We start from the raw sequence: 70,395 nt of genomic DNA, 5'->3' as shown, positions 1-70,395 counted from the left end.
GCCACGTGGTGGTCTTTGGTAGAATACAGGAGGGGGTTTACCATTGCCATCTCCTGCACAGTATGAGATGATGCCTTTCAGTATCTTCCTATATCGCTGCTGCCCGATATAGGTACTGGTGGGGGGGGATTCGAACTGGCAACCTCTGGCTTGCTAATCAAGTCATTTCCTCACTGCATCATTAAGTGGCTTACTCCTAGATAAATAGGCATAGGACTGCAATTGACTGTCACAATGCTTTTATCCTGACATACTATGATTTAGTCTTTGCCATCTTTTCTGTGGCAGCCCTTCAGGTATCCGAAGAGTTCTGTCTTGTTCCCCTTCAGTCTTCTCTTTGCCAGATTACATATATACCCAGTTTCTTCAACCTTACCTCATGGGGTTGCTTTTCCAAATCCCTTGCCCCTCTCTGAATCTGTTCCAGTGTATCTATATACCCTTTTTAGTGCAGTGCCCAGAACTGGACACAGGATGAGGTATGTCTAATTTGGAATAAAGTAGAACTATTACTTCCTGCGATTTGGAAACTATGGTTCTGTTAATGCAGCCTAAAATGTTGATGGTCCAGTTGCATTGCATCACTGTCTTGTGTTCAGCTTGTGATTGGTTAATTACAATCCTGACATCCTTTTCACATGTACGGCCAAGCCATGAATCCCTCAACCTAAATCTGTGCATTTGATTTCCCCCCTTTCCCTCTGAAATGCAGATCTTTGCATTTATTTCTTCTGATCATAATTTTTTAATATATTTATTTATTTATCACATTTCTATACTGCCCGAACTTTCATCTCTGCTAGTTTCAGCCCCATTTTCCATTCTATCAAGGTGAGTGTCATTCATTCTTGGGGCAATGAGCAAGAAGAGATAATTATCAGTTGGCTTGATAAGTCTTGGTGACCAGTCCATCACATCCTGGATCGCACACTAGGAAGACATACTTCACAAGCGAACAAGTCCGGTTGGTACACAACTGCTTGGGTACCTTTCAATTACCAACCATCACCTCCTCTGGCCACTAAGACTTATCAAGCCAACTAATCATTATCTCTTCTTGCTCATTCCCCTAAGAATGAATGGCACTAACCTTGATATAATGGAAAACGAGGCTGAAACTAACAAAATGATACTCAGCAGAAATAAATGCAAAGTTCTACATTTTAGGAGGAAAGGGGGGAAATCAAATTTATAGATTTAGGCTGAGGGATTCATGGCTTGGCAGTACATGTGAAAAGGATGTCAGGATTTATTTTTATTTATGTTTGCATTTATATCCCTCTCTTTCTCCGAGGAGCCCAGAGTGGTGTATATAGTCACGTTTATCCTCACAAAAATCCTGTGAATTAGGTTAGGCTGAGAGAGAAGTGACTGGCCCAGAGTCACCCAGTGAGTGTCATGGCTGAATGGGGACTGGAACCCAGGTCTTCCTGGTCTTAGTCCGGCACTCTAATCACTATACCACAACTGGCATATGTTTTTTCTGTAGATGTGTTTACTTTAAAAGTGAGTCTAGGTACAGGTCTCGCAAATGCAAGGTACAGATGGGAAGTGTTCTACTGTACATATGTGAATAATTGTTTGTGTGTACACTGTACACAGATTGTACATACATTGAACATAATATGTGAATAGGGCTATTGTCACCTAGAATTTGCTGCATATCAAGTCAGTATTAAAGGTGAATCAACAAGTGCTGGCTAAAAATTTTGCTGCCTTACCTACTCTACTTACTCATATCTGAGGTCTTGCCTCTTGTACCAGCCTAAATGGCAATTTCTCATTACATAAAACTGTGGGAAACCGTGGTTTGCTCATACCATAGTTAGGTAACAAGCCTGGGTTTTTCTGGCAGCAAGAAAATTGCTTAATCTTGGTTTTATATAACTTACTGGGGTTTCAACAAGCCATAGTTCCTGTATTCACAGGTAATGGGAAACTGTGGTTTGTTCCAAAGTGAAAGGTCTAAATTTCACCCTCATGCACAAAGGGGGTGTGTGTGGACATACCAAAGCCTTGTGCCTGCTCATTCTATTCCACCATAATTTAGCATGATATTTGAACTGCTAGTCCCTGTCTGTAATAAATGATTCTCTGTTTTCTGCTTGTCCCTCAGCTGGTTCTCACAAGCAAAAAGTGGGCCAGGAAAGCATCTTACCCGGCTTTCAGCACTGGCTCAGAAGCGCCATCCTACCCAGCATTTCTACTCAGCATATTATCAAAAGTGGAGAAAATGCCGTCTAACCCAGCTCCCGCCTCCCGCAAGATTACTTCCCCCTTCTCCTACCTAGGTTTTTGCAGGCACACAGCCCAAAATTGGGAGCACACACAACTCCCAAAGTCAAGTAGCATGCTCCTTCAGCCCACATTTTGCTCGTGAGAACCAGCTGCCTGTCTGGTAAATAAAAGACCATTCAAGATGTAAAACAATTTTTAAATGCATAGAAAAGGTGTTTGTCATACTTTGATGGTTTCCATGATCATCCTTTTTGCTGCTACAACCAGTTCCTCCATACAGTTATCAGCATCAGATTGAATAAGAAGCTTCTGAGCCACCAGCAGGATGTTTTTCCCAGAAATCAGGAGAGATTCAGCTGCTGATACCATTTCCCATTTAAACACCTTGTCGTCAGATGCTTCAGCTATCCTAGAATTAGACAAATGTTGCACCTGGCTCAGATTTGGGTGCTGTCGTGCTGGTAGAATGACTACACCATGCATCCTCTATAATAAAAGCCTTGGGTGTACGCCCGTGTCTCTGCGCCCGTGTCTCCCTCGGCCATTCTGGGCATGCGCAGAGCGCATGCCCAGAACGTCCGAGGGAGATACGGCCGCAGGCACCAGGCGGCCATGTTGGCTCCCGGGCCGGGTGGAGGAGACGTGGGGAACGGGGAGAGCAGATGCGGCAGCGGCGGGACCGGCCCTGCCGCTGAAACGGCCGCAGGCACCAGGAGGAGGAGAAGCGTGGACCGGAGAGGGCAGAGGCGCCAGCGGCGGGACCGGCCCTGCCGCTAAAACGGCCACGGGCACCGGGAAGAGGAGAAGCGTTGACCGGGGAGGGCAGAGGCGCCAGCGGCGGGACCGGCCCTGCTGCTAAAACGGCCATGGGCAATGGGAGGAGGAGAAGCGGGGACTGGAGAAGGCAGAGGCGGCAGCGGCGGGACCGGCCCTGCCGCTAAAACGGCCACGGGCACTGGGAGGAGCAGAAGCGGGGACCGGGGAGGGCAAATGCAGCAGCGGCAGGACCAGCCCTGCCACTGGGAAATACGTGGTGGGCCCGGCCGGGAAGAGAAGGACGCGGTGCGGCCAGAGGAGGCGAAGATATCTGGCCCCCAAGGTCTACTAGCACCCGTTATTTTAACAGGCTTAAAATCACTAGTTCATAATAAAGTGCACTCCCCAAAGTACATTATAATGTTCTCTGCGGCTAAATGGGAAATAACTTAAAACCTGACTATTTGAACAGGTACACTTGTTAGAGAGCCAGGATCAGCTGCATCCCCCCACTGAATAGAAAGCTTTCATGAAAATATGAAAAGGCCTTGAAATGTGTTTCAGTCCCTGAGTCAGTCTCAGTCTTCTCAGTATCTGGACTGGACAAGAAGAGACTATTCTGGTCCACTTAAAAATATAAGAACAGCCCTGCTGGATCAGGCCCAAGGCCCATCTAGTCCAGCATCCTGTTTTGCACAGTGACCCACCAGATGCCGCTGGAAGCTACAGGCAGGAGTTGAGGGCGTGCCCTCTCTCCTGCTGTTACTCCCCTGCAACTGTTACTCAGAGGCGTCCCTCCAACTAGTAGCCCTTGATAGACCTTTCCTCCATGAAGTTATCCAAATCCCTCTTAAAGCCATCTCGGTTATTGGCTGTCACCACATCTTGTGGCAGAGAATTCCACAAGTTGATTATGCGTTGTGTGAAAAAGTACTTCCATTTGTTGATCCTAAATTTCCTGGCAATCAATTTCATAGGATGACCCCTTATTCTAACCCCTGGTTCTAGTGTTATATGAGAGAGAGAGAGAAATATCTCTATGCACTTTCTCCACACCATGCATGATTTTATAGACCTCTATCATGTCTCCCTGCAGTCGTCTTTTTCTAAACTAAAAAGCCTCAGATGTTGTAGTCTTGCCTCATAAGGAAGGTGCTCTAGGACCCTAATCATCTTGGTTACCCTCTTCTGCACCTTTTCCAGTTCAACAATGTCCTTCTTTAGATGTGGTGACCAGATTTATACGCAAGACTCCAGGTGTGGCCACACCATAGTTTTGTATAAGGGCATTATAATATTAGCAGTTTTATTTTCAATCCCATTCTTAATTATCCCTAGCATTGAATTGGCCTTTTTCACAGCTGCCGCCCATTGAGTCAACACTTTCAACGAGCTGTCCACCATGACCCCAAGATCCCTCAGTTAGTCACCGACAGCTCAGATTCCATCAGCGTATATATGAAGTTGGGGCTTTTCGTCCCAATATGCATCACTTTACACTTGCCAACATTGAAGTGCATTTGCCACTTTGTCGCCCACTCCCCCAGTTTGGAGAGATCCTTTTGGAGCTCCTCACAATCCATTTTGGATTTCACTACCCTAAATAGCTTGGTATCATCTGCAAATTTGGCCACCTCACTCCACACCCCAACTTCTAGATCATAATTAGGAGATGAATCTTCTCTAAGCCCCATCTCCTATTGTTGCTCCTCTGCAACTGATATTCAGAGATCTCTTGCCTCTGAGCCTGGGGGTAGCATATAGCCATGAAGTCTAATAACCATAAATTTGTATAAGCTCCTTGTAAATGCATCCAAGCTGGTGACACCACATCCTGTGGCAGAGACTTCCTAGATTAATTTTGTGCTGTGTGAAATAGTATTTCCTTTTGTCAGCCCTAAATTTCCTGGCAATCCGTTTCATAGGGCCCTGGTTCCAGTGTTATGAGATAGGGGTAGTTTTCTCTCTCTATCTGCTCTTCCTACACCATGCATAATGTTATAAATCTCTATCATATCTTCCCTTAGTTGCCGCTTTTCTAAACTAAAAAACCACACATTTTGTAAATTTCCTGCATTAAACCCATCAGTCAAGGAGAGGCTTAATATAGGCCACCTTCAGATGTAACGCGCACCTCTCCCCACACTCTCCCATCCACATTCGGACATACTGGAGAGCAACCTCTCTGCAGCCAGCGAGACTGCAGAGGGGCAGGGGAACTGGCTGTGCAGGCTTCCTTCTTGACAGAAGGGCAGCCCGCACAGCCAATCAAACCGGAGGGAGGAAGGAGCTTCCTCCCTCAACTCTGGTTCTGTAGGGCCAAAACTGTGGTACCTCTGTTCAGATGAAACGCTGGCACTGCAGAACCGGTGTTGAAGACACCCAAATTCCACTCTGAACCAAAGGGTCAGATTGGAGTTCAGGGAGGGAAACTGTGGGTATGGTTTCCCCTTCAACTCTGGTTTACAGAATTTGGACTTACAGGTAAGGAAACTGGAGGTGAAGGGACCTCTGGTTTCCTGTTACGTCTGAACACAGGAACATAGGAAGCTGCCATATAGTGAGTCAGACCCTTGGTATATCTAGCTCAGTATTGTCTTCACAGACTGGCAGGGGCTTCGCCAAGGTTGCAGAGAGGAATCTCTCTCAGCCCTATCTTGGAGATGCTGCCAGGGAGGGAACTTGGAACCTTCTGCTCTTCCTAGAGCGGCTCCATCCCCTGAGGGGAATATCTTACAGTGAATTTGGCCATTGTGTATATGGCTTGGCTCTGTCAGTTCCCTGAAGATGGGACTCTGCTTATCACTACCCCTTGTGGTGAATTGCTGTATGCAGCAGCTTTTGAGTCTCCAGGCCTCATGCTGGCCCTTCCCTGTGAGGCCTGTTATTGGCTTCCCTACAGACAGGAATCATGTAAGAGGCCTCCTATCAGAAGCAAACCTTGCCTCAGTTTCAACATTATCCCCATATTTCAAATATAGAAAAGGGAAAACAGCTTCTGTAGGATCACCTCGTGAACTCATAGCAGTGGCAGGAGTCCAAACCAGATAATTCCTAATTCCCAGCTCAGACTAGATGAGCAGGACAGACATTTGCTTCAGTCATATATAGAGTGGAACAAGGGGTCTGCTCTCTATACAGAAAGGAGCATGTGGGACTAGGAAGCAAAACCCTCCTTCTCTCTCACCTTACCAGGCTGTGGTCTGTAATTTTAAACAGGTTTCTCCCTGCCTGGCTCACTTTAGGTACTGGAGCTAGGCTGGAAAAATAGAATACTTAGAATTTGTATAGCACGTTTTCAGCAAGCAAAGCACTTAACGTGTATCTTGCTTTTATCTGACTATAAGTTCAACCCTATACGATACAGGACAACCCCAGAAGAAAAATAAGGGTCAGCCTCCCTGGGTGGGGTGAGTGAAGAGAGCTTCCTTTATCCGACCTTGGGTCACTGGTGATGGCCTCAGAGTGGCCCAGGCAGGTTACCTCACCTTCCCTAGAAGGCTGTTATCATTCATTCATTCGATTTCTATACTGCCCTTCCAAAAATGGCTCAGGGCAGTTTACACAGAGAAATAATAAATAAAGAAGATGGAACCCTGTCCCCAAAGGGCTCACAATCTAAAAAGAAACATAAGATAGACACCAGTAACAGTCACTGGAGGTACTGTGCTGGGGTGGATAGGGCCAGTTACTCTCCCCCTGCTAAACAAAGAGAATCCCAGGGAAGGCTCCCTGCTCGTCTGCAGGGAGAGTGGGTCAAACCGCATTTTGGCTCTACACATGGATCGTATGTAGAGCATTGGTGAGTTCATGGCAAAGGTGGGATTCAACCAGGAAAGTCCTGATTCATTGTTTAGTCACGTAATCACTACACTATACCAGTGTGCCAAAATAGCCGTTCAGGATTGTTTATTAGGCAACAGAGTACAACAAAGAAAGTCGGGAGAGGGGCCAATTCTATTCTCCTTCTCCATGTGTTCCTCTGTATATAAGGAGTAAACCTATTCCCATTTTATGTGTTAACAGGACAAATACATATTTACTATATACCCAGTTGTCCTGTTCATCTAGTTTTGCCCTTCACCACCACACAACACTAGCTATTATGAGGCTGCGTTTTTTGCATCAAAATTTCACAACAAATTATTTTCAATAAATATTACCTTCTTGCAATACAAGCAAGTTGTTCAATAGTTTTGGCTAATTCTCCTGCAGTCTCCTCTAAACCAGGAAAGGCTTCATGATTCACTTCTCCCCACTTGATCGCTATCATTAAATGGTAAAGTTCAGCAACCATTGGCGAAATAATTCTCTCAGAAGATTTGGTATAAATGATCTCATACAGATAGAAGGGTTCCATTGCTTCTGCTCTGGAAATTGAAAAGACACAATGAACAATTTCCTCAATATAAAAATAGTGACATTAATATTGTTATGAAAGGGCTCACCCCACTACTCCCAGCAGTATGAAATCCCAGTGGTGGACACTTGTAGGGTTTGTTTCCTTGTGATGAGACCATGCTGGAGATTAATGGGCGTTTTGTAACATCTGTTTATTTACAAATATAAAAGCATAGGATATTGGAAGCAAGCAGGATCCTGAAGCAGGAAGCACAACTACTTATCCTGCAACCCCAAAGAAGAACTGTTCTCCATGGATATTCTAGTTTTAGCCCACTCCAACTAAAAAAATACTTCATGTGACTATGACTCTATTGTCATGGACAATGGGCCAGCCTGCCTATCTATCTATCTATCTATCTATCTCCCCACAAGTGAACAGAACTGCTATGGCTATGGATAGAGGCATGAACTTGGAGTGGGGGGTGGGAGAGAACTGTGGAAAATAGATCTGTGAGCCAAGAGAGAGTTGCATGTTTAGAAACATGGCTGTAAATACCTCTGTGACTGCCTAATTGCCTCTGGGCCATCTGACCAGTTTCTCTTCTTTGATATGTTTATTGCTCTTAGATGTGTATGAGAATAGGCTTGCCAAGCTCCAGCCTTTGCCTGGAATTCAAACCTTCCCTTTGTTTTTTTCTTTCCTCGCCTGTTCTGCCTTAATTTTAATTGTAAACCGCCCTGAGCCTTTTTGGAAGGGTGGTATAAAAATCAAATAAAATAAAAAAATTAAAAAAATTGCAAAAAGACCACTCTGAAGGGAGATACCAGGGGCTTTTCTCCCCTCAAGGACAATTTTTACACACTGGTGCTAGCAGAGGGAGACATCTGCAGACTGATAAGACTGTCATACACAGCATATGGAATTTTCAATTAATTATAGCATGTTCAAAGGAGAAAAAGGGGTACAGAAAAGGAGCACTGGAAAAGTAGAGGGACAGAGAGAGGGAGAACCCCTGAACAAAGCGAAAGGAAAGCTGAACCTCATCACCTTGCCAAGCTGTGGGCTTTGGAGAACCCTCACTTTTTGGGGGGGAACTGCATACCCAAAGCACTGACAGCCCAGCAGTTTGCCCCTGATATGATATGCAAAACGGACTCTGTTTTAATCTATCCTCCTCCTCCCCCGCTTCATCATCTCAGATATTTGTTATTTATCACATGCACTGAAAAATTAAAGTCCATTTAAAAATAAATTTCAGGCAGCTAAGATAGGCCCCAAAGCAAGGCGACATACATACAATGCATACAAGGCATGCAATCAGGGGCATAACTATAATTTAGCCATGTCCTTGGGCCCCTGAGGTGGGGAGGGGGCCCTGTTAAGGGGGCCATTTTCAGTTCTTGTCCCAGGGCCCACTCCAACCTTGCTGTCACACCCTCGCTGTCAGAGAGCGAGGAGGAAGGGGAAGCTGACAGCCCTTCAGCCAATGCAGGGGTGCCTGAGGGGCAGAGCCCGGTTGTCAGTTCCCAAGAGACGGCTGAGGCAGGTCCAGCTGATGTTTCAGAGCAGGTACAGCAGTCTGAGGCAGCAGAGACAGTGACAGACGAGCTGTGCAGGCAACCCCCACTGACTCCCCAGCTGGAAACCATCAGGACAAGTAAACACCTCTTGCAGAGGGCTGATAAGCCTTGAATCCCTGACAGCTGAGAGTTATCAGCTTGGACTATAAAGCATGTCTACAGCTTTCAGTTAGCCACTGGAAGACAACGTTTGTCATCCCTCTTGTTGACAGCTTTCAGCCTGAGCCAGAGAGAGAGAGAGAGAGAGAGAGAGAGAGAGAGAGAGAGAGAGAGAGAGAGATTGAGATTTCTGAGCCGTGTTTCGCTTCTGCAACCCAGTTTGTTTTGTGAACTATGTTCCTAGACTTCCCTTCCAGGTGGCCAGATTGCTGACACTTGCTATGCTTCTGATGCAGTCCCAATTCTTAAAAATCTTGTTATCATTGAACAAGAAAAAAGAGACATACAAATACATAAATATTTTACAAAGTAATATATTTAAAAATTATCAGTAATCACATAAATTAATCCAACCACAGAAATCAATGGCTAGATAAAGACTGAAAATCCATTCTTAATCTGGTAGATAAAGGGTGTAATGAGTTCCCTCTTCCTTTATTAACAAGTGGAGCTTGCTCTGTAGGGTCTTCAGAGGCTTCTGGAAGCTTGTAACAGAAACAAGCAAAGGAGGGAGTACCCCAGGTGGTCAGATGCAGGAGGCAGCCTGCAAATATTTCGTTTTATGGGCCTGTCTCTATTTGTTACAGGAACTGTAATCAAGTGGTATCTTCACTACCCTTCAAGCAAGTTGCGTTCACTACATGGTCTTGGACAAATTTGTTGGTACCCTTACAGCTCATTGAAAAATGCCTCCTGAAAAGTGATTAAATGAAAAGCAATTGTCCCATGTATACCTGCATGCCTTTGATAGGTCATTGAATAAAGCAAAGCAAGTGTTAAAAGAGATAAAGTATTGCTTATTCTACAAAGATATTCTAAAGTGGTCTGGACACATTTGTTGGTAACCCTAGAAAAGATCATAAATAATTGGATTAGAGTGATTTTTCAAATTAGCTGTTTTCTTTAATTAGTATCACACATGTCTCCAATCGTGCAATCAGTCATTCAGCCTATTTAAATGGAGAAAAGTAGTCACTCTGCTGTTTGGTATCATCGTGTGTCCCACAATGAACATGGACAAGAGAAAGCAAAGGAGAGAGTTGTCTGAGGAGATCAGAAAGAAAATGATAGACAAGCATGTTAAAGGCATAGGCTGTAAGACCATCTCCAAGCAGTTTGATGTTCCTGTGACAACAGTTGCAAATATTATTAGGACGTTCAAGGTCCATGGGACTATAGCCAATCTCCCTGGATGTGGCCGCAAGAGGAAAATCGACCCCAGAATGGGCAGAAGGATAGTGAGAATGGTAGACAAAAAGCCAAGGACAACTTCCAAAGAGATACAAGCTGAACTCCAAGGTCAAGGTCCATCAGTGTCTGATCTCACCATCCGTCGCTTTTTGAGTGACAGTGGGCTCAATGGAAGAAGACCCAGGAGGACTCCACTGTTGAAAGAAAAACATAAAAAAGCCAGACTGAAATTTGCATAAATGCATATTGACAAGCCACAATGCTTCTGGGAGAATGTCCTTTGGACAGATGAGACAAAACTGGAGCTTTTTGGCAATCACATCAGCTCTATGTCCACAGATGAAAAAATGAAGCTCTCAAAGAAAAGAACACCATACCTACTGTGAAACATGGAGGAGGCTCAGTTATGTTTTGAGGCTGCTTTGCTGCATCTGGCACGGGGTGCCTTGAGTCTGTACAGGGAACAATGAAATCTCAAGACTATCAAAACATTCTGGAGCAAAACATACTGCCCAGTGTGTCAGAAAGCTCTGTCTCAGTCGCAGGTTGTGGATCCTCCGACAGGATAATGACCTAAAACACACAGCTAAAAACACCCAAGAATGGCTGAGGACAAAGCATTGGACTATTCTGAAGTGGCCTTCTATGAGCCCTGATTTGAATCCTATCGAACATCTATGGAAAGAACTGAAACATGCAGTCTGGAGAAGGCACCCTACCAACCTGACACAGCTGGAGCAGTTTGCTCAAGAAGAGTGGGCCAAACTACCTGTTGACAGGTGCAGAAGTCTCATTGAGAGCTACAGGAATCATTTCTTTGCAGTGATTGCCTCTAAAGGTTGTGCAACAAAATATTAAGTTAAGGGTCGCATCATTTTTGTCCATACCATTTTCATTTGTGTTATTATTTGAAATATTCTGTTACATCAAAACTCTAAAGCAAAGTCTGATTTTTGTTAAATGCTGAATAAACAATGATGGGTGCCAATTTTGTCAGTTTCAAGTTATTTCAGAGACAATTGTAGGTTCTTCTTTTTTCGTGGAGGGGTACCAACACATTTGTGTGTGTGTGTGTGTGTGTGTGTGTGTGTGTGTGTGTATGTATTAATGCTATGGGACCTTTTAAACTTAACATAGTTTAGGGCCTCAGTATGTCTGTCATAATCTGGTCCTGTGTGCTCTTGTGCAAGAGTACCTGTGCTTCAGAAGCACAGGAACTAGTGCTGCATATACGTTGATGTTTGAAGCACACAGTGTGTATATATGGGTAAATATTGTCCTGTACATTTATATTAAGAACATAGGCACGTAAGAAAAACCCTGTTGGATCAGGCCAAGGACCCATTTAGTCTAGCATCCTGCTTCACACTATGGCCAACCAGACATATCAGGGAAGCCTGTAAGCAGGGAAAAGACCGTAAACGTCCCCTCCCATTGATGTTCCTTAGTACCTGGTGTTCAGGGGCATGTCCCCTCCTGATCCTGATGGAAATATACAACTATCCAGGCTAGCAGTCATTGATAGCCCTATTCTCCATGGATTTGTCTAATCCCCTTTTAAAACCATCAAGTTTGGTGGCCATCCAGTGGCAGTGCATTCCATAGTTTAACTACACATTGTGTAAATAAATACTTCCTTTTGTCTGTTCTGAATCTCCCAGCATTTAAGTGGATGACATTGTATTTTCAATACTTAATTCCAGTACTGAATAAATAAAATAAATTTCTCCACAAATTTATCTGTTGCTTCATCTTGTTAATTTTTATAACAACTTAATTTAACCATAAATACTATCTTCCATACCTAAGCCAATCTAATCTAGCTGGGGGAACTGATTCCTTCCAGACTTTGGCTATTAAAAACCTAGCTGCAGTCAAAAGCTAGTTAATTAATTCAAGATCATCTTTTTATACTTCCTCCTTAAATTATATCCTGACATTTCTTCTATCACCAATAATATACCTTTCAAAAAATTACTATTAACGGGCATGACCAAAAGATGTGCAATATATCTGCTCTTCAGACAAGCCCAGTTTTCTAAGAATCATTCAGACACACTACTGAATGGGACACGCACACACACATACCTGGGAGAAAATAAGATAGAACTTACTTGCTGCAAAAGGTGCTTCCATTCAGCCCCCAAGGCATACTTTTCATTAATGTAACAGAGAGGGCAGCTTTTTATAAATAATTGATATTGGCTTGTTTACAAGTAATAGGAGCCTTCAGCAGATGTGATGTGTCATGGCAACAGGCAGTCAGCTGTTCAGAGGTCTGAGATGAGTGGCAATGGTACTAGCTAGCAAATGGTACTTGTATTAAGGACTGGAACTGGGAAAATATTCCACACTAGAGGTATAAAAAATATTTTATATATTTAAACTATTTATATCCCGCCCCTCCAGTACACTACTGCTCAGGCAGCTTACAAAGACAGAAAAACCAATACATTATCAAAACAAAAATAAATACATGATAAAATATAAACTAACTTCAAATCTTAGTCAAAACCAAAATGTAAAATTACGAGTTAAAATGTTTAAAGTGGAGCCAGCGTGGTGTAGTGGTTAGAGTGCTGGACTAGGACCGAGGAGACCTGCATTCAAATCCCCATTCAGTCATGATATTGCCGGGTGACTCTGGCCAGTCACTTCTCTCTCAGCCTAACCTACTTCACAGGGTTGTTGTGAGGAGAAACTAAGTATGTAGTACACCGCTCTGAGCTCCTTGGAGGAAGAGCGGGATATAAATGTAATAATAATAATAATAATAATAAATAATAATAAAGTCCAACCTTTCTTACAGTCATTGACCAGAGTACAGGGCAAACTACACATAAGAACAAACAGTAATAATAATAATTTTAAAAAAACAACAGTATACAAAACAGATTGATCAAGGCGAAAATATAACAAGTTAATCAGAACTAAAATCTGAACGGATTTTACAAATAATATAACAGTACCTGGCCACTGTATTGATAAAGTCTTTATCTGCACTAGATAGTAAAAACTTCAAATAAAAATTGTCAGGATGCCCTATAAATTTGGCCAGCAAAGGGGAAATTAGACTGACGAGTGTCCCTATAAAAATCGCAATACAAAATAGAATGCGTGATAGTCTCCACTTGACCTGCATCACAGGGGCATAGATGGGAAGAAAAAGGAATACCTCTAAATCTACCCTCCAGAAAAGCAGAAGGGAGGACATTCAATCTAGTTAATGTCAGGGCGCATCTAAATTTAGAAATTACGAAGGAATACAAATAGCCTGCGGGTTTAGAACTGAGTGGTTGCTCCCCCAAGTAAACATTCTTAGGTAAAGAAGCAACCTCCTCCTGCAGTGGATGATACGTTGCTTTATCTCTCTCCTGGCCCGTTCATAACCCATCTTTAAGATTACTTCAGGTGAAAACCCACAATATGCTAATTTATCAATAATCAAGGTGGTCGACCTGAACTTGAACTGGTCAATCTTTATAAGAGAGACCAAACCCACCTAAGAGAAGACAAATTTTATCCAGAATAAAATGATGACTCTCCAATAACAAGTCTCCATTTTAATCAAATCCACCTCTCTTCTCAACACCACCTGAGGGAACACAGCGACGAACCGCTAGTAAAGCTCTCAGAAATTTAGACTGAAGGGCTTCTAAAGACACAAAATTTCTAACTGGTCGTAGTTGAGCACCATAAAGTAACTGATAATGAACTTTGGTGACAAACAATTTAGTAACGAGGTTAACAGTGGATTGAGCCATCAACAAAGAGGAATTCAAATGAGCCCTACATGAGCCTGAGGAGTGAAAGACCACTCCTAAGTATTTAAAAGAGTTGACTTGGGCTATCCTATGCATGTTCAAAAACCAGGTATACTGCTTGGGACGTTTAGCAAAAATCATAATTTTGGGTTTTTGATAGTTGATCTTGATAGCCTCTTGCGTGCAGAATTTTGATAGAAGACCAAGAGCACGTTTCAGGCCAGTTGGGGGTCTGAGATAAAATTGACATATCATCAGCATATAATAAGACAGGGATATGCTTGTCTGCAATCTTGGTGGGGGTAGGATGTTTCAAATTAACAAGTTCAAAACTCTCTCTCTCTCTATACACACACACACACACACACAGAGCTAAAGTGTTAAATGACTCTAAAAATATGGGTTTTGAGCAGTTTCTTAAATACCCTGAGGGAGGGAGCATTCCAACGTCGAGGCGCCACAACTGAAAAGGCCCTGTCCAGTCCCTGCCCATCAGATCTCTGTTAGTGGCAGGGCCATGAGCAGGGCTTGGGATGGCAAACAGAGGGCCCTGGCAGGTTTTGCATAAAAATAGTTATTTACAGATCTCTCCCCTGCCCCACCCCCAGCATATTCTGGTGTAAAAAGTAGTTTGTTCAGCTACTTTAAGTGGCAGAATTGTTTATGAAAAATTTGGTATCTGTAGGCAATCAGGAAGTGTGACTTTACTTTGCACGAACAAATCCACAAACTCTTCAAAATATATAATGGATGCAATTTGTCTAATTGCGTATATATATATATATATATATATATATATATATATATATATATATCCTTAAAGGTGCCTCTCGCCGCCCCCATCCCCCCATTGCTGCTATCAGGGGTGTAGCTATAATTGAGCGAAAGGGTTCAAAGAACACGGGCCCCCAGCTCCTGAGGGCCCTCCAGCTCCACCCCTCCCTACTTTCTTCATTGTCTCCCTCACTCTGGGGGGCCGCCCGAGAGAGGGATGAACACGGGCCCCCTCTCCCCTAGCTACGCCCCTGGCTGCTGTCATCAGCTGCTCCTGCATGCTGATCCTCCTGAACCTGGTGGTACCTTTCCTCCTTGTTGGTATATATTCCAACTGAGTTTCTATTAGGTTGGTTTTAAATAAGCTCCATGCTTCTGGAGTGATTTGACCCTCCTGACTTTCCCTTTCAGCTTGCTTTTTACCAGTCCACTCATTTTTTAGAAGTTTCCTCTTCTGAAGTCCAATGCATCTGTGTTGGACTTCCTTGACAGTGCTTCGATCAAATATAAGCTGAATTGGATCACATTCTGGTCATTGTTCCCCAATGGTTCTCCAGCTCTGACACCTTGCACCAGGTCCCGGGCACCACTCAGGATTAAGTAAGACGTAAGTTTTGGGCGGTATAAAAATATGTTAAATAATAAATAAATAAATAAATAAGTCCAAGGTTGCCTTCTCTCTGGTTGGTTCCACGAACATCTGTTCTAAGGCACAACTATTTAGCACGTCTAGAAATTTGGCCTCTCTTAATACCCACACATGAATTCTCCCAGTGTATGTGAGAGTAATTGAAGTCACCCATTATTACAGCTTTGTCTCTCTTAGATGCCTCTCTGATTTGCTTCTCCAACTCCAAGTTACTCTCAGCATTTTGATCCAGAGGGCAATAGCACGTCCCTATTAACACATTTCCTTTCAGTCCTCATATTGTCACCCATAATGATTTTATGGAGGACTCCAGTCCTCAAAGGTTTTCTAGCTTGTTGGATTCTATCTCTTCTTTAACATTCCGTGTTACGCCTCCAGCCCCCAGTCCTCACCCACCCTATTCCTTTCTGTAGTGTTTGTATCCAGGAATAACAATATCCACGGAATCTCACGGTTGCACCATGTTTACCTTATGCCCACTATATCTATGTTTTCATTAGCAACCAAGCACTCCAGCTTGTCCATCTTTCTGTTTGCACAAACACACCCACAAACAAACTCTTCAAAATATATAATATATTCCACATTGTGCTGCCTCAACAGCATTACGGGTTTACTATGCATGTAAGATGCAAGCTAGGTTAATTTTGTTAGATTTCCTTTTGGTATATGTAACTCTAGAATAATTTATTTATTTGCTTGTTTGTTTATTAATTATTTTAATTATTTAAAACATTTCTATACCTCCCAAAACTTATGTCTTTAGGTGGTTTACAATTAAAATCATTTAAAACACTAAATCAATTAACAATTAAAATCATTTAACGGCTTGGGCCCGGGATATCTGAGGGACCGCCTGCTCCCAAGGGTTGCTGCATGCTTGACGAAGTCTTCTGAGGGGGCTCTGCTCCGGGTGCCGACAATGAGGGAGGCTCAGTTGTCATGCAAGCGGGACAGGGCCTTCTCTGTTGCTGCCCCCAGACTCTGGAATGTTCTCCCAGTGGCTATTCGTTCCTCGGTCTCCATCACAGCTTTTAGAAAGAGTGTAAAATCTTGGCTTTTTGCCCAGGCTTGTATTTGATTGTCTCTGCTGCTGCTCTTTGTACTCTGTATTGCTCTTATGCTTTTGTTTTAAATTTTTAATCAGATTTGTTTTATATTTTTAGCTTAGTATTTTAATTGTATTTTTTACAATCTTGTTTTTAAATTTTGCTGTAAGCCGCCTTGGGATTGTTTTAATGAAAGGCGGTATATAAATTTAACAATCAATCAATCAATCAATTTAAAAGATTTGAAACATTTAAAACCCAGTATTAAAATTATTTAAAACTATAAATCTAATTAAAAGCCTGGGATGAATAAATGTGTCTTCAGTGCCATTTAAAAAGTTGCCAGAGATGGGAAGGCTCTTATTTCAACAGGGAGCACATTCCAAAGTCCAGGGCTGCAACGGAGAAGGCCTGTTCCCGAGTAGTCGCCAGATGAGTTGGCGGCAGCCGCAGGCAAACCTCCCCAGATGATCTTAGCAGACGGTGGAGCACATGGCAAAGAAGACGTTCTCTTAAATACCCATGGCCTAAGCTGTTTAGGGTTTTATAGGTAATGACCAGCACCTTGTATTTTGCCTGGAAACGTGCAGTGCAATTCCTTCAAGACTGGAGTAATATGGTCTCTCCTAGATGACCCAGAGACCAACCTAGCTGCTGCATTCTGACCCAACTGCAGTTTACGGACAATGTACAAAGGCAGCCCCACATAGAGTGCATTGCAGTAATCCAGCCTAGAGGTTACCAGTCGATATACCACTGTTTTGAGGTCGTTCATCTCAAGAAATGGACGCAGCTAGAGTATCAGCCAAAGCTGATAAAAAGCACCTCTGGCCACCACCTCAACCTGGGACACCAGGGAGAGGTTTGGATCCAGAAGCATCCCCAGACTGCATACCTGTTCCTTCCGGGGGAGCGTGACCCCATCCAGAATCGGCAGATCAAAATCGTTTCCTGAGTTTCGACCCCGCACAATAAGTACCTCCATCTTATCTGGATTCAGCCTCAGTTTGTTATCCCTCACCCAGTCCATCACTGCCTCCAGGCAGGCATTTAGGGAGGTTATGCTTCTCCTGATGATGTTGACATAGAGAAATAGATTTGGGTGTCACCAGCATATTATAGCAATAGCAATAGCACTTACATTTATATACCGCTTTATAGCCGGAGCTCTCTAAGTGGTTTACAATGATTTAGCATATTGCCCCCAACATTCTGGGTACTCATTTTACCGACCTGGGAAGGATGGAAGGCTGAGTCAACCTTGAGCCCCTGGTCAGGATCGAACTTGTAACCTTCTGGTTACAGGGCGGCAGTTTTACCACTGCGCCACCAGGGGCTCTTACATCCTGCACCAAATCTCCTTATTATCTCTCCCAGAGGTTTCATGTAGATGTTAAATAATATCGGAGACAATACGGAGCCCTGAGGGACACCATACAAAAGTTCAAGTTTTGAAGAATGACAGTCTCCAAGGGACACCATCTGGAATCTGCCAGTGAGATAGGAGCGGAACTACTGCAAAGCAGTGCCTCCCACCCCCAATCCCCTCAGACGTTCCGGAAGGATACTATGGTCAATACAGAGTATCGAAAACCACTGAGAGATCCAAAAAGACCAACACAGTCGCATTCCTTCTGTCAATTCCCAATTGGAGTTCTTCCATCAGGCCAACCAAGGCAGTCTCCACCCCATAGCCCGCCTGAAAGCCAGTTTGAAATGCGTCTAGATAATCAGTTTCCTCCAAGAACGCCTGGAGCTAGGAGATTGCTTCCGCTTACCCTGCTTAAAATGGAAGTACAACAAGCCCGTGCCTTGGTGAAACAGAAAATATTAGACACGGAGCTGCAGGAAGATTTATCTAAGTCCCCAGGTTTTTATTGTAATGATACCACAAGGTACCTTGCTGCTCCTTTAATTTACTTGCAACAATTAGACATCCCCAAATATAGGTTGGCTTTCACACAGGCTAGATGTAGATATCTTCCTTCTGCTGTTCTTGAAGGTCACTTCAGTGGGACTCCTTATGCGGAGCGTCTGTGCCCTTGTGGTGATGGGGAAGTTGAATCAATCGAACATGTTCTGCTTCATTGCTCCTTGTATAGGGATTTGCGTCTAGAATTAATATTTCCATTGCTGGCTCGTTCCCCAGGAAATTCACCTAGCCAACAAGTGGCCTTCCTGCTTGAGGATAGTATTCCTGCCATTACTCGGAAAGTGGTGGGCTTCTGTGCAGCAGCTCGAAGATTGTGCCGGCTTCTAATTAATAAATCCAGGGCTGCTCTATAGCTTTTTCGTTATAGTATAGTTGGTGGGTTTTGAGACTGTTGATCTGTTATCTCTTTGTTATATATGTTTTTATTTCAATTGTATATTCACTCTGTCTTATTTATAAATTTTTTGAGTTTTAGTAATTATAGGGCTGAGAGAGCTTCCTGCCTGCAACCTTGGAGAAGCCGCTGCCAGTCTGTGAAGACAGTACTGAGCTAAATAGGCCCAATGGTCTGACTCAGTATATGGCAGCTTCCTATATTCCAATGTATGTTCCAACTCCCTCCTTAGGACTGGGAGGCTTTTGGTGGTTTCAGTAATATACCCTAGGGTATTGTGATATAAGTGGTATTATGTTTTTATTTTAAACTGTGCTATATGTTCTATTCTGTTTCCTTGTTGTGCTGGTCATAGACTGTAATAAACCTTCAAATGAACTAATAAAGCCCACTGAACTTTCTGAGTGTGTTTTCCTCTGTCTCTGTTTACGCGCCCAGATCCTGCATGATCACCATCTCCAAGAACCAATTCAGTTTATGTGTAATGTGGCTTTGCCTCTTCCCCTCTGTGCATATACAGAGTGCAAAACCAGGTGTAGCTCACATAAACAGGAACTCAGCAGCCCCTCCCCCTTATGAGGTACATGGTTGGAAGGTGGCAAAAGCCCTGAAGTTTAATAGTTTTGAGATAAAATGAAGGAGGAGACCACTGTCAGATAGAATCAGCTGCATTATCATTGCTAAGTGGCAGGGGCCACTTAGGGGGATATGTGAGACAGGACAACGTCATTATAATATGCCATTTTATTTATTTATTTATCTATCACATCTATATTCTGCTCTTCCTCCAAGGAGCCCAGAGCAGTGTACATGGTCATGTTTGTCCTCACAACAACCCTGCAAGGTAGGTTAGGCTGAGAGATATGCGACTGGCCCAGAGTCACCCAGTGAGTTTCATGGCTGAAGGGGGATTTGAACTCAGGTCTCCCCAGCCCTAGTCCAACAATCTAACGACAGCACCACACTGGCTCTCATGGCATTGGCAGGTGGGCAGCAGGAGCAGCGGGTGGCGCCGGCGAGGAGAGCAAGGGCATGGGCGGTCCCCATCACCCGCCTGTCTGCCCACTTGCTCTCCCCACGATCTCTGCCAGCTGCCCCTGCCAGCTGCTTCTAGGCAGCTGGCCTGTTGTGGCCCATTGTAATGACATCGCCACATGATGCGGCAACGCCATTACAACACGTTGCAGCAGGCCGGCTGCAGGAGCAGGGAATGGAGGTGGCGAGGAGAGCAAGTGCGCAGCCAGCCAGCCAGGCAACAGGGATGGGGACCGTCCACTCAGTTGCCTGCCTGCTTGCACCAATGATGGGAGGTACACACACGCGCACCCACAGTGGTGAGGGGCGCCGGCATGGGGGGCGTGTGACCCAGGCCGTCTGTGGCTGTCAGTGCCCCTCCCTGCTTGGTGCCCTAGGCGACCGGCCAGTGCACGGACTGGCCCTGCTCACCACCACCGTCGGAGCAGCTCTTTGGGACTGATCGGGCCCGTGCCAGTTTTGCAAGGAGTGCAGGAAGAAGGAAGAAAGCTGCCGCCTTCTCCTCTCATTCCTTATAAATCTTCCAAGAAGCACAGGATGAGGCTGCTGGCAACGCTCCCTCCACTCACACACCCTGCACCACTTTCAAAGTGTGCAAGGGTCAGTTCTGAAAGGGGGATGGCCTAGCCCCCCCTTAGGGTTGTGAGGCAAGGCAGCACAGAACAACAACATCATGCCCTGCTTGTGAGCTCAAGAGGCAATTCTGGCCAGTGACTGACAGGAACATAATTCTGGACTCCAGAGCACTTGGGTCCCCAGATGTTGTTGTATTACGCAACTCCCATCATTTCCAGTCACGATGGCCAAATGTGAAGGGGGATGAATGGAGCTGCAGGCCAACATCTGGAGAGACAAGGTTGTGAAGCCTTACTCTAGACGGGCTTTTACTCAGATGTAGTGAGGGAGACCGTTCTTAAGGGTGCTGCACCACCGAGGGCCCAGCATTGCAGGTTTCTTCATTTTGAAGCCGGGGGGGGGGGGGCAGCGTTCCCTATAACAGCGATTCCCAGATTTTGATGACTGACTGATTGATTGATTGCCATCAAGTTGATGTCAACTCTTAGTGACCACATAGGTAGATTTATTCTCTCCAGGATGATCTATCTTCAACTTGGCCTTTAAGGTCTCTCAGTGGCGCATTCATTGCTGTCGTAATCGAGTCTATCCACTTCTCTTCTTCTCTTTCCTTCAACTTTCCCCAGCATTATGGACTTCTCAAGGGAGCTGGGTCTTCGCATAATGTATCCAAAGTAGGATAGTTTGAGCCTGGTCATTTGTGCCTCAAGTGAAAATTCTGGGTTGATCTGTTCTATGATCCATTTGTTTGTTTTCCTGGCTGTCCATGGTATCCTCAAAAGTCTTCTCCAGCACCAAAGTTCAAAAGCGTTGTTACTTTTTCTATCTTGCTTCTTCAAAGTCCAGCTTTCACAACCATAGAGTATCACGGGAAAAACCATTGTACAAACTATTCTAATCTTTGTAGGTATAGACACTTCATGGCATCTAAATATCCTTTCCAAGGCCTTCATTGCAACCCTACCAAGTGCTAGTCTTGATGACTACAACTCCCATAGTAACAATAAAGATTTGATTTGATTTGATAACTCCCATAATCCCCAGCCAATGCAGCTGGGAATTATGGGAGTTGTAGTCAACAAAATTTGGCAATTTCTTACTGGGAAGGGAACACTACCTGGGGCCCAGTGGTGGCCCCAGTCAACCCTAAGTGTGGCTTCCTAATTGTTTATTAGGCAGGCGTGTGTACGCTTCAGTCAAAGCTGAACACTTTGCACAGTCTCCCCGGCACCATGCGGAGATGATCATTCTCAGCATGCAGTGCTCTGTTTTGCCCAGTGCTGGAGGAGCTCCTTTAAGGAAAAGAGAGCCCTCTTGAGTCCCTGAACCATCCTGGAAGGCATACACACTGCGCTGGAAAGTGTACAGTGCATCCCAGCCTATGGGAAACACCTATGTCAGGCAGCAGTGATATAGGAAGATGCTGAAAGGCATCATCTCATACTGTGTGGGAGATGGCAATGGTAAACCCCTCCTGTATTCTACCAAAGAAAAACCACAAGGCTCTGTGGTAGCCAGGAGTCAACATCCACTGCACTGCACACTTTACCTTTAATCTGAGAAAGCAAAAGTGATGTTTCAGTAACAAATGGAGTTAGCTCATTTCTTTGTTCCTCTGCTTCCTTATCGAAAGAACTTCCCATCTGACAATCTCCAACTTAATGTTTAGCAGGGCATTTGCATCTTTGCACTTTGTACAGTTCATCCCAGCACTGAGAACAGTACAGTACTGTTCAGGGGTCAGCACAGTGGGAAGTGGCTCTCATATTGTTTTGGGGTGTTTTGTTTTGGTTTTTGGTTTGTTTTTTTGCCAAAACGGCCCGGCCTGAAAAATACTGAAGATCACTGCAGCACTGAATCTCCCCTTCTAGGCTGCCGCAAGCATAAATTTTTGGGCTGCTAATAATGCCCCACCCCCTTCTGCTTCTCTTGTTGAATGGCGAGGAGGCGGGACAGCACCAAACAGCTGAGCAAAGCTATTGTTCCCCGACGACGTCCTTAGATGCAAAAAAGAGAGAAAGCGGAGACTTCAAGTTCACCGCGGCAATGCGGGACATCAAACAGTCAAAGGGAGAAAGCCGAGCTCTGAGCCTGCCCTGAACCAAGGGGGCGCCTGCAAGCAGCCCTTGGAGGAGGATAGCGGCGGGGCTGCCAGCGGGGAGGCGCGGCGTTGTTGCGGCCCACTTTTGACGCGGCCCAGAGCGAGCGGCGTCTCGGAGCCCGGCCCCCTTTGATCCGCCTCCTTGTGCTCCCTGACCTATGCGCTCAACAGCGGATCACGGTGGGGAGGAGTTAACATGCGAGCCTCCGCTCCGGGCTCGCGGGAGAGGCTGTGCCGGGAGCCGCAGTCCTCGTGTGCCGCTGCCCCTGAGATAGGGGGGCGTGTGCGCTTGCAAGGCAAGGCGGCGAAAGTTTAAGGCGTGAGGAGCGGCAGGGGCGAAGATGGCCCTTCTCGGGAGGCTGGGGGGCCGCCCTGCCGCCGTCGCCGCCCCCTCCTCCTCTCCTTGATCCTCAGCTGTGGCGCTGTGCGCTGCCTTCGTCGCCATGTAGGAAGCGTTGCAGGGGCTACAGGGAAGGTTCAGAGGAGGCATGGAGCAGCCTGCGCTCTGAGCACGCCACGCGCGCACGCCCAGCCCTTCTCCTGCGCAGCAGCGTGGCAGGGAGGAAAAGGAGCCGGGGATCGGGCCCAGCACCCTCCTCTCGATCCTGGAGGCTCTGCGCCGCCTCTGCCCGAGCCGGACGGATTACAGGTCTTCAACCTGCCTGGCCGAAGGATGTCTAGCGGCCTGGGTTTGATTCCTTTTGGAGCCGGCTGAGAGACATCGGGGGGCCACGCCTTTTGACTGGGGGTGACCTCGAGCTTGTTCTTTGCCCTGCTCCCGGTGGCTTTTAAAATAGATCTGCCCGGATCGATCTAATTATTTGAAAATGTACACGTTCGTGGTGCGGGATGAAAACAGCAGCATCTATGCTGAAGTGTCCAAAATCCTCCTATCCACGGGACAATGGAAGAGGTTGAAAAGAGACAACCCTCGGTTTAATCTCATGCTAGGCGAGAGAAACAGGTTGCCTTTCGGGAGACTGGGTAAGCGAGCAACTCGCGCGGGCGCGCAGACAGGCCGACAGCCAGCGACGGGACACGCATGGTGGGCGCAGCACCCGCGCTGCGCTCGTTTGTATGAATGGGACATAGAGCGTGAGCTTCTCTTCTGAATTCTAATCGATAGGCGTTGAGTTTCTCTTTATTCCAAGACCTGCTGATATGTGCGCTGGTGCTTAAGTTTGGGGTGTGACTGACTCGTGCTGCAGATGCTGGATTTGGGTGTTGTCTGCTGCATCAAGGGAGGGGACTTGACTATTTGAGAGTCAGCTGGAGTCGAGGGAGGGTTTGCTTGCAGGGAGGGGGGTGCCCCTCCCCAAATAAGTTATGCGCTAGGACAGTGGCTCTCTTAAAATTAGCATCAATATATTGGTAGCTTTTTGGTTATTTGCTTTTTTTAGACTGGCATTTTTATGTTGCAAAGATAATGGGTTTCTGCAACTGTGAAATTAAAGCTGCCATCAACACTTACCTGGCAGTAAATCTCATTGCATTCAGTGTATAGGACTGTGCTGCTAGCTGTGTTGGATGTGGTACACCTCTGTTCATAATAACCATGGTCCTGCATTTAGGTTTATGCCATTGGTTACTATTGAACAGTAATCCTTATTAATGTTTGGCCCTGCTAAACATTAAGTTGGAGATTGTCAGATGAGAAATTCTTTCGATAAGGAAGCAGAGGAACAAAGAAGTGAGCTAACTCCATTTGTTACTGAAACATCACTTTTGCTTTCTCAAATTAAAGGTAAAGTGTGCAGTGCAGTCGATGTTGACTCCTGGCTACCACAGAGCCTTGTGGCTTTTCTTTGGTGGAATACAGGAGGGGTTTACCAATGCCATCTCCCGCGCAGTATGAGATAATACCTTTCAGCATCTTCCTATATTATTGTTGCCTGATATAGGTGTTTCCCATAGTCTGGGAAACATAGCAGGGATTTGAACAGGCAACCTCTGGCTTGCTCTTCAAGTCATTTAAAACCTGATAGCAAGCATGCATTGCCCCCTTTGCTAAGCAGGGTCTACCTTGGTTTGCATTTGAATGGGAGACTACATGTGAGCACTGTAAGATATTCCCCTTAGGGGATGGCACCGGCTGGGAAGAGAACCTGCATGCTTGCATGCAGAAGGTTGCAAATTCCCTCTTGCATCTTCAAGGTATGGCTGAGAGACTTCTGCCTTCAACCGTGGAGAAGCTGCTGCTAGTCTGCTTAGACATTACTGAGCTAGATGGACCAATGGTCTGACTCGGTATATGACAGCTTCCTGTATTCTATTACAGGATGTAAATTGATGCTTTTCGCCAACTAACTTGAGAGTGTTCAGTCATGGGGTAGCATTCTGCATGGATGATGTCAGGCATCCTGCTTTCAAACTAATAGATTAAGTCGCTCTTGATTCAAATGGCGGGGGGTGTTCAGTGGTGTATGGAGATAATACTTTTTTATTTCTGAATTTTAAGTTAGATTTGATATTTGTTCAAATAGAGCATAATGAACATAAATCTTGCATGTAAGCTTTGTAGAACTCCAACTTTTATGGAGATGTTCTGAACTGTGCGTTGATGCAGTAGGCACATACAGACTGATAGACTTAAAGGAGCTTGAGTGCAAGTCTTTGTTGTAGCCGGTGCCTGATGCTATGGATTTTTTTTACAGTAGATTGTAAAAGTAACCAATTGTCCTTTATTGAAATGACAAGAAGTAAACTTTCCTTAAAATGGGGAAAGTGATTGAGAAATAGTAGTAAGTTCAGGACCACACAACAGATGAACTTCAATTATTCTAGCTTAAGTACAAAAATATGAGCACATGGTACAAAAGTGTTTCCTTTTGCTTGTCTCTATTTAAATTGTTTGCAGTAAACATGTTAACTTGCTTTACAGCTCATCCACACTTCAGTGAATGAAATGGGATGACTTGCTACCAACTTTCTGTCTTAATTTTGTGTAACTTTCTTCAAGGGGTTATATAAAATGCCATTCATGGACACATAAGTTGGCCTGCCAAGAGAAATGAAAGCTAATAGCTTGCTTCTGAAGTAGGTGATTCCTCTAAGGCAGGGTTTCTTAACCTTGGATCCCTAGATATTGGACAGACTACAGCTCCCATCATCCCTAGCTGTGGCCTTTGTGGCTGGGGAAGATGGGAGTTGTAGTCCAACAACATCTGGGATTTACGGTTAAGAAACTCTGCAATCGTGGAAGCCATCGAGCCAGTTAACCACATTTTAAACGTAATTGTTCTCATCAATGGGAGAGATCTAAGCACATATTTAAGCCTCCCCCCCACCCACCAGCGGAATAGGGCTTAAGAATCTTTAACTTGGCTGGTTCACATCCTTTGCATTTTACCAAAGCAATGAAAATCAGGTGTCCAGGACTGACAGGATGCAGAAAATGATCCACAGTGATCACATTTAGGATTAAGCTTTGGGGGAGGATGTTATGAAACCTGGGAATAATTCCTCCAGTGCTTTCTAAGTTGGAAATATTGTACAACCATATTATTATAACCATAATAGAAATGGTTAAAAAGAACTCCCTCTGCAGAAAACCTACCAGAGAAGAAAGTATTAAGTATCCTCTCCCCAATCCCAGCAGAAGTATCAAGGGAACTAGTGCAAATGGGTCACTGACTGAGCTCTGTGCTGCTCTGCGGGGGGGGGGGGGGTTCAATTGTAGTAATGTTTTAAAAAACACATTTTATGTGTCCCTATGACTATTTCAGTAAACAGAATGGTGACTGGATGGTTTTAAAGGGCACTTAGACAGATTCATGGAGGGCAGGTCTATAAATTGCTACTAGTCTAGTGGCCGTGGGCCACCTCCAGCCTCAGAGGCACGATGCCTCTCAAATACCAGTTGCAAGGGAGCAACAGCAGGAGAGAGGTCATGCACATACCTCTTGCCTGTGGGCTCCCCAGAGGCATCTAGTGGGCCACTATGTGAGACAGGATGCTGGACTAGATAGGCCTTGGGCCTGATCCAGCAGGGCTGTTCTTTTGACTTCAATTTATAAGTTTAGAATAATGATTAAGTGAACCAAACAAATCCATTGGTGTCCCACTGGTTAAGGGGAGTGACAAAAATGTGAATGTCATGGAAATTAGTCTTAAGGGGTCGCGATAGGTTGCTGTGTTGCTCTGCTGTGTTGTTCTGTGTTGCTCTCCATGAAATTGATTGCCAGGAGGTCTGGGACCAACAAACAGAAGTACTTTTTCACACAACGCGTGATCCACTTGTGGAACTCTCTGCCACAGGACGTAGTGACAGCCAACAACCTGGATGGCTTTAAGAGGGGTTTGGATAACTTCATGGAGGAGAGGTCCATCAATGGCTACTAGTCGGAGGGCTGTGGGCCACCTCCAGTCTCAAAAGGCAGGATGGCTCTGAGAAGCTGTTGCAGGGGAGTAATGGCAGGAGAGAGGGCACGCCCTTAACTCCTGCCTGTGGCTTCCAGCGGCATCTGGTGGGCCACTGTGAGAAACAGGATGCTGGACTAGATGGGCCTTGGGCCTGATCCAGCAGGGCTGTTCTTATGCTCCCAGTCAGCAGAAGTCTTTCTCCACAAGGTTGTGAGCTCTGTGCTTTGCCAGTTCACCTCCCACACTTGCCATAAATCTCTCTCAAGGTTTTAAATTGGGAAAGAATTGCATTAGTTTCTACTTGACGCTGGAGTGAGTGGTCTGTGAACATGCTGTATCACTGTAGAGCGTTGCCAAATGTCTTTCATTGGAACATTATGGCTTCATCAAATGCTGTGATGCTGCTCAATACAAGAACACTGGGATTTCATGAAGTAGTAGAGTTTTATTTTCCTTGGACAATCTGTCTTGGGCACAGAATAAGGAGGGGTATCTGCTAAATCGGATGGCAAGAATAACTCTTTCTGGTTGTGGTAAACTGAAGATAGTCTCAAAATTGATCCTGTTGGCCCAGCTGCAGTCTTGCAACTGGGCCAGTTGCAATTTTTGCTCAAAGCTTTTGGGATCCCTAAGCTGTCAATTTGCAGGCTGACTTACATTTTGAAGAGTTCGGACTTCCTAGCTTCCTAGCTTTTCTGGAAGCTCTTTAGAGGGAGAGCTGGGCTTGTGGTACCCAGCATGAGTGGTCCCCTTTGCTAAACAGGATCTGCCCTGGTTTGCATTTGAATGGGAGACTACATGTGTGAGCACTGTAGGACATTCTCTTTAGGGGATGGGTCCACTCTGGGAAGAAAATACTGACCAGTGTAGACAATACTGAGCTAGATGAGCCAATGGTATAAGGCAGCTTCCTATGTTCCTATGTGTTCCTTATTCCTCAATGCAGAGTTGCAGTTGTCTAAACCAGGGATTCTCAATGTTGGGTCCCCAGATGTTATTGGACTTCAACTCCCATAATCCCCAACTAAAGGCCACTGGGGCTGAGGATTATGGGAGCTGAAGTCCAATAACATCTGGGGACCCAACGTTGAGAATCCCTGGTCTAAACCATTGATTTTAAAAAGTTGGAAGCATGTTTAAAAAACATAGGCTTTTAAAAAAATAGGCTTTTTAGTTTGAATTTTTTTCATTTAAAGATTAAAAGCTTCTTTTTGAAATAGGATGGGGTTTTTGGGGTGTGTGTGTGTATGTATATATATAAAAAATAAATCAGTGGCAGCTGTTTCCCCTTCCAAAAGTAGCTGGGGCTCCTTTCTCCACCCATCAGATCTGCCCAGTTTTCCCCACACAAGGTATAAACCTGGTGGATGTTTCAAGACTATTGTTGCCTTAAAGCAATCATGAAAGAAGTCCCTGTACAGCTGTTATGATTGTGGGCAGGGTGTTTCAAGTGAGTAAGGAGTCACTTAAATATATGTGTGTGTGTTCATTGTAAGTGGATCTTTATTATTTATTTGTTTGTTTGTTCGATTTTTAGACCGCCCTTACAGAAAGTTAGAGATGTTTCTGTTGGGTATAAGTTAAAACCCAAGTTCTTTGGTTTGTTTGTTTGTTTGTTTGAAGCAGCCACACCTACAGCAAGGCAGGCTGGTTATGGTCCTACTTTATGGTCCTACTTTAACACGGTCGATAAAATGGAGTTATATTCTGTGGCTTTGGGGTATTTCATTTTTTCCCTCCAGCGCTGCTTCTACTTTGTCATTCCCTTCTCCAAACCTGATCATTCTGGGCTTTAAAGCTCATCATTAATGGAGCAATAAACAAGGAGGCAGCCTGCAAATCCACTCTGAAAGTAAAGAAGCTACTTCCAGTAGCTGTAACGAATATGACCAATATTTAACAAAACTTTAAACAAAAGTTTAATTTTTAACTTTTTAACAAAAGTTCTCAAAGTGATTTACATAGATATAAATAAATAAAAATGGCTCCCTGTCCCCAAAGGGCTCACAATCTAAAAAAAGAAACACAAGATAGACACTAGCAGCAGCCACTGGAGGGATGCTGTGCTGAAGATGGATAGGGCCAGTTGCTCTCCTCCGCTAAATAAAGAGAATTGCCTCTTTTAAAAGGTGCCTCTCTCTGCTTGCCTAGCTATTAGATTAGCTTGCCTCTGCCAATTCTGTTGTGTGTTTCTAGTTGATCTGGAGTTTGATGAGTTTACATCTTAACTTTAGTGGATAAGGGGAATGCAGTAGATACAATGCATAGTGGTTTTACAGTATGGCTGTTTATCATATGGCTCTTTACAGAGTAACAGCAAGAAGCCACATTGTCCTCAAGGAGCTTATTCTGAAATTCAGCAGAGGGGAGACAACAGATGGAAGGGAAGTTAAGCAGATAAAGAGTATACATTCTTCAGTTTAGTTACGCATGCTTCTGGCTTAGTTCCCAGTAGGGGGATGGGGGGGGGTAAAAGGGTTGTGCCAACTGCTTAACAGAGAAGTTGGGTTTTCAGGAGGGATTTAAAAGAATAGAAGAGGCATCAGAAAGTGTGCTGGACGGAAGTTCTGACACAATTTCAGCTGATTGGCTCCCAAGCTACAAAGTAAAGAGAAAACTAGCTTCAGAAGCTGTTGCCTGTGTCAAACTGGATGGCAGCATTGAGTTCTGGAACATTTAAGACCTGGAACATTTAAGACCTGGAACATTACTGATGTCCGTTTCACAGCTCTGAGAAATGGCAAACTGTGTGTATGTGTTAGAATTCAAAGAAATTCTGGCAGGCTGGAGAAGGGAGTTGCATAGAAGGAAAATGAATTATAATAAATAAAATGCAAAATTAGGAATAGCTGGCCAGGAAGTAGGGCTGTTGAGCAGACTTGAGGTCAGGGCAGTTACAGTAAATGATAATGGAACATGAATCAGCAGAGAGGTACTGCTGGGCAAGAGGCTAATGGATTGCATCAGCAGAAGCTTTATGTCTACGTTTCGGGAATTAATGCTGATTTACTTGGCTCTGATTAGGTCTCGGTTGATGTACTCTGTACAGTTAAGAATATGGCAATTTTAGAAAAACAAATGAGAAATCATTTTTCTCATTGAAGTGGTAAGACTTTTTCAGACAACTAGCCGACCCCGCACAGAGCATCTGTGTGCTCTTTGGGGCCAGCGGTTACCTCTCCCCCTCACTTCTGCCCCAGTCTCTGCTTCTGGGCCCAGCCACTTCTTCTCCCCACTGCCACTTCTGTCCCCACCCACCCCCCACACACACTTTCTTTCCCCGCTCCTGGGCCTTGCCTCCGCGGCTGGGCTGGGCTGGGCCGGGCCCGCCACCTCTGGTTTCCACAGCCAGGCCACCACCACGGCAACCAATCCTCCTGGGTGCACCTCAGCCAATCAGGTGCATCCACCGCCCAGCCAATCAGCTGGGCTCTGGGACATGCATTCCAAGGCACACCCAGGAGAATTAATATAATAGAAGATACAGGAGTTCTCTCTGAGACCACTTGCATTGCATGCAGAAGGTCCCAGGACAAACCCTTGGCATCTCCCAGCGAGGATTGGCCTATCTGAAAACCCTGCAGAAACCCTGGAATGGCCTACCCGAAAAACCCACCTGTCTGAAACCCTGGAGAACCATTGCTGATTAGTGCAGACAGTACTGAGCTAGGTGGACCTACAAAAGTGAGACTTGGTATAAGGTAGGTTCCTATATAAGGAAAGGTAAAGTGTGCCGTCAAGTCAATTTCGACTCCTGGCGCCCACAGAGCCCTGTGGTTTTCTTTGGTAGAATACAGGAGGGGTTTACTATTGCCTCCTCCCGCGCAGGGTGAGATGATGCCTTTCAGCATCTTCCTATATCACTGCTGCCCGATATAGTAGCAGCTGGGATTCGAACCGGCAATGTTCTGCTTCCGACGTACCAGTGTGTTTTTGTAGAATGAAAGGAACTGTAGTAACCTTAGGATGGAAGGGGCAGACTATTCTTGTTTGCTGTATTTTATTTTTTTAAGTTGTGCACTGAAAAATGGGAGAACATACCCTTCACCCAACTGAAGATAAGGAATTGTAGAACACATCTAATGGCTCTTGTTTTATTCATTTTTGGACATTTGGGTGTCGCTCTCCAACCAGAAAACACCCAGAGTGGTGAATGATATTACAATAAAATATATTTTAAAATATGTATAACACAATAAAACCAATTGAATATCAATAAAACCAGTGAGAGGGGAAGAAATAGATGGTTAGAATCAGCTAATTAGCTTACCGAAAGGCCTAGGCAAAAAACAAAATGTATTTGCCTGCCACCCAAAAGATGGCAGAATGAGCCTCTCTGGGAAGGGCATTCCAAATAGGACCACATTTATTTATTTATTTATTTATTTATTCACATTTTCTATCCTGTTCTTCCTCCAAGGAGCCCAGAGCGGTGTACTCCATACTGAAGTTTCTCCTCACAACAACCTTGTGAAGTAGGTTAGGCTGAGAGAGAAGTGACTGGCCCAGAGTCACCCAGCTAGTATCATGGCTGAATGGGGATTTGAACTCGGGTCTCCCCGGTCCTAGTCCAACACTCTAACCACTACACCACGCTGGCGCTAGTCACCCCTTGCCTAAGCTTTGAAGGAACCTTCAGGAAGGGCCTCTGAAGATGAACACACTGGGGTTGATTGATGCAGGGCACTAATAGAATGTCCTCTGTATGAGGCTGTATGAAGACAGTCTGAAACCTTCCACACTGGTCCAGCTTATGGTAGCTAAGTTTGGTTCAGATTGGGGCTAGCCACAAGGATCATTTTAACAATATGTTGTCATCCCAATTTGTTTTGGGATCAAATTCACTGTTCTATTTGTGATTCTAAAGTACTCCAAATAGTCTGGTTCCAAGATTCCTTGGAGATCGTGGCTGACATACAAAGCAAGGATGCACTGGTGCAGTGAGAGCAGCTGAACAGAACATTTATTGATTTATTTATCAACCATATTTTAACACCGCCACATTCTAATTGCACTGGTGCAGCAGTTAAGCAGCAATTTTTGACGACCACCACCACCCCTTTCCAGGAAGCCCTCTGTGCCACCTGAAGATATGTCCCTGAGGGCTGCACACCAGGGACATATTTTTGGGTGGCGCAAAAGGCTTCCCAGGGAAGTGGGAAAAACTGGTGCTGCCCCTCTGTAGTTAGTGAGGAAGTTGTTTGGCTGTGCTCTTGCTGCACCAATGCGTCTTGCTCAACCACACTGAGAGAAGTTCAACTGAGGAGATGTTGCTTCAAGTAAAGTCTCCTGGCTGGCATCCACTCCTCAGTCTCCATTAGGGTTTTAAAAAACTAGTAAAGACATGGCTCTTCACCCAGGCTTTAAAATGAAGTATGGTTTTTACTACTGCTGCTGCTTTGTGTCTTTATGTATTAATTTTAATGGGTTTTTAAAATTTTAAATAGAGATATTTTTATATTTGTACTTTTAATATTTAATATTTTTATATTTGTACTTTTAATATTTAATATTTTTATATTTGTACTTTTGTATTTTAATTATGCATTGTTTTAATTATATTGTAAACCGCTTTGAGATCATCTTAATGAAAAGTGGTATATAAATCAAATAAATAAATAAATAAATACCGCTTTCATCTGAATTGAGATGCTCTGCCTGTGTTTTCGCATTGTTACATACATTGCGGAACACTCAACAGTGTTCTGTGGGGCCAATTTAGTTCTGGCCCTGAGATGCTTAGTTAAAACACATTTGTTCCATTGGAGTTCTTGGCAGTGGACTTCTTTCTGTGAGTTGTAGGTCATCCTTTGTGCTGCTGCTAAATTGTAATGGTGTTCCTAGGAAGAAATATAGAAAACTCTTTTCTGCTGAGTCACACCATTGGTCAGGCTCAGAATCATCTACATGGACTGGCAGTGTTTTTCCAGGGTTCCAGAATGGGGTCTTTCCCTTCCTAGAGGCAGAGATGTAGGTTTTCTGGAAAATTTCTGCAAATTTTTGTGTAATTTTTTTTTCTATTAAAAAAATGTAGTATGCAAAGTTACCTGATATCCTAAATAAAGTGTGGTCTGTTTTGGCATGTTATTCGATCTATATATTTAGTTTTTAAAAACCCTCCCACCGCCACACGCCACCCCATATTACCCTCCTGCTTACAAATCACTTAAGTAAATACTCTCACACACTTAGGGATAATCACCTGAAAAACCTTAATTGCAACTTTGAAATTGCCAAGTTTGCCTAATATTACATTGGCATCCATTCATTATTACGAATGTATTTTAAGATGATACAGTGGCGACGATATACGCATACTCCATGACTACAACTGCCATCATCCCTTACTGTTGGTCACTGTGGTTGGGGATGATGGGAGCTGTAGTCCAACCACAGCTGTAGTGCCAAAGTTAAATGGTATAATTCACAAGCTAAATAAAGAAATTGTTTAGGAGATAAGAGAGGCCAAAGGAAGTTAAGTGACACTGCAGAAACAAAATCTATTTTAACATAAGAATGAACACTCCTATACTTTGACATATAAAAAGCAGCCTCAATAGTCATCAAAAGGGCAATGATTTCTGCAGGTAGCCATATATTATTATTAATTTTATTTTCACATTTATAAACCTCTCTTCCTCCAGGGAGCCCAGAGTGGTGTTCATGGTTATGTTTACCCTCACAACAACCCTGTGGGGTAAGAACATAGGAAGCTGCCATATATTGAGTCAGACCATTGGTCCATCTAGCTCAGTATTGTCTACACAGACTGGCAGCGGCTTCTCCAAGGTTGCAGGCAGGAATCTCTCTCAGCCCTATCTTGGAGATGCTGCCAGGGAGGGAACTTGGAACCTTCTGCTCTTCCCAGAGCGGCTCCATCCCCTGAGGGGAATATCTTACAGTGCTCACACAAGTCTCCCATTCATATGCAACCAGGGCAGACCCTGCTTAGCTAAGGGGACAAGTCATGCTTGCTACCACAAGACCAGATGTGACTTGCCCAGAGTCATCCAGTGAGTTTAATGGCTGAACAGGGATTTGAACTCGGGTCTCCCCAGTCCTAGTCCAACACTCTATCCACTGCGCCACACTGGCTCTCTCCCAATATGCCAAACAGATATTTATGGACAAGTTGCAATGGAGTGGAATGAAGAGCAGAGCCCAGGTGTGGTGATGATGATGGTATAGCTTTGCCCAGCAAGCAGATAGGTAGACATTCACTCCCAGGAGCTGGACCATCTAGAGCAAGACCCTTTCCCCAGGACTGGCCTAACTACACAAGTGGCCAGGCAGTTGCTTGGGGTTGCAGTATTCTAGGGGGTGCTACTGAAGCTACGTGTGCTCCAGGAAGTGAACCCCAGCGTCCGCCATACCGCAAGGGATCCTGCTGAGTTACAGTTCTGGAAGTGCATGGTGCACCACTGCTAGCATCCTTTGTGCATCATGTGGGCAAAAATAAGTGTGTACGTATATGCACTGCATCTCCAACAGGACGAACTGGTAGCAAAGTAGAATGCTTACAGAGAAGGAGGCCACAGAGGGAATTGTAGGGTCCTGACAAAGCTGCCAGCAAAGTACTTAGGCAGCTATTATGCAGACCACGTGGCTTCTATGTCACTTTATTCAGAAGTAAGTATTGCATATTTTAAATTGGACTTCTTGGTAAGGATGCTGAGAACCGCAGTGTTGGAAGAAAAAAGGCTTGGATGAACAACCTTACTTGTTCATTGCAGCAAACAGGCAATGTATTTTTTTGCTGCAGTGCTTTTAATCTGACGGAGAAGCAGGCTCTTGCCTGAAAGAGTTGGTGCCATAACAGATTAGACTGTCTTTAAGGGTGGGGGTTGGGGAGAGACACTGTCTTCTCGGATTGTACAGGACCTTCAGCCTTTGAGCTACTCCTTGAGTGTTACAAGGCTGATACCGCTGCAGCAGCCATAATTTATTTATTTTATTATTTATTTATTCAATTTATATACCGCCCTTCCAAAATGGCTCAGGGCGGTTTACAACAGAATAAAAACAATTAAAGGCAGTTAACAATTAAAATCAAAACAATTAAAAAAAAACACCCCAGAATAAAACCAATTAAACATTCAAACAGCTAAAAACCCTGGAAAACCAGGGCAAACATTTAAAACAATTTAAAACCGTTTACAGCCGTTTAAAAACCCTTGAAGGCCAGGCCAAACAGATAGGTTTTAAGGGCTCTCCTGAAAGACTGTCATGAACTCAAATAGTGGATTTCTGCCGGGAGTGCATTCCATAGCCCAGGAGCAGCTACAGAGAAGGCCCACCTCTGAGTGACCACCTGACGCACCAGTTGTGACCAGGCGTGGAGCCAGACGAACGGCGGCCTGGGTCCAGCCCGCTCAGCAGCCCCCTCCACATATGCCCGTGCACATGATGTCACGCTCACGGGGGGTGGGGGTGGCTCGGGCTCCAGAGGAGCCCAGAGCAAACTCCCTCCCCCTCCTGCCTGGCTACCGAGAGCTTGAACAAATGCAGCGCCCCAAGAACCACACACTCTCCTTCAGCGAAGGAGAATTCTCCCCTCCCACTCCTGGGCTGCCGAGAGCCCAGGTGAACTCTCCGCCAGTTATTTCAGGCAGCACCAGCTGCCCAATAGGACGTTTTCCTCTTTGTCTCCCTGAGAGAGAGAGAAAGGGGAAAACGTCCTATCAGGCAGCCAACACTGCCTGAAATGACAAACTGAGAGCTCGCTCACACACAAAGGGGGCATGGCTTGGGCTGCAAAGAGCCCAAGCGAGCTCTCGGGTCGTCATTTCCGGCAGCGTTGGCTGCCTGATAGGACGTTTCCCCCCTTTTTTTTCCTCCAGAGAGTGAGAGAAAGGGGAAAACGTCCTATCGGGCAGTCGGAGCTGCCTGAAATAACTGGCGGAGAGTTCGCCCGGGCTCTTGGCAGCCCAGGTGTGGGAGGGGGGAGTTCGCGCTGGGCTCCTCTGGAGCCCAAGACACAGGGCTTCGGCGGCCTTTTTCATTGGCTGCCCAGGTTCTTTGAAGCCCTTCGCACAACGGTGGCTACGCCCCGGTGGTGGCTGGAGATGGACCTCCTCAGATGACCTTAACGTGCGGTGGGGATCATGCAGAAGAAGGTGCTCTCTAAGATAACACTAGGAGGATGGGTAGAACTGCCCCTTAACTGATGTAAAACCAGTCAGTTTTACGCTGATGGCAAGAAGGTATACAACCTACCCGTTCCAGCATTTTTAAAGCAGTGCCAGAGGGGGAAACGTAGTGGGGGAGGTAAGATCATCCTCCCCTGGCTTAAAGTCACCTCCGCCCCACCCCAGTTCGAATGCAGGTGTTCTGAACCTGTTCAGCATTCCTCGAATGGAACGCTGAACAGGTTCATGCACATCCCTTTTGTGTGGCACTGTTTTTACAGTGGTTCCGTTCTTACCTCTCTGGTAGATTCCAGATGGTGTCGCTTGCAGACTGTTGTTCTGCTAAGCAAGAACTAAAGTCTGGAGTTCTACAAGGCTCCATACTGTCTCCAATGCTCTTTAACATCTACATGAAAACGCTGGGAGAGATCATCAGGAGGTTTGGTGCAGGGTATTATCAGTATGCTGATGACACCCAGATCTCCTTCTCCGTGCCAACCTCATCAGGAAATGGCATAACTTCCCTGTATGCCTGCTTGGAGGCAGTAATGGGCTGGATGAGGGATAACAAACTGAAATTGAATCAAAATAAGACGGAGGTACTGACTGGTTGCGGGCGGGGTGGGGGGCAGGACCCAAGAGATGGTTGAGATGTGCCTGTTCTGGATGGGGCTACACTCCCCCTGAAAGGTCAGGTACATAGCTTGGGAGTGCTCCTGGACCCAAAGTTCTCCCTGGTTTCTTAGCTTGAGGCAGTGACCAGAAGCACTTGTTATCAACTTCAGCTGATACGTCAGCTACATCCATAGAGGTGAATGACCTTAAAACGGTGGTACATATGCTGGTAACCTCCAGGCTTGACTACTGTAATGCACTCTACGTAGGGCTGCTTTTGTATGTAATCTGGAAACTACAACTGGTACAGAATGTGGCAGCCAGATTGGTCTCTGGGACATCACGAAAGGACCACATAACACCAGTTTTAAAAGAAGTGCACTGGCTGGCGATAAGTTTCCGGGCAAAATACGAAGTGTTGGTTATTACCTATAAAGTCCTTAATGGCTTGGGTCCAGGCTGTTTAAGAGAGCGCCTCCTATGTCATGAGCCCTGCCACCTTTTACAATCTTCTGGAGATGTCCAGTTACGATTGCCACCAGCTCGTCTGGTGGCGCCTCAGGACCAGGATTTCTCTGTGACTGCTCCAGGGCTTTGGAATATGCTCCCTGCTGAAATAAGAGCATCTCCTTCTCTGTTTGTTTTCAGGAAGACCCTCAAGACTCTCCTGTTCTCGCAGGCTTTTAATTAGAATTAAGTTTAATAATGTTTTAATAGCTGTTTTCTGCTATGTTTATTGTGTCATGTATTTTAATTTGTGTTGACTTTTAGATATTTTAAATTTTGTACATCGCCTAGAGATGTACATATCAGGCAGTATAAAAATATAAATAAATAAGAAATTTTCCAAAATGGAAAAATTTCCAGAAGGTTTCTCTATACTTTTTCCATGGAAAATTTTCCATTTGTAAATGTATTGAATTTGTTTCAGCATAGGACGGTTTAAACCACCTGAAGTGTCCTTATTGATTTTTCCTCTAATCAAATATTTCAGTCCAGCTTTTGGGCTACTTGAAACAATTTGAGATGCAGCATAGGAAATTGATACGGTGGGCTTTTCTTACAAAATTTGTAAGTCAAATACTAATAAATTACTAAACAGAACAAAATGAAATAAATTAAAAGCCATCACGTAGTGTATTGTCAGGGAAAAAACAGAGCAAGTTTATACAACAGAGAAAACAGCAATTAATATGCTATTTTAACAATCAATCATCCATCCTTGTCAGAGATACTGTATCGATTGCAATGGTGTATGTGCGTCAAACTGAAAAGGAAAAACAAAGGGAAGGGGAACAGAATGCTAAATCAATTTAGAAAGTTAGAAAATAGCTTTGGGAAGAGGAGGAAAGCCTGTGATGGAAATGGTATACCTGCACTTCCAGAACTGTATCTCTGCAGGGGTTCTGGGGTTCACTTCCTGGAGCACACGTTGCTTCAGTAGTACCCCTAAAATATTACAACCCCAAGCAACCACCTAGTCACTTGTGCAGTTAGATTAGTCCAGGGGGAAGGACCTTGGTCCCTCCACCCCTGGGTTCTGACCTAGATGGTCCAGCTCCTGGGAGTGAATGTCTACCTATCTGCAGGACAAAGGTCCAGATATAGCATCATCATCACCACACCAAATTTGGGCTCTGCTCCTCATTCTACTCCACTGCAACTTGTCCATAAATATCTGTTTGGTATATGGCTGCCTACAGAAATCACTGCCCTATTTGATGACTGTTGAGGCTGCTTTTTATATGGCAAAGTGCAGTAGCGTGGATTCTTATGTTAAAATTGATTTTATGTCTGCAGTGTCACTTAACTTCCTTTGGCCTCTTTTATTTCTTTACTTAGCTTGTGAATTATAGCATTTAACTTCGGCCCTTCAGCTGTGGTTGGTCTACAACTCCCATCATCCCCGGCCACAGTAACCAATCGTAAGGGATGGTGGGAGTTGTAGTCATCCCTGGCTACAATGGCCGGTTGTAAGGGGAGATGAGATTTGTAATCCAACAACATCAGGAAGGCCGAAGTTGTGGCTCTGATTTAAACAAGTCAGGGTAAGCCACACTGAGTCCACAAGATAGATTTGGATTTTATTCAGATAGATAAATTTGCTTCTGCCCTAATGTAAACCAGACCTTAGTGTAGATGAATATCCCTTGCATTTATTGGTACTAGGGATATGCTAATTCAAATTCGATTCAAATTAACTCATCCCTAGAATTCGACTTTGGGCGAATCTGAATTGATTTGAGTGAATCTCCATTCTATTCAATGTTTTCTAATTTGAATTGATTTGAGCAACCTCTGTATGGGGTGGTATAGAAATGTAATAAATAAATAAAATGTACTTGAGATTATCACAGTGACAATTCACAAGAGCAGTAATTGGCAATAAATAGCACAACCTTCTTAACCTTGTTACATTCGTTAATATCTGTAGCCAGAGAAGAAGCATTTCTCTCGATTCAAGCCTGAACAAAGAGAATCCTGTCTCCTGATGCTTTCCAGTTCAGCCGTTTTAATGGCCAGGGTCTCCCTCTCAAAGGTCTCTGTTGAAGACTACTGGCTTCCGGATCAGTAGCACTGTGTCCCGTGAGACTGAACTGTTTCTCACTGGTTCTTGAATTTTGGCTTTTCTGCTGTCAGATTTGCTATTTATTCTTTTGCGTAGACTGACTTGCCCTCTGGTGAACTTGAGGGGGAATTGGCTCAAGCTGCAATCTCTTCTGGATTTGATCCTTCTAAACAACTTGCTGTGTCATTTGCTATTTGCTGATCTTACAGAGAATATATTTCAACATCTGGCCTCGACTAGAGTTAAATCCCATGATAGAATTCTAAACCCCCTTGTTATTATCTGACTCTCCCTTGATGATTAAAAGCACTTGGCTGAATGCAGCCTGGGTCTAGTGGCACATTTTAATTGTTACTTGTTTTCAAGCACCAGCTCTTCAGTTCTGTCAATGTTCCATTGTTGCCATTTTTTTAAAAAGGGAGAAAGTGTTCTGTTCAGTGTTTCTCCAACATCTGGGGAGGAGAGAGGAACTGGAGGTCTTTTATCCGTTCTGTCAAGGGTCTTTACACTTAAATATGTTTATATATTTGATGGAGCCCTAAATATTTTTGTAGTCTTCCTTTTCTCTGCAAGAAACCCTTCTGAAGTAACGGCCCACTTTGGTGAACAAGTGGGAAAGCCTTGGTGTGACTAAAGCTAATCCTAACGCAAAATGTGTCATGTAACGTTCTGAAAATACCTTCTATGCAAGAACCTTGACAATTTTGTTGTGACGCTATTATGGTGCTGCTGGCATGCATTATGCATGAGGAACTTGGGCAAAGTTTGCCTGAGGTCAGATGCAAGGCTTCATTCATGAGAAACTTGGTGCTTTTACGCTTCACCCAGTTGTTTTACATAAATGAAAGGAACTTGTGCGATTCCCTCGGCTACTTAAACAAAGAAAAATAACATACTCATGTGTCTTATTTCAAACATTTATTAGTACAGTATATAGATTTACACTGTACAGGGAGGGACTTGAGGCTGCCCAACTCCCTTTATTTAATGGGATTTCAGCAGTTTCCCTACAGGATTGCAAGCACTGTATTGTCATTCCCCATTTATCGGAATCCAAGACAAGAGTTTTTCCTAATTCTTTTGTGTTAAATATGGGGGGTGGGGGTAATTTTGAATTGTGTTCTCTTTTCTTTTAGGTATATACAAGTATAATCTGTATTTAACCTCTGTCTCTTAAGGCATTGTCTTTAATTCAGCATTGTCTTCAGTTTGTGTAAATATGGTAAGTACCCCATTAATTTGCTCCAATGTTTAGGTTCACAAATAAGGACACACATTCATATGACTCTTCTTGTGTTGGTCTCAGTGCATTCTGTTATTCTTGATCTGCATATAAGGTGATGCATTTAAATGCTGTAACCTAGAGGTTGCTAAATTTTGCCATAAAGAAAGAGCATTAGGGGTTCACTAGGGTTTGTCATGGAATCTCTATTTTCAGTCCTGACACTAGAGAGAATTACCAGGTGAAGATGTGCCAAGTGAGAGCTGGTCTTGCAGTTGCGAGCATGAATTGTCTCCTTTGGTAAGCAGAGTTCATCTTGGTTTGCATTTGGATAGGTGATTACATGTGAGCATTGCCTGCTTCAAAATATTCCCCTTGAGGGATGGGGCCCTAGAACATCTGCTTGCACCTAGAAGGTCCCAGGTTCATTCCCTGGCTTCTTTAGGTAGGGCTGGGAGAGACTCATACCTGAAACCGTGGAGAGCCACTGCCAGTCAGTGTAGACAGTACTGATGGTCTGACTCGATGTAAAGCTGCTTCTTATGTTCTTAAGTGTCTTACTGAGAGTTTTTCACACATGGCTCTATGCCTCGGGGTATCTGAAGAGCGAATCTGCTTCATAGCAGATTTGAGGCATTCTAATTTAAACCGCCCCAAGACTTTGGTTTGGGGAGGTATAAAAATCAAATCAAATAAATAAATAAATAAGAGGGATTAGATGGACCATTTGCATAGCCATCAGCACCTCCATCAACACCTTTGGAGAAAGCAGAAGCCCCCGATTTTCCCCCCAAAAGCTGCAGGAAATAGAGGGGGTTTTTTTTACCCCAGACGGAACTCGGGCTAAGCCAGAATTCGCAGCCTCCATTCACAGAGAATCAAAGTCCTGTCTATCCTGGTCCCTGATAGCTCACAGGAAGGTCGGATTAAATCCAGCGAATATTATGTGGACTGGCACACTTCGATCAGGATTGGATTCGGCATGGGGTGGTGGGCGGAAGCCCTGTCCGTAAACCCTCCTGGAGAAGAAAGGAGACTGTACTGTAGCTCAGTGGTAGAGCACCGGCCTTGCATGCAGAGGGTTTCAGATTCAATCCCTGGTTGGGAAAGTCCCCTCTCTGCAGTCCTAGGAAGGGATGTGCATGAGCTGTTCGTGCACTCCCTTGCAGAGAAGGGAGGGGCACCTTCTTGAAGAAGGCTTGGCCACCTTAAGTGGCGCAGTGAGGAAATGCTTGACTAACAAGCAGAAGGTTGCCGGATCAAATCCCCGCTGCAACTGTATCAGGCAGCAGTGATATGGGAAGATACTGAAAGGTATCAAATATGCTGAAAGATGCTGCGTATCATACTGCACAGGAGGCGGCAATGGTAACCCCCCCCCGTATTTTATCGAAAGGAGACCACAGGGCTCTGTGGGCGCCAGGAGTCGAAATCGACTCGTCGGCACACTTTACTTTACCTTACCTGCTTGCCCTCCGCCCTGCCGCTCCTCCCATTGTTGGCAGTCATTTTAGAAACAGCCATGCAGGGCTGTACAGCACACACATGGCTGGGGGTGCATGTGTGCCAGCCATTTGGATGGTCAGCAACACAATGCTGACCAAGCAAACAGCCAGGACGCACGCCTTCTGCGTGGAGCTGCGGAGAGCAGCGCTGTAGTCCTGTGCAGCTGATTCTAAAATGAGCACCAGTGGGGAGGAAAGCGGTGGGGCAGGGGGCGGGCAGGTAAGGAGCTCCTTACCTGCATCTAAAAGGTACCCCTCCCTGCCCATCGAGCCAGCTTGAAAGCTGGCGTTCAAGCCTGGTCGGCACTTGAAAAAGGAAGTCCCTAACAGGCTTGTGCTTATCCCTAATCCTAGAGAGCTCCTGCCATTCAGTCTAGGCTGTGTAGAGCTAGATGGACCAATAGTCTGACTCTGTATAAGGCAATGTCAACGTGCATTTCTCTCACTAATGAGTAGCCACATTCGTTCCCCATTGTAGAGCCTAAAGTAGGGGATAGGTTTAGTCCAGGAACACAACACACACACGCATGAACGTTGCTTCCCTGTGGTTTGATCACAATGTCCTTGAGAGCGTGTGCATGTGTCAGTGAAGTAACCCCAAGGGCAAGGCTGACTGCATGGGTCTCGTTAACTCATTGATGATTGAGTGGAAAGTCCCATTGCTCTTGGGCCTTGGCCATATGGTGACGTCGTTCGTGCTCTGTCGCAGATGTGTTTTGAGTGAGGTTGCAATAGGCAAGACTTCCAAAAGGTTGATGGAGATGGTTTTTTACAAGCTGGTCATTAGAGCATAAAATCATTAGAGCTGATTTTACTAGCTGGTCCAGTCCACTCTGCATTCTGCTGCATGTATATACTAGGCCTCAATCCACACCAAGTGAGGTGGTATACTGTACGACCACCCTCCTGTACTCATTGAGACAAATAAATACTGTGTGAGTGCTGATGCCTCTCTAGTAGAGTTAGTAACTGCAGAGAAACCTTGTGCATGATGGGAGATAGCCTCCATTATTGTGAAGCAAGAGCTTCACGTCCACAGCATCCGCATGATATCTCCAATCATCTAATCCTGTCTTACACAGGAGAAATTTACACTTCTCATGTACAGGGACTGTGGGACTTGTGATTGTAAAATCTTTGAACTACAGACAGTTGTCAGTCCCACATTGGCCTCTGCCTGCCAAGACATCCCACCTGAGCTCTCGTGACATACCTCGGATTGGAAGAAGGGCTCACTGTCCTTCCAGGTATTTTGTCTAAGAGCGACCTTAAAAGTTTTTATTTATTTATTTATTTGTGGTCAGCTAATTTCCCGTCAATCCACCTTAAGTGGCGCAGCAGGGAAATGCTTGACTAACAAGCAGAAGGTTGCCGGTTCAAATCCCTGCTGGTACTATATCGGGCAGCAGCAATAGAGGAAGATGCTGAAAGGCATCATCTCATACTGCGTGGGAGGAGGCAATGGTAAACCCCTCCTGTATTCTACCAAAGAAAACCACAGGGCTCTGTGGGCGCTATGCGTTGAAACTGACTTGACGACACACTTTACTTTACCTAATTTCCCATCTATAGGCTGGACCATTCTCCATCAAGATATGTAAGTGCTTTACTTAAGGCTTTAGATTGTGTTAGAAATGACTCTTACATTATTTTCCCCAATACCTACCTGCTTCCCCTACCCACCTTGGTTCCTGGCAGGCCTGCTCAACTTCAGCCCTCCTGCAGATGTTGGCCTACAACTCCCATAATCCCTGGCTATTGGCCACTGTGGCTGGGGATTATGGGAGTTGTAGTCCAAAAACAGCTCGGGGGGCCTAAGTTGAGCAGGCTTGCCACTAATAAAGTACTTTTTAGAGAGAATAATCTCATTTACTATGTGAGTGTGAGACAGACTCTGGAGCTGCGGCTTCCCGTGAGCTGACTGCTTGGTTAAGTTACTTACAGGCAAACTTTAACTGAAGGGGTGTCATGGCTCAGACCTCTGAGTCAGGAGGAGCAGGAGGACTTGGTTGGGAGAGCAGGCTCAGAAGCACAGCAGGAGGACTTGGCTGTAAGAACAGATGCTGAAGCTGAGGTGGAACGGCAGCAGACAATGGAATCTGGACAGCTGACAGAGATGAGGGCTGAGGAGACTGATCAGGAGGAAGCTGGAATTTCACCTGTGTTAAGAAGACGTCTCAAGAAAAAGGCTCAGTGGGAGACAAGCAGGCGTAAGATCTCACGGGAGAGGGAATAGAAATGCTGAGTGAGGAAAGCCTGATTGGCTGCGAGTTATCTCGAGCCCTATATCAAGCAGACGCTGTTCCCGAGACAGTACTGCCAGCAGCATTGCCTTCCGCAGACAGTGTTCCTTGTACTTTAATTGTTCAACCTTTCTTGTTTCAGGCTGTCCTTGTTCTGTTCCTTCCTTGCTCCTTTATTTCAGTTATTGCTCAGTTATCGTAGAGTGGGGTACCTAGTTTAGTTTCAAGGGACTTTATTTTGCTTATACTACTTTACCTTTGAGAGTCTTTTTTTCGCTTTCGTTCGTGCAGCTAAGCTGCTACTCTTATCTATAGAATTTCCATCTTGACTCACAGAAGTGGAGCTGGAGGGATCATAAATCCTGTCGGGTCAGCTGTACCAACAGATTCACGACAAGGGGTGAACTGAAGCAGGGTTAGGAGACTGAACTGAAGTCTCTGAGGAGACAGGCAGGATCCGCCACAGGTTGGCTCAGACCCAAGTTTGAGTTCTCTCTGGAGGCAGAGAGTGGTGGCAGCATCTACTAGGCACCGCACTGGAACAGGGAAGTGTGAGTCAGACCACTCTAAGCTCTCCGGTGGGTTCTGTTACTGCAAGGGTGCACAACTCAAATGTCCTGGTGGACTGGAAATGACCATGACTTGGTGTACAGGGGCTGAGGTCAACTTTCAGCACATTAATTACACTAAAATTTGCATGGGAGCACAGGGTTGGAGTCGGGGTGGGGGATGAGGGATGGTGTTATTGGGCTTTGGTACAGGGGTGGGACCAGCAAGGTGGATGAGGAACATCTGGTCTTAAGTGGACAAATGTACTGGTCAAATACCTAAATAAAGGCTATGACTATAAGTGGACAAATGCAATGAGCTGCTGCTGCTTGTCACAGGTCAAGCCAAGTGCTCTTCATGGTTCCTGCTGTTGCTGCAGGACTTGCCTTCCTGCAGGCCAGCAAAAAGGTCCCTGTGGGCCAGATCCAGCCCCCAGGCCTTATGTTTTGCAGGCCTGTGTTTGCAGCCCAGCAATATTTGTGCAGGCAGTAGTGTTCCCTCTAAAGCGTGCGCACACTCACAAGTTTTTTTGATGTCCATTCCATTAATTTTAGATCCCACTCAAGTTGAATCAGGAAAGCCCCATTCTGAATGCAGCTGCGCACACACTGCCTTGATACTGCCACCCAGAAAAAAACTCATTCTGCACACAGATCAAAAAAATTAGAGAGGACACTAGTAGGCAGAGTAGAAAATTCCCACTCTGCTATTTCAGTGAGCATTTTCTTACTTAACTGGATAAAGAGGCATCTTCTCAAAGTGGTGATGTGCTTTATATTTTTTGTGTGCGGGGGGAGGCAACTGATTCTATTCAGCCATAACACAGCATCCTTCTCCAGTGGTTGTTGCTGGTGTTTACCTTGCACTTCTTTTTAGATTGTGAGCCCTTTCAGGGCGGAGAAAACCATCGTATTTATTATTTGTTTTCTGCATAAACTGCTTTGAGAACTTTTGTTGAAAAGCAGTATACAAATGTTCTTACTAATAGTAGTAATAAATATATAGCTAGGCTCTATAAAATACTGGAATAAGTGGATAGAGCAATTGTAAATTGGGACTCTCCTAGATGCCGATCTATATGCTTCTGCTTCTTTTTCTATGTAAACTGCTTTTCCCAGGAGAAATAGCGGCTGGATTGTGACTGTTGCAGGAGAATTGTGGTTAAAATCTTCCTATCCCTTACTGCAGTCCTAATCTGCCCAACCCCACTCCGATCTAGCTGCAGTTGATAAAAAAATAAATAAGCTCATCTCACCTAATAATGTTTTAAATACCATATATAGTATGGCTCCTCTTTTCTTGAGGATCATATACAGAAGCAAAATTGCTGGAATTGTGGCTTATGTGATCCCTGGAACTTTTCCATCTTTAACAACTGGGGTTCAGTATCAGTGTTATCTGTATACGTGTATTCTGATATTTCTTTTTAAGTGCATGCACTCACTCACTCTTTGAAAATCCAAGCAACTTAGATATAAAAACTCTTTCCTTTTTGTAGGTCATGAACCTGGACTTGTACAGCTGGTGAACTACTACCGAGGAGCTGATAAACTTTGTCGCAAAGCATCTTTAGTGAAGTAAGGATTTGTAGAACTATAAGGGTCATTGTGATTGTAAAGATACTTATGTTGTCTCCTACTACACAGCAAGCTGGTTGTGCCTGTCTCTTGGGATTGGGGAGCTGAGTTTAGCTGTTTTTGCTGCCAATTAATATTAATTGCTGTGTTTAATAGCTGGTTTAAAGATTATTATGTTTTTGTTTTATCTTGGAAACTACTTGGGAAACAACTGGTGAAAGGTGGTCTGGACAACCCTTGGCATATAACTTCTGTTTCCATGCATAGCTTCTTTTAGTATGTCCTTGCAAACACTTTTGCAATGTCGTTTGTAATTTATTTTGGTATTGCAAAAGCCAAATCCTGTGCATAGTGATTCAGCACATAGTGATGAATGCACCATCACGTTTGAAAGCAAAAGTGTAGAATTTCTTGGAGGCTGCCTGCACCCAGATGGTCATGTGAATAGATCCTCCAATTGGGTTGGTGGGAATCAAACAGCCCCTTGATAGTTTAGGTCATTTCCCATCTCTTCCATGCAAGAGTGCTTCCACAAATTCCTCCCATGTCCAAAGACATGGTGGGATGAGTCTTACTGGTCATCACAACTACTGATGTGGAATTCTGAAAATAGGTCAATATGGCCTGCATCATTTGGCTGCTTCTCACGCTGTGGGAGCATTTTACACTGCAGTGCTGTATCTCCCCCACCTTGCCCCTGGCCGCCAGACTACAATATTTGAGATGCTGTGAAAGTTGTATCTGTGGTCTCCGATGTGTGATCCTGCAATCATCAGGAGATGAATATGGATGCATGAACCAGCCTTACAAGGAAGTGAGTGAAGTGACCCTCTCTCTGAGCCACTTGCACGTAATTGGCAGTCTCGTTTATCTTATCAAGGTCAGGAAGGTGCATGGAGACATCTGGGAAACGTGGATCCTCCTAGCTCTTTCTTCTAAATGAAAGTAGAAGAAACCACAATCTAGCAGAAACCACACTTCCCAGATGTCCCTGTGCACCTTCCTGATGACCCTGCCCAGGTGGCCTTGAAGGCTCTGGTTCTGGTAGCTTCACCTCACCACCCTGCTCTGCCGCCGAAAATGTGAGGAAGTTTGTGTAGATGTCCACACTGGGTACAGCACTGGAGGAGTGCTGCAAATTCATCAGGGTTGGAGCATTCGATGCACAGCCTAGTTTCAGGGCACAGAACTCAGGAGGGGTGAAATCTGTTGATTTGTCAGTTCCTCCTCCTCTTCCCCCACCCCTTCCAGTAGTAGCAAAACTAATGGTTTCCCTACAGTAAACTGTGCATGCTTCTTGTTTCCATTTTTAAGAATATGAAATACCAAGCACTCTTTAAAATAATAATTGTTATTATTATGCTGTTTACACACAGTCTACCTGTCTACCAGGTATACAAATGTGATAGATAGATAGATAAGATTAAATGTTATTGACTGGATTTGGTACTTTAATTATCAGGCCCTTTTCAAGGGTCTAGGATGACGAAAGAAAACTTAAAGATATCTTTGTAGTATTCGTGCTGTCCCAAGTAGTGTGGCCTTCTGTAGTTGCTGTGTTGTAATTTTATTGATGCCCAAGGTATCGAGATGGTGTTCAAGTTCTTTTGGTACTGCACCAAGGGCACCAACAACTATTGGCACCACTATTGTTTTCTTTTTCCAGAGTCTCTCAATTTCAATCTGCAGGTCCTTGTATTTAGTTATTTTCTCCAATTATTTTTCGTCAACTCGTCTATCCCCTGGGATTGCAATATCAATTATCACAACCTGATTCTTCTCGATGACTGTCAGATCTGGCGTATTGTGTATTAAATGTGTATCAGTTTATATTCAAAAATCCCAAAGGAATTTGGCCTCCTCATTTTCTGTGACCTTCTCAGTTGGATGATTCACCAATTCTTGCTTGCTGGCAATTTGTAATTCTTGCAAAAGTTCCAGTCGATCATCGCAGCAACTTTATTGTGTCTTTCCTTATAATCAGTCTGTGCAATTTTCTTACAACAACATACAAGGTGCTCAGCCGTCTCATCCGCTTCCTTGCATAATTGACACTTACTGTCTTTCTGGGTCTTATCAACTTTTGCTTTTATAACATTTGTTTGTAGTGATTGTTCCTGGGCTGCAAAAACAAGACCTTCCATTTCTTTCCTCAATGACCCTTCTTTAACCACTGCCATGTTGTGCTTTTGTTGACTTTCGATTGTATGTCATTAAAAAACTGACCGTGCAATGGTTGGTTGTGCCATTTTTCTCATCGATTCATCATCTGCTGTCTTTTGTAGTCATCCTTCAATTCCTTTATTTTCAACAGTCCTGTCTTATTCACATCCTGTTTTTATTTATTTATTTATTTATTTATTTATAAAACATTACCGGAGGCATTCTCTTAGATCCTGTTTTCAAAGCTTTCCTGATCTCCAGAAATTGCTTGGAAGTCCTCTCTGATTCAGTGAAGAAGATGCTTGAGGGCTTGTTTTAATGGATAATATATAGTAGTAGTATGTAGACACTTACGTTATCTCTTTGCATACAGAGATATGCCTTGAGGCTCTGTAAATCATTAATTTAAATCTAGGCTTTCTAAAAAATCACCGACCTTTTCCCATGAAGGCAAAATAAATCATTTGGTGATATTGCACAGGCATGTCATCCTTTTAAGATTCATCTCTGACCTTTGCAAAATTATATACAAGCTGCTCTTTAATGCTGGGAATCACTGGAGTGTTTTCCTCTGAAGCCTGTAGTTGTGTTGAATACAAGAACTATTGATGCTTGTGATTAATTACAATTCTTAGTGACTTTTAGCAAAATGATTCTACTAAAATACTTTTTTAAAAAATGGACTTGTCATAGTTTGAAAGATGAAACAAAATTATTTTTCCGGCGCCCTGTAACATATGCACCCTATGTATGTCTGCAGTGCTGTGTCAAAGGCTGAATGTAGGCTAAATTCAGCTCATGGGTCTGGCGGCATATGAGTGAAGTGGTTGAAATGAGTCATGGCTCAGGAGGGGCCATTGCTCTGTGGCAGAGCACGTTTCACATGCAGAAGGCCCCTGGTTTCATTTCTGCCATCTCCAGAAGCAGGGCTGGTAAAAGCCTCTACTTGAGACTTTGGGGTGCAATAGCCAGTACTCGTGTTTGAGGACCTCTGCTATGAAAATACAGGGTGGGATACAGCAGAGTGGTGCCTTCCTCTTCCCACCACCTCAAAGGGCCCTTGGGTTTGCCTGGGATCCATGAACAACATGGGAGGTGTGGGGTCAATTGCAAAACTTGTTTGTTCTACTCCAAGGGCTCCCAACCTGTAGTACTCCAGATGTTGCTGGACTACAACTCCCAAAATCCCCAGCCAAAATAAATTGTAGCTGGAGATGATGGGAGTTGTAGTTCAGCAACCTCCGGAGTACTGCAAGTTGGGAACCCCTGTTCCAGTCTGTACATCCATGGCAGGAACTGGCAACACTCCACTTGTCCAGCTCCCAGCCTCAGGGCGCATTCCATCACAGCCCCTTATGCGCCTGCGCAGAGCCCTAGTCCGGAACCTTCCAAAGCTTCACCAAATAAGGAAAAAAGAGCAGGAAATGGCTCCCCCTAGAGGGTGATACACCTCCCTACCTCAGTCTTTCATTGACTGCCACAAGAGCAAGTCCCTCGGAACACTCCTTTATCTATCTAAAACCAGGCTGTATTCGTCCTTTTCTGTTATTATTTCACTTCTTTCCCCCCCTACTCTCTTTATTCTAGTTTTTCTGCCTCTTGATTTTGCGTTTTCATTTGTTCTCCCCCCCGCCCCACCTCTTGGCCCTCCTGCCTGGGGCTTTCTTATGGCTGCAGCTGCTAAAATTACTTTCAAGCGCTGCTCAGACTGTGAAGATCCCTACTTCGAATGGACACTCCAAGTGCCCTACATGCCTTGGGGAAGCCCATAGAGTAGACCTATGAACGGTCTGCCCGGGATTTACCAAACAGGCCAGATGCAATAGGGCCTCCTTACTAGGACCACTCCTTCGGGAATGAGCCCTCTAGGCAAGCATTTCTGTTGTGGGCAGGAGCCCTGTGATTGCCTCCTGTACATTGCTGAAAGAGGGGAGTGCCACCATGCAAGTCGATTCGGTTACTATACCCCTACCCACGGACCACGTGCCTGCTATTGTGTCTGGCTCAGCCACGGGACCGATAGCACCAGTCCTGACACCAGCCTCTAATCGTGCGCCACTCGCTCCAGATGCTAAGAGCACAGCACCACCCCCAAAGCTGCCGGTTCCCGGGCCACCTGTAGCGCCATCTATGGCCCCAGCGCCCTTGAGGCCACCACCGGCAACACTCCACTTGCCTGGCTCCCAGCCCCAGGGCGCATTCCACCACAGCCCATAGTTCTCCTTTCATCCATGGCTGCCTCAAATGAAATGCTTTCAGTTCTCTGACATGGACATTGGTTTGCCCTTTTCTCCCCACAGCCAACAGCTGGAGCAGGTAACTGGTGTCCGCCTTGGTCCCCGCGTGTCCCACCAATCTCCTAAAGAAGAGACGGGAGAGCGACGTGGCTCCCATCCGGCCCAGAGGCCCTAGGTCTTGTGAGGTCCACCACGTGATAGGTTGATGTGGATGGGCTTCTGCTCTGATGGGCCTCCTCTTCTCTGGCGGTTGGCCCAGTCTGCTTCAGGGGGCCAGTCCAGCTGTCCCCCTCATAGTTCTTCCCCACTGTCAGGTCTCCTACTGGCTGAACCCACAGCCAGCTTCATATGTTCATGGGTGAGGCTTTTCCCCACTGTCCTCCCACACCAATAATGATTGTGAGCATGGAGGCTGAGATTAGTGGGGGCCTGAGAACGTGTTACTTTTGCCTTGGGAATGCTGCTAAAAATGATCTCCATGGTGACTAGGACTCCCCCACCCCCCACCCCAATAAGACTTGGAAGTATTTACCTCACAAATCAGAGGCCATCACAGTGTGGGTCCCCATACTCTCTCTCTCACAGACAACATGTGATGGCCCTGATACATGTCATACCTCCAAATGTTACAGTGGAGAGACTGTTAATTATATGAAAGGCATCTAAATGCAACGTGTCCAACAGAAAACATAATGGCTGAGAGTTAACAAGATCAGATAAAATTTCTGCCTCTTTCCCTTTAGATTAATCAAGACAAGTCCTGAGTTGGCAGAATCTTGCACATGGTTCCCAGAATCCTATGTGATTTATCCAACTAATCTAAAGACTCCGGTAGCTCCTGCACAGAATGGGATTCATCATTTGATAAACACAAGAACAGATGAAAGAGAAGTCTTTCTGGCATCCTACCAGAAGAGGAAAGAGAGCAGCGAGGGAAACGTTTGGATTGCCAAATCTTCGGCAGGCGCCAAAGGTTCGCTCCTGACAGATTCTCTGGAATGCGTGCATTTTCTTCTTAGATCTTTTAATTAATTAATTCAGTTTATATACTGCCCTTCCTCAGGTGCCTCAGGATGGTTTACATTAAAATACAAAAAACATTTAAACAAGATTAAAACTCATTAAAATTAAAACTAGATATAATAAAAAGCCAGGCTAAAAAGATGGGTCTTTAAGGCTGTCCTGAAGGCCTCCGAGGAAGATAATGCTCTTATATCCACAGGGAGTACATTCCACAACCTAGGGGAGACAACTGAGAAGGCCTGATCCCAGGTCGCCACGAGATCAACTAGTGGCACCCGAAGATGGAGCCCTCCTGATGATCTTAATGAGTGGTGGGGATTTTGTAGAGAAAGATGCTCTCTTGGGTAACCCGAATCCAAGCTATTCAGGGCTTTAAATATAATAACTAGCACTTTGCCCATAAACATAGCAGCAACCAATGCAACTGTTTAACAACCAGCATAATATAGTCTCTCCAGGATACCCCAGAGACCAATCTATCTGCCACATTTGGTCTAACTGGAGTTTCCGAACTACTGTCTGTACAAAGACAGCCCTACATATGGTGCATTGCAGTAGTCTAACCTGGAGGTTACCAGCTGGTGTACCGCTGTTTTCAGAGCATTCTCCTCAAGGAACAGGAGGAGTTGTTGAATCAATCATAGCTGGTAAAAAGTGCTCTTAGCCACAGCCTCAACTAGGGGCACCAGGATGAGTCCCAGGTCCAAGAGTACTCCCAGGCTATGAACCTGTTCTTTCTGGGGGAATGTAACCTCATTCAGAACAGGAAGTTCAGTCCTGTCTTGCAGATTATGACCCCCAACAATGAGCACTTCCATCTTGCTTGGATTCAGCTTCAGTTTATTATCGCTCATCCAGCCCATTACTGCCTGTAGGCAGGCATTTAAGGGGCATTTAATTCATCTTAAGAGTTGTGTGGTGGGCAAGGGACAGAACTGTGAATCAAAAAGTCCACAGTTCATATTGAGCAAGTTCATGGCAGAGCTGAGTTTGGTCTTAGGCAAACCACCATCTCTCTGCCTTAGTCTCCACTAGCAGTATGAGGATAATAGTACTGACCAACTTATAGATTTGTTGTAAAGATTAATGTATATGAAGCACTCTGAATGTTCTAAACATGCTTCATACATGCTAAGTATCATTCTCCTGATGGGTGAGGAATACAGTTTCATTGTGAATGTCTGTCTGTGGTGGATTGAGGCCCAACAGGATCTCAGTTTCCTCTATTAAACACGCATCCGTGGATGCTAAGAAAACATCTTATGAATTACTGGGAGTATCCTTAGAACTACAGTATCTGAAGATACGCTGGGACATGTGTTTAACAGAGGAGGTGAGATCCTGTTGGACCTATGGTCTGACTCAGTATATGGCAGCTTCCTATGTTCCTATGCATTTTGGTGACTATTTGAGAGGGGAGCAAAGTCATTTCCTCCAACACACACACACACACACCGGTGGCTGCGTTTCCCACATTTAGTGTAAAAGGGGCCTTACACATGGACAGCCGTGGGGCTCCTCTGTGTCAGGAGTTTCCTAACTTGGAAACTTTTCCTAAACATTACAGCTCCCATCATCCCCAGTCCTAATGGCCAAAGACATTACTGGTTAATATCCTGTTACATTAATGTCCTGTGTGGAACTGCTTTTTAAAATTCCACTTCCTCTGAAAGCAGATAACCAATGCCTTGGCAACACTGAAAGGTGCTAATGTGGAAACCACCCTAGTTGAAAGGCTTGGTGACACTAACTTGGTCCATAGCCCCTAGTACTCGGGGCTAGAAGGCCACTTTGTGCGCAGGACCTATGAATAGGTAAGGTAAAGTAAAACTTTATTTCAGTCGTAGACCAGCAACCTATGAATATCCATAATAAAGATATATTTCTGTAGCTGGGATAAGGAGTCTTCCCAAACATGGAAGCTGTGAGCTCCATCTGTATAACAGGGATATTTTCCAGGCTGTACATATGGCCAGCAACAGTTAGGATGCATCGTGTGCAACTGGGTAGCTTTTCTTTTGGAGAGACATATGGATATCTTCCAAATCCAAGCAGATATTAAGGTCTATGTTTTGAGTCAGACTTCTAATATCACTATGCTTCTAGAAACTTATGTTGTTCTTTTCTCCCTGTCCAATTCTTTTGCCTTTTCCCCCTTCCTATTAGGAGAAGGGATTCTTATTTCTTCAGAGGCTACTGAACTTCTGGACTTTATAGATAATCAAGGACAAGTGCATGTGATTCAGAAATACCTTGAAAAGCCTATGCTCTTAGAACCAGGTCATCGCAAATTTGATATTAGGTAACCTTTTTTTTTTAATGTTTTGGTTGCTTTCTCCAATCACTAAGTGAAATGGGGAAGAGGTCATACATTTGATTCTTGGAAACATGAAATGTGATTTTAAAAAGCCGTTTTTTATTCTGATTTTTAGAAGCTGGGTACTAGTGGATCACCAGTATAATATCTACCTCTACAGAGAAGGCGTTCTACGGACCTCTTCGGAACCTTACAATAGTGCTAACTTCCTAGACAAAACCTGCCATTTGACCAATCACTGCATACAGAAGGAGTACTCTAAAAACTATGGGAGATATGAAGAAGGGAATGAGATGTTTTTTGAGGACTTTAATCAGTATCTGATGAGCGCTTTAAACACTACTCTGGAAAACACAATCTTATTTCAAGTCAAAAATATAGTAAGGTAATATGTCTTATATTTAATACAGTAATACCCAGAAGACTGTCAACATCAACAGAAATTACCACAAAAAATAAAACTGTGAATCCACATTAGGAAGAAACACAGTGCATAATATTCTTAGTGCCATCTGTTGACAATCTGACAATCCATGAAATGACTATCTTTCTTTCATGCCCTTTATTCTTAACTTGAAGAAAGACTGTTGTTTCACAGATTGCCAGCAGATGGTGCAAATAATATTACACAACTTCTTCCTTCATGGTGTGGATTTCCTGTTTTATTTTCAGTGGCAATTTGTGCTGATGTGCAAATATATTGTGCTGATGTGCAAATATATTGGCATCTGAAAGAGCTCGAACTCAGCTCTGATGGGTTTCTACTGAGTGTGCTAAGCTTTCTTAATTAAGCAATAAGATATCTGAGTTGGAAGTAAGGACATTAATAAGTGCTAAAATGAGCAACTGCTCAGATTAACAATTTTTAGTGTTGAAAATGTCTGCATTCTAACTCCTGACATACGTGGTGTCTAGTCTAATAAATGTTTTGTTTTTGATTGTAAGGCTTAGGGCATCCAAAATTCACATTGTGATTGGAAAGATGTAGGCAGATATTGAACTTCTGTAGTGAGATATTCAGTTAATTTGTAACAATGTGTAGCAATTCACAATCGCATAAGACAAGTGCAGTTATGTTGATAGTCTGTTCAAAACTGTCTCTTAAAACATCACCCCATTGACCTTTGACACAATCTACACCTGTAGTCTTTCAGTTCACAGAAGGCTTTAAGGACCATAAAACACTCAATAGGTTTTTGGATACTTAGCAATCATGCAGAACAGATTCTGGCATCCAATCCATTTTGGTGGTTTATTTGCTGTCCTGGACATGGACATTCAGTCTCTAGATGGTACTTCCCTCTCATCAGAAGGAGCTTCTCAACCCCTAAGTTAACATACCCAATTAAGACAATTTTACCTAACTATAACCCCTACTAACTGAGCAAAGGGTCACCTTTTAAAGTGGTGAATCATGACTGTTTAGCGGGGGGAGACCAACAGACTGTATCCATCCCCAGCACAGCACCCCTCCAGTGATGGTTGCTGGCTGTTGCTTATGTTTCTTTTTAGATTGTGAGCCCTCTTGGGACAGGAAGCCATCTTATTTATTTCTGTCTTCTGTGTAAACCACTTGAGAACTTCGGTTGAAAAGTGTCATTTAAATGTCTGTAGTTGTCTAGACAAGGAGAGAAAGCTAGAGTCCTCCTTTTAACTGATCCGTGTGTTTTCCATCCTGCCACAGAAGCTGCCTTATGTGTATAGAGCCTGCTATCAGCACCAAACACCTTCACTACCAGAGTTTCCAGCTCTTTGGATTTGACTTCATGGTGGACGAGGATTTGAAGGTCTGGCTGATTGAAGTGAATGGTGCTCCTGCTTGTGCCCAGTAAGTTTCCTATTCCTGTTGCACTGGAATAAACATCCCTGTATATGTGTGAAGGGTGCAGGGAAATCTGGGCAGAAATAGTACACTGTAACTTTAAGGCCTTCGTTGCTTTGGCTAGACTGGGGGAGCACAGAGACCCCGCTGCTCTTCCAGGCAGCTTGAGCATCTAGGGAGGAGATGAGGTAGGGAAAAGAAGACCTGGACTGAGCTGCTTGAACTGCCTGGTCCCGCTTGCTTCTCCTTGCTTTTTGTGCAATATGCTCTGCCTAACCGTGGTGAGTGACGAGGGCTACAGTCAGAAATGGAACGGGAAGATTTTCTGCGGAGCTATGAACACGTGAGCTTGCTTTATACTTGGTCAGACCATTGGTCCATCCAGCCAGCTGACTGGCAGCTGCTCTTCAAGCTCTTGGAGAAAAGTCTTTCCTAGTCCTGCAGTCGGAGAGCTAGAGATGCCAGGGATTACACTTGGGCCCTTCTGCCTATGAAGTCCTTATCTAGTTTAAAAAAAAATACAAGGTAGTAGAGCTGATAAAAGGACATTGTAGAAGTGGAAAAGGTTCAGAAGAGGGCAGCCAAGATTATCAGGGGCCTAGCACGTTCCTTATGAGGCAAAGCTACAACATCTGGAGCCTTTTAACTTAGAAAAAAGAGGGACATAGGAAGCTGCCATATACTGAGTCAGACCCTTGGTCCATCTAGCTCAGTGTTGTCTACACAGACTGGCAGCGGCTTCTCCAAGGTTGCAGGCCTATCTTAGAGAAGCCAGGAAGGGAACTTGAAACCTTCTGCTCTTCCCAGAGTGACTCCATCCTCTGAGGAGAATATCTTACAGTGCTCACACTTCTAGTCTCTCATTCATTTGCAACCAGGGTGGACCCTGATTAGCTAGGGGACAAGTCATGCTTGCCACCACAAGACCAGCTCTCCTCCCTCTTCCTAACAGACAACGGAGACCCGATAAGAGGTATATAAAATTATGCATTGGGTGGCAAGAGTTGATGGAGATAAATTTTTATCCCTCTCTCATAACACTAGTACCAGGGTTCATCCCATGAAACTGATTGCCAGGAAATTTAGGACTGAAAAAAGGAGGCACAGTTTCACACAATGCATAAAGAGCCAGCGTGGCATAGTGGTTAGAGTGCTGGACTAGGACCGGGAAGACCTGAGTTCAAATCCTCATTCAGCCATGAGACTTGCTGGGTGACTCTGGGCCAGTCACTTCTCTCTCAGCCTAACCTACTTCACAGGGTTGTTGTGAGGAGAAACCTAAGTATGCAGCACACCACTCTGGGCTCCTTGGAGGAAGAGCGGGATATAAATTAAATAAATAAATAAATAAATAACCTGTGGAATTCTCTGCCACAGAATGTAGTGGTAGCCACCAGCCTGATTGGCCATAAGAATGGCTTAGACAAATTCATGGAGGACAGGTCTATCAATAGCTACTAGTCTATCAATAGCTACTAGCTACTATAACCCTGAGGGTTATAGGCCACCTCCAGCCTCAGAGGCAGGATGCCTCTGAGTACCAGTTGCAGGGGAGTGACAGCAGGAGAGAGGGCATGTCCTCAACTCCTGCCTATAGGCTTCCAGCGGCATCTGGTGGGCCACTGTGTGAAACAGGATGGTGGACTAGATGGGCCTTGGGCCTGATCCAGCAGGGATGTTCTTATATAAGAGGTATATAGATCCATGCTATAAGGCTTTGGCCTTTGTCTTGTACTCCTCCAGCTGATTCTTTTCAGCGGGGTAGGTGTCTTGGGGCAGAGGAAAATTCACAGGTTGACATACTGCACAGTATTCTGCATGGGTTGTAACGAAACATGCACACAGTTGTGCATGAGCACACTTGTGTAGGCACACAAACTGAGCAAGTGCAGTTGCGCAACGGTTATTTCCTGTGACTGTACAGTCACACAACGGTGTTTGTGCAGTTGTTGCGCTCATGTAAGAGCACTCATGCACAACTGCGTGAACATTCCATTACAAGCTGAGGGACACACTGTCAGCAGCGCACTCCATAGAACATTCAAGGGCTATCTGTGTTTCGTAACATGGCAACAGGAATCTGTTCAGATGCATTTCTGCTGCTTTCCGAGTCTGCTTTTCAGACCATTCTCTTCTGGGGCAGCTGCAGGCAGTAGGACAAAAAAGTCACACAACTGCTGCATACCAACATTAGCCAAATCGAGCATAATCCCTTGGAAGTCAGCGTTGCCGATCCAAGCGGTCTCTGCATGTGACTGGAAAGGCAAAACTGCTTGTGGCTCAGGTTTCAAAGCCATTCCCATATTTCACTCCCATCCTGCACGGCTGCAGCACTAAGAAGAGGGTGGACAATTGAGAGGCTGTGAACCCCAGTCACCAATTAATCTTTGAAAATAAAATAGTGCAAGAAAATAAAATGGCCCAAGAAAGCAAGTAGCATCATTGCATTTATGTTTTTGCAGTTGTGTTCAGAGACTATTTTTCACGCTAGTAAAAGTAGATGTGAACGTCTGCTGGCCTGCTGGTAAAGAACAGGTGTCTAAGCACATTCCTAAACCCATAGCCAGCCCAACCTGTGAGTAAGGAGGGTGGGTTGTCTTAATAACTTTGTGGGGTGGTGTTCTACATTATTTATTTAATTGAGGTACCTGTACCCCATGTTACCATTTTATTTTAATAATGCTTAAAGGTGGCTTACAAAAAATCCAGTAAAATACATGTATAAAAAAGGCAACGTTTACTCAGTTTCTTAAAACAACTCTCTAAGAATCAATTCAGCAGCGGGTATGATACAGCAAGCATAAAAATCTCAGCCAGTTGTCAGGTTAAAAGTCTGCCAAAACAAAATAGTGTCAGTGCAGGGGCTGTTTAATTTAACCTTGTTTTAAAATGTGTGAAATTATTTTTAATTGTTTTGATTTTTTTAAATTTTTTGTTCTGTTGGTTGTAAATTGCCTTTCAACTGTTAGATGAGACAGTATAAAAGTGTAACAAACAAATAAATCTTAGAGTTTGAAATTCTGTCCCTCCAGCACAATAATCTCAAAGGTGATCTTTCTGTATTCTAAAAAAAAATGCTGTTGATTAACTCCAAGGGTTGGGCAGCCGGTTGGGTATAAATAATAAATTATTATTCACAAAATGTATATGCAAACAAATATTAATCACATGCAAATTGGCCTCTCAACTCTCAATGCTACTTCTATTTCGCCTCGCAGCTGAATTTGTTAGCCACTCCTGGTAATATTAATTGGATTCCGTTTTGGAGGTGCTAAAAATCATGGTTTAGATAAGAAGGGGGAAGGGACTTCAGCAATCCCTTGCTGTGAGAGGGTATAATCAGAAATCTTGCATTCTGGAATATTATTTTTGTATGTGTTTTGCTAACAGCAAGTGGCTTTAACTGTTCTTCATGATATTGTAAAAGTATGCCATCAAGTCGGTGTCGACTCCTGGTGACCACAGAGCCCTGTGATTGTCTTTGGTAGAATACAGGAGGGGTTTACCATTGCCATCCCCCACACAGTATGAGATGATGCCTTTCAGCAGCTTTCTATATCGCTGCTGCCCAATATTGTGGAAGCAGATGTGCAGGTGAAGAATACAGAAACCATCATCCAGATCAGAGATTCCCAACCTTGGGTTCCCAGATGTTGTTCGTTTACAACTCGCATCATCCCCAGCCAAAGGCCATTGTGGCTGGGGACCATGGAAGTTATAGACCAACAACATCTGGGGGCCCCAAGATTAGGAAATCTTGGTCCAGACAATGGTATCCATGCTTATAAGTTGGGAAGGGTGGGGTTCTGTCTGCTATGGACCGGAAAAGATTCCCACAGGCTCCTAGAGCTCCATCTTGGATAACTTCATGGAGGAGAGGTCTATCAACAACTACTAGTCGGAGCGCTATAGGCCACCTCCAGCCTCAAAGGCAGGATGCCTCTGAGTACCAGTTGCAGGAGAGTAGCAACAGGAGAGAGGACATGCCCTTAACTCCTGCCTATAGGCTTCCAGTGGCATCTGGTGGGCCACTGTGTGAAATAAGATGCTGGACTAGATGTGTCTTGGGTCTGATCCAGCAGGGCTGTTCTTATGTGCCATAGCTGTTAATGGGAACCCTGGACATATGCCATACAGGACTCCAGGTATAAACCAAAATGAGTAAAGTGATGTTCCTTGTGTAATCAGTGTCTTTATACAGTCAACACAACAATTAAGCTGGATAAGCCCTTGCTCTCTCACCCCCACCCCTACATTTTTAAATTATAACTTCTTCTTCTTTTTGGTTTCTAGGAAACTTTATGCAGAGCTTTGTCAAGGTATAGTGGATGTAGCCATCTCTAGCGTCTTTCCCCTTAATGACACCATGCAAAAGCAGAGCCAGCAACCAATATTTATTAAATTGTGTTAATTAAAAAGAGAGAATGGCCACCTCTTGATTCTAGGGATAAAGCGGAAACGTGGATTGATCATTTCACCTGCACATCATGCCAAAAACCGACGACATCTTTGGTTTTCAGAAGGAGAGGAATGCTTCCAGGAAAATAAAAGTTGAACCAAAATTGTTTCTTCAACTCTGTGTTTTGGAAAGCGTTTGTTTTAGACAAAAATCCTGAACTGAAGCAAATCTCTCTGGGAGAACAGCAAAGCCTTTTTTATATATACAAACAAAACCAGGGATATAATAATTATTGAAAAACTGTACCCTGTAAACATGTCCTTTGCCCTTTTTCTCCTGCAGTAATAAATCTTTTGAGCAAACAGTAGTACCAATGACCTCCCAGGGACGTCATAGCTTGGAGGTTTTGTCTCTTCAGTGTGTCTGGTTTTTCTTTCCTTCACTTGCTGCAGTTCTAGTGCCTTAGCTTTGTTCCCATAACTAACTCATTTTGTTCTGGCTTTGATCTGTAGAAGTTTTTCCAAAAAGCTATCTTGTTTGTGGGGTATAAATTTGTTTCTTGAAAAGTTATTTTTTTAAAAATGTATTCATTTCAATGTCCGCGTTCCTTGTTTTTCAAATTTGTACAGTACTAAATGTGGAAGATGAACCTGAAGAATGAAGAACTGCTATCCTTTCCCCCCCTCTAATATAGGACAGCACAATTTATGACCCAACAGTCAAACACAGCTTATTAGACATGTTTTGCAGCCTGTCCAGTGTTTGACAGGTCCCCTGTTTCTGCAGTTCTTGTGAGGCACCTTAGAACAAAATATTTATTGAATCCCTGGTGGGTATACTGCATTTGGCTTGGTTGATCATAGTTTGATGCAGTTTCGATCCATTATTCCTCTGTATCTGTTATTGCTGAAAATGGTAGGAAAAAGCATTGAACCCTTGCCATATTTATCCCAGTGCTGAGGACTGCATATTACTTCCTTGTTCAAAAAGTTCCCTTCATTTGGACTCCAAAGCTTTGTGTGTCCTTAGTTTTAGATCTCCTTTCATCATTTTTTGTTTAATTTTTCTTGATTTATATGCCTCACATTACTTGGCGGGGCGGGGGGGAATCCTTAACTGGTAGGGAGCATTGCCAATTTCTATTGTCACTTTAAAAAATTTTTTTATTATTTTGTATTTGTCTTCACTTATTCTGGTGTTCCTGAGGTTCCAGATTACCGAGTAGTGTTTCTGACTGTGTTGCCCTGGCAGCTCTGCTTGCCTGGCCTGCAACTACAGTTAACTGCAGGGTTGTCCCTCGCTTCCCCTGACTTGTCTCCCCACTGTGGCCCAAACTTCGGCAGCCATAGAGGGTGAGCCCGGGTGCGGATCCTGACAGTAAGCATAATTTTGCTCAGTTTGGATGTAATGGTAAGCTATAGCTATAGCAAACCTGGATGGGAGGAAATAGACACATGTGAGGGGGATAGGGAGTGAATAAGCCTGTTCACTAGGCGGAATTATGGTTTGGCTGTGACCTCTGAACTAGGCTTGAGTTCCTTTGCTTTTGCTTAGTTGGTACTGCAGTACAGCAGTATGTATTTGCGGCTCAAACTAGGAATAATCTTTCTCTTGATCTTTAAACTGAGATCTTGCAAGGTTGTTTGGAAAACAATGTGAGTTTTTCATATTTGCAGGTTTGGAGTTGGACAGCTTCCCTATCAGCTTTCTGAAACACTTTAGGGTTTGTTTGTTTTTTAATTGTAGCAACTATTGGGATCCACAGAACATCCCCATAAATAATGTATATTATTCCATTTATGGTACAAAGAAGTTGGCAATGTTCCCTTTACAAAGAGAGAGAGATCTATATTTAATCATACACATGTGTGTAAGTGGGTCTGATGTTGCATAATAGAACTTTTAAAAAATGGGAATGTTTGTCTCTTAGGTTCCTAAGAGGTAGACTGAAGAAACTAGCTTTCGTGTGCAACCTGGAGAATTTTCAGTAGGAGAAGAGGCACAGACTTGAATCTTGTAACCTGATCTGCTACATACATACTTAGAAATAAGTTATGTTGATTTCAGTTGTTTCATGTACAGGTGCTTAGGATCACAACCTTAGGTTTAATTTTCAAGCAGTCACAATAAGCTTTGCAAACATTTGGTCTTATGAACATAAAAGAACCGGTAGGCATTCTTTGAACTACTGTGCATTGTTATTAAGGTGGCCATTTCTAAATACATTGCATGTTGCATGCTAAAATATTTAAGTTCAAAAGAGTTTGGGTTATTAAGCCTTTAAATGATGTGAGAACAGCTTATAAGTGGAAGCAAAATTTACCAACTTGAATGGAGGACCTTTTTATTTGGAGTTTACAAACTGTAATGTTATGGCACCGAGAAAGCCCATCCTTGGAGAGTTTTGGCTCTGCTGGTCAAAGTCAGAACTGTGTTTTGTTGGTTCAGATAACACTGTTGAGGATTCTAAAGCTGCAGTCCTTGCTGACTTCTAGGTCATCATACCTAGGCCAACATACCTAGCGCTTTATGCTAAAATCCTATGCACATTTGCTATGGGAGTAAGCTCAATTGAATTCAATAGGATTTATAACCAAGGAAACAACATGCATAGGATTGGGCTGTGTGTAGTTACCCACAACAATGATGGGGAATGGTTTGCATGCAAGTCAAACAAAATTGGTCCTTGTTATAGAAACCACCCTCTGCAGCTTCCAAGCATCTGGCTGGCTACCTTGAATGTGCACTGAACATGGTGGCATTTTTGGCTTAGAACAAATTGTATGCCTATTCCCACAAATTAGGTCTATTCAGGCATGAGATTTCTCAAGGTTTGGATGTGGCCATGATTGAATTTCTTAAAATGAATGTTAACTGATGCTTGCCTCACCATGCTGTGCAAGCTAAGAGTTTTCTACTTTTTCTTGGCTGCAGTAGCAAATTTAGCTACAGAGCATGTCTTTGACATTTTATGAAATACCTAATGTGTGTCAATTTCAGTCTCCGTTGGTATGACAACTTCTAGTTCTTCAGTAGCGAAAAGGTACTAAGTATTTAGGTCAATGCAACATGCATCTTTGAAGGGACTAAATGCAGGTGCTTCAGCTTAGTTTGGTTTAGGATTGCCAACTTGTTAACTAAGCCCTTGTTCCTGGGCTTTCTAACCACAGCTTGATTAGCAGGTGATAACACTTATCCCCATGTCTTCAAAAGCATCATCATCTACTGGCTTTGTCGTATTGAGTGACTGTGAAAGGCACAGGAGCAGGGCAGTCTTTTTCTCTCTGTTCATTTGGCAACCTTAGCTGGTTGTACATTGGGCTACCTACCATTTCAGGAGCAAAAGAGCGGGGAGGGAGAGAAAAACGACACTTTGAACACTGGTAATGGTACAGAAGCAGTCTTTCTGGAAAGCTTGTCTGTCATTATTGATCATTTCATAGAAGAAGTGCTGATAAGTTTCTGAGCAACCCCATGATTGCCAGAATATAGTTTTTGAAAACCACTGCCTTGGGTCATGTCCACAGCAGAACTTTTCAGGTCTTGTGAGGTCATTCAGTTCTTCTTGTTGATTGGTGTATGTATGTGTGTATATATGTATATATCTGTTTGGCTTTAAGATCATGTCTCCTTTTTTTCCCTGTCAACTGATGCTGTGATGCTTAAAAATCTTATATCTTTCGATTTAACCTCATTGTCTCTTACCCTTCTAGCCTATTGCTAACACTGCATATGTAGCTCTGTTAATGGGATTTTTTTTCTGATGGGATTTTCTAAAGTGTCATTTAGATGGAAGAGGAGACAAGATGTGAATTAATACGTGAAATAGTTACATTGCTTTGGGTTATTTATTGTTTACTTTGCAACCTAACTTATTAAAATTAGTGGGAAAACAAAATATACATTTGAATAATTAATTTTTGGATGAGTTGGATGGGCAACTATACAGTTGCATTCACATAGTTACCTTGAGGAACTGTAATTTCTGTCCACTATTATGGTGACCCAAATTTTGTAAGGAGAAAAAACTGTGGAAAAATCTTATTTAGTAACATTAATATAGCACATATTATTTTTTAAAAAACTCTTTAAGGGCTGAATTCCATTATAAGACAGTAATGTGTTGCCCTCTTTGGGAATATATTTTCTACACTGTAATTGGTTGTATGTCCTATGTAGAATGTTGGAATCATGCATCCTGGAGTTTATTATGTTGTCAAAACTCAGTGGTTAGCAGACTTTCCCCACAGAGTTTAGGAATTGTTTTTATGCTGAGCAAACCTTCAAAGCAATAAGCATAGAATGAATTCAAGTGCTGAGGTGTAAATATCCGTATTCTCAGTCCAGACACCATGTAAATTGCTCCATAAAATAATTGAAATGTTGTATACTAGATATTGACAAGAAAGATGGTCTTAAATTACAGACTGAACTTGTGAGTGAGTAAACATAAAATCTTAGCTATCACTTCCCCAAAAATGCTTTGTTTCTGTCTTTGTCTTGGTGTAAAGACATGTTGCTGGGTTTAAAAAAAAAAAAAACTTTAATGAAGAAGCAAATCATCATTAGCTGATCCTGACACCATTAAAGCCACCTATGAAGAGCTGAAGCCAAACTGGATGTGATATAAAATGTATCTTTGTTGAGTTGGGTTAACATTAAAGTAAATGTAGCGGCTACATGGAAATCCAATCCAGATCAAGACCACACTGCATTAGAGAAGGCTCATTCACACAATCATAAATAGGGTAGGAAACACCTCGTACTCTAATTCAGGAGCTGTGTGCAGTCGTGTTTGCCGATTGTGAGAGAGCTATAACCAAGGCTGGAGGCGCTATCCATGCTAATCAGCTAAGCAGCAACTGGGTCCAAGGGCTCCTTCCTATCCAGCTGCTGAAAGAAGCAGGATGAAAAGTCCTCCATCCCAGCTGCCACTCAGCAGTTGAGCATGGACAGTGACTTCAACCTTGGTTTTAACTCACACATGATTGGCTCCTGAATTATGATCATGTGAATTGCCCTAGAGTATTTAACCTCTTGCTTCCACACTTTCCCCATTGACACCCCCCCCCCTCCCTAAAGTAGCTATGGGCCCCCTGAAAGGTGCTATTGAAGCAAATGGTCATTCAGGGGCTCACAGCAGCTTGTGGCAGACACATGTCACAGAAGTAAAGGGTTACCTATCCCTACCTCTGTGCTGAACTTCCAGTCTGGAGACGGCTGCCACACAGCTGCTATTTTTACATTAAACTTGGCTCCAAACTAAATGGGATGTTAAGAACTTCATTGTCTAATTTTGCTCCTTAGTAAATGATGTCTTTTCAGTCCATTTAAATATGATAGTCAGTGCAATCTTTTGTTAACTGGATGTTGTTTTCTCTGCTTTAATTTCCTGGGAGGGCCTGTAGCGCTACAAGTTTAGAGGTTTAAAAGGATTTGTTCAGGTGGGGTTTGATTGTAGTTGGGAGTGTTTTCAGTGGTTGGCAGATATGCTCTGTTTTGAGTTGTGGTCATCTAGTATCCCCACCTAGCTATCTAGATGTAGATCTCCTTTGATCTTGAATGGTGGTTTTCAAACTTCCCACCTCAGGGAACCCTTTCTACTGTAACTCATCTGCCTCTGAACCTCTGAGTGCCTGTCTTACAACTCCAGTGTGTTGCAAATGATTCCGGGATATAGTCTAGGGCAGGGCTGCACAACTCAAATGCCCTGGTGGGCCAGAACCACCCACAACTTGGTGTGCAGGGGCCAAGGTCGGACATTTAGCACATGATTACATTAAAATTAAAAAATATATATTATTAGTTACTTGTGGATCTACTCCGCCTTGTCAATGGACCCAAAGTTTTAACCAGGGATAGTGGCCAGAGAATAGGTCCCATCCCTGCTCAACCAGTGGGGCCCCTGGAGTGCATGCCAGCCCCAAACAAATACCAAGTCCTCTCCTCTCCCTAAGTTGTTGTTGCTTTCAGGCTGTAATGCTAGGCTTGCTTACATGGGAGTGAGCCTCACTGGGCACACTATGGAGGATATTTCTGGGAAAGCATGCACAGGATGGTGCTATAAGGCAGTTTCCTGCTCCTGTGTTGCTGCAGGATACCTGGGGGCCAGTGAAATAGTCCCTGCAGGCCTGGTCTAGGGCATTGCGTCAATTCATGCAAGATATTGGTCAAGCCTGATAAGCCACAATGCCTTGCGTGAACTGAGAGTATGCCCAAAGGTATTCTCCTGCAGCTGTGCACTTCAGAGGAGGTAAACTGTCGTGAAGATAAATTTGTCTGTCATTACTTATGTGTGCATTGAAGAACTCCTACAAAGCTTACAATTGATTTAGCATGACAACTATGGCTCTTGGTTTGAATCTAAAATGAGCCAGATTTCAAAGATGATTTTCCTAGCACTGTAATACTCTTAAGGAAGAAGCTTTGTGATTGCGTGTGCACTTTGCTATTCTGGAGTAAAGGAATGACATTTCTGCAGTGAACAATGGTGTGAGATGAGATAACATAAAAGCTCCCTTTAAATGTAGTCATTTGAAAACTAAGCATGGCACCAGAAGTAGCAAATGGAACTAGAAAGTATGTCATTTATTCATCTTGGGTGGCTTTTACTGATGACAAGCATCTCTCTGTAGCATCCTTCTTGCAACTTATTTTGGGTTCAAAGTTCAAAAGCACTTCTGAAAAATTAACATGGCCACAGAGAGAAACAGGAATGGCTGTTTGTACAAAAACTGCTTTCCAAGTGTCAAGAAATATTGCTGTCTTTGTTCCTGACAGTGGCTCTGTGTCTTTAACACACAGACAGGCAGAAATTCAACAAGTGATTTCCCCATATAGAGGTTATACCTGTTAAATTTCTGTCTGCCATGGAGCTGTTGAAAGGCACAGGTCCTCTTTCAAGATGGCAACCCTAGATGTCATCTCCTGGTGTATATGACACAATGGAGAATAGCAAAAGGCAACTTCCTCCCACAATCAAATATTTGTTTTTCCAATTTGTCTTTTCATGGAGGATTTTATTAACTAATTAAAGGGCATATAAAAATGGGAAGAAAGTTAGCTGTTCCTTTTTCATAGAGCAGAGTTGTTGGATGTGTCCAGCAGGGAAGATGCCACGGAATGGGGGTGCTAAAGGTAAACAAAGGTTAAGTTATGTGTGGGGCATGCTACATTATGGAATGATGCAAGCTAGAAATGGAGTGTAGTGTCATTTACCTTGACTTGTTGCATCTTTTTGAGATTGATTCATGTTTTATCTTCTAGGAAAATACCCTGTTTAAAAATTACCACTGCTGTGCTAAAAACTCTAAATCTGCTCCTACTATAATTTTAGAGGTAGGCATGCAAAATTGTTAATAAGCATATTAATACAGTTTATGACACACAACCAATTTCATCAGACTTGCATATTGCACTGTATTTGAGAGTCTTTGGGAACAAATGTGCATGACTGGTCAATGCTTCTCTCATTCTGAGCATTGTCTGTAAAAAGAAAAACAATGGGTAGTATGATTCGACCGTATCTTCATTAGTATTTGGCTAAAGTGATCTTTGGGGAAAATGATCAGACTTCTACCAGACCTGAAACGGAGCACTAAACGTTTCATCAGACTGGTCTTTTGTCTGTCTTCAGAATATTGTAGTGTGATTGTGTGTCTGTGTCTGACAGAAAATGTGACTTTAAGCAGTGCATGGTTTGCTGAAATCTGTATTCAGACCTCTCCTAAACAAATTAAAAATATAAAATCTGACTTTGTGTGTGATTTTTATTCACCCCATTCTTGGGGCAGGAGCGGAAGCATTAAAAAAAAGCAAGGTGAGGTGGGGAAAGCACAGTCACGTAGGAATGTGTGGATAAACAACTTGTCTTTTAAGAACACTTTGAAGCCCTTAGAATAGTCATGGGCAGACTTCAGGCTTGTGAGATCTATTGCGTTGAATGAAAACCAGACCCCATGGTCCATCAACCAGATTCAGAATGATGACAGTCATTTACTGTACTCAATGAGCCATACACTGGGATGATTCATATAAAAGTGCAACTCTACATCTGAGTTACTACAGATCAAGGATTTGAAGAGTCTTTCCATACAGTGGCTTATTCCAATGGATTGATATAGTTTAAAATGACAAAACTCAACCATGGGCAGAAATGGAATTATATTCAAGTTCATACTTAAAGCAAAAGCTACTTGCATTTGACATGGGTTAGTAATCTTGGGGCAATTGAGAATTCATTCCTCAGAGCAACAGCTGTGGTCTGGAAGTGATAAACTAGCCCTACGTTTATCACCACTTACTTTGTCAAACTTTTTTTGGAAGCCCAAGCATACTATGTCAACTGGATCACTTTTATCCACATACCTATTGACACTCTCAAAGAACTCCAAAAGGTTAGTGAAGCAAGATTCACTATGATTCCCATGATTCTTCTTCAGCAAGACCTGTTCTTCTACATGTTTAACAATTTTGCCCTTAAGTATGCTTTCCATCAACTTACCAAGCCAGGGCCGTAACAAGGCTGGAGTGGGCCCAGAGACAAAACTTTAAAATGGGCCCCTCGCTGATACACACACACACACACACACACACTTCACAATATATAGTCATGTGACTTGCCTCTGGGGGGCCCCTCGAGGCGTGGGGGCCCCCAGGCAGCCGCCTCCCCTTGCCTAATAGTAGTTACGCCCCTGTACCAGGCACAGAAGTTAAGCTAACTGGCCTGTAGCTTCCCAGATCCCCCCGGATCCCTTTTTGAACCCTTCTTGAACACATACACTGAGGCTATTCTCACGATCACCCAAAAGTGGCCGAAGGGAGCCTAGCCCGCTTTTGGCAATAGTGTGTTGCAACGGGAGCCATGCGGCTCCTGGCAGCTAGCCTCCATAAATACCCCTCCCCTTAGACGAGGTTTACAGAGTGAGTGCTCCGTTAACCTCATAATTTTGCTCTTGTGTTGCCATGGCACGCTGTGACACATGAGTAGACCCCCAACTGGGAGGCTGCAAGCAGCTTGGGGACTCTCCAGGATTCCCTGTGCACCTGCATGGGGCATCCTGGAACTCCATCCGTGATGGAGCCGGCAGTTGTGTGGGCAGCCAATCCGGCTGCCTTTGGATCATCTGCGGGGAGTGGGCTAAGCCGGCTCTCCTCACAGACCCGGAAGAAGCTCTTCTCACTGATCGTGAGAAGAGCTTCCCTCTCTTCTGTATGCATGGTTTCATTTTCTGTCATTGTGTCTGTTTCACACAAAAATAAACCATAAATTAAGAAGCAGAAAAAAGAACGGAGATGGGCAGATTAGAGTCAAAACTCAGTCCAAATGCTTGGCTGTACAAGACATCCCAGAGGAGGAAGAATCCTGATCTTTAGTCTGGGTCAGAATTGGGAGCTTGCTGGTACAACAGGGTGGGGCAGTCAGGCAGTCTTCATATAGCCTCCATTATTGTCTGGGAGCTGCCGGTTCAATAGCCTCCATGGATGATCTCCTAGTTCAGTAGTTCCCAACCTGGGTTCCTCCAGATGTTGCTGAACTACAACTCCCATCACTAGGGATGTGCACGGTCCGGAGCAGTCCGGACCGGCACCAAAGGGGGGCCTTACTTTAAGGGCGGGGAGGGCTTACTTACCCCTCCCGCCTCTTTGTCCCCTCCAGCGCCCATATTCAACAGAATAACGGGGCGCTGGAAACCAGCCGCCCCCGCCGCGGGCAGATTTGGCCAAAAACTAAAGGTACAAATGCCGCCGCCGTCACCCGCCAGCCCTCCCTCCCTCCCAGCTGCCCGCCCGCCTGCCCGAGTCCTCACCCGATCTCTTTGAAAAAAACGAGAGGAGCTAGCAAACAAAGCTCCTCTTGTTAGGGAGTCCTGTAGCATACTGAAGAAGCTTTGCGCGCGCCGCAAAGCACACCGACCGCCAGAGGCCCGGTCTACCCGCCGGGGAAAGGCCGGGTAGACCGGGCCTCCGGCGATCGGAGGCCCGGTCTACCCGGCCTTTTCCCAACGAATAGACCGGGCCTCCGGAGGTCGGCGTGCTTTGTGGCGCGCGCAAAGCTTCTTCAGTATGCTACAGGACTCCCTAACAAGAGGAGCTTTGTTCGCTAGCTCCTCTCGTTTTT

General features: G+C 44.2%; 1 protein-coding gene across 3 annotated transcripts; it reads left to right on the top strand.

Moving 5' to 3' along the window:
- Positions 1-22,597: 22,597 nt before the first annotated feature.
- On the top strand, positions 22,598-68,029 carry TTL (tubulin tyrosine ligase). Of its 3 annotated transcripts, XM_053313463.1 has the most exons (8): positions 22,599-23,528; positions 46,236-46,314; positions 51,458-51,687; positions 53,904-54,039; positions 54,170-54,439; positions 55,739-55,882; positions 60,170-60,195; positions 62,206-68,029. In XM_053313463.1, exons 1-8 carry the CDS (start codon positions 23,372-23,374, stop codon positions 62,211-62,213), a joined length of 1,050 nt encoding a protein of 349 aa, XP_053169438.1. In that variant the 5' UTR covers positions 22,599-23,371; the 3' UTR covers positions 62,214-68,029. The 3 variants fall into 3 exon arrangements, with proteins under 3 accessions (XP_053169427.1, XP_053169438.1, XP_053169416.1); XM_053313452.1 differs by lacking the exon at positions 60,170-60,195 and having other exon boundaries at positions 22,598-23,528; XM_053313441.1 differs by having other exon boundaries at positions 22,605-23,528; positions 60,170-68,029.
- Positions 68,030-70,395: the final 2,366 nt, after the last annotated feature.

The sequence above is a fragment of the Hemicordylus capensis genome, chromosome 1 (genome assembly GCF_027244095.1).
Source record: "Hemicordylus capensis ecotype Gifberg chromosome 1, rHemCap1.1.pri, whole genome shotgun sequence".
In the NCBI taxonomy this organism is placed as follows: domain Eukaryota; kingdom Metazoa; phylum Chordata; class Lepidosauria; order Squamata; family Cordylidae; genus Hemicordylus; species Hemicordylus capensis.
The sequence above is the reverse complement of the archived record's forward strand: the minus strand, read 5'-3'. Positions and strand labels throughout refer to the sequence as shown.

Coding starts and splice junctions, on each gene's coding strand:
- TTL (XM_053313441.1), top strand. CDS start 23,372: ATGTACACGTTCGTGGTGCGGGATGAAAACAGCAGCATCTATGCTGAA. Junction 54,440..55,738: donor CAAGTCAAAAATATAGTAAG/GTAATATGTCTT, acceptor ATCCTGCCACAG/AAGCTGCCTTATGTGTATAG. Junction 55,883..60,169: donor GGTGCTCCTGCTTGTGCCCA/GTAAGTTTCCTA, acceptor TTTGGTTTCTAG/GAAACTTTATGCAGAGCTTT.